General features: G+C 40.4%; 1 pseudogene; it reads right to left on the reverse strand.

Annotated features, from left to right (window-relative positions):
• Positions 1-41,438: 41,438 nt before the first annotated feature.
• Positions 41,439-46,820, reverse strand: LOC143690725 (polyhomeotic-like protein 1; annotated as a pseudogene).
• Between the last annotated feature and the right edge of the window lie 14,128 nt (positions 46,821-60,948).

A 60,948-nucleotide genomic window follows, 5' to 3' on the forward strand; every position in this document is an offset into this window, starting at 1 on the left:
TTATCCCAACACCACACACATGTACACACACACACACACACACACACATACACACACATCTTTTCCTACCTGTGACATAGGACATACCCTATGACATGTTTCCCAAAATGATAAGCATCAACTGTTTTATTTCTTTTTACTGCCTGTTTTATTAAATTCATTTTTATTATTATACTGTACTCACCTAACAAGCAGCACTTTATAAGTATTTGCTTTACTGGCCACATCAGCATTGAACTCTTCTGTTCTCTTGATCACCTTAAAAAGAAAACAAGTTGCTAGCTATGTGCAATGCAGAGGGCTCAGTTCTTTAATGATAATGTGAGTCCTGGCCAAATGATTTGCCCTCACTGAGTCTCAGTTTCCTCATCTATAAATGGGGGCAATAGTGCATGGCACAGGGACTCCTGGAGAATTAAATGAGATAATGTATATAAATAAATCAGGTGAGTGCATGGAAAACAGAAGGGGCTCAATAAATGTCTGTCCCTTCCCCCCCTTCCCCTTGATTACTGAGGTCTCTAGAGGATATAGCAAACAGACAGGCTATGGATTAAAAATGTAATTTTCAAAGGCATAGGGCATTTTGGTCTCTAAATCAAACACTGTAAACCTAAGAATAGCTCTGTTTATGACTGGGTTTTTATCCATCTGACCTCACTCAGTCTTTTATATTAGGATTTCATTTCCCCGAAGGAAGTTTTCCCCAAGGACTTCAGCTAACAATGATTTCACATTTCCAAAATCCCTCTTCTCTGACTGCATTAAACAACACCTACCTTTTCTGTGTCTGCGCATTTTTCTTGATAAAATTGTAGACCTCTAAAGCAGGGATAATAACCAATGCCTCTTTGTGTTCCCAGAGCCCAGGATAGCGCCTTGCATTTGAACAGGCATTCCAAATATGCTTGTTGAGTAGTGACTGATTGATTGATAGGTAGACAAGGTCTTAATTCCTTTGCTGTAAGTATATAACAGGCCCATACAGTCTAGCGTTCATACAGCACATTCCCAAGGAATCCAAGTACCAATTACCCAACAGGCCCCAAATGGCATTACTTGGAGTAGTTGAGAGGAGAAATCATTCAGGATCTGTGACTTGAACCAGCCTGAAATCTCCTATAAATCCAACAGTTTAATGTACTGCTCCTCTAGCTAAGCACTGCGCAGTGTTCCTTCTCCACCAAAAACAAAAACATTGGCCCAGCTTAGCAAATGTCAGCCCAGCAGCATGAAGTACAAAAAATCAAGTGCCATTTCCATGAAGCAAAGTTACTGGGCCAACAGCAGATGCATTCGTTGGCATCAGGCGAAGCCCATTATGTAAGCAGCAGTAGCACCAGAGATCAAGAGCACACAAAGCCCAAGCTTTCAGGCTTGGTAAAAAGGCCCATCTATTGTCTCTGGCAGACAGTGCCAGAGATAAAGTATCCTGGAGACACAATGTAAGGCAGGCTGGAAATGCATGTGCCAAGCCAAAATGAAAGCAAGTCTGCACAATGGTAACTACTGAAGGAGCAGCTGGTCCTGGTGGCACCAGACTGTGTCTTTCAGCCCGTGTCATCAACACTTGTCCATATAGTAAACATTTTCTGAACAAGCGCCTGTCAGTTTCCATTTACTTAGAAATAAGTGAATGAATAGCATCCAACTTCAACGTTTTTCATGGTCTTTTTTTTTCCTTTAAATTCCAAAAGCAGATGAGAAAGGACACCCAATAGCAGAGTGATAGCACAGGAGCACACAGCTCCGTCTTGGAAGGAGAGTTGACGACTGACAGATGATACATGTTGAGACAATGGAATGAGGCAGTAGTAAGCTATTGGTAGAATAAAAGGAGGTCAAGTTTTATTCTTTTCTCCTGCCAGGACACAAAGCATTGATCACAACTTTGCTTTAAAAGGAAGAAGAAGAAGAATGCATTCCTAAATCAAGGCTTCCCAGGGCAGCAGGGACAATCCCAGCATCCCTTGGCTACATTATCTCGGTTGGTAGACAAATATTTCTGACCTTTTATATTGAACTTGCCATCTCCTTGGGCTGAGCTGCCACTCTAAGAAAGCCCTTTTTAGATGCAAATTAGCTAGTCATCTCATTTCATCCATCTCTTGGAAATATCAAAATGACTGTGAAAAGATAAAACTACACATATCTAGTATAATCCTCTATGGTTTGTAGTATCCAATGGTCACTGGGAAAATTGTAAGTGTCCCTTCAGTAAAAATGGCCTTAAAGTCTTTCTTTCCTCATCAGTAGCCTCTTAAAAATAAATAAATACATACATTGAAACATATCCACCTTTAGCCAGAGGGTGAATTAGAGACCACGCAAAGATGTAGGTGGTTAAACACACCTCTTTGAAACCAACGATGACATTTTTTTCTAGGCCCAATTTAGATGGCATGGGATTCCTTTTACAAAGCAGCACGGTGCACAGCAAATGCCGTGGGTTTAAACCTCAGCTGACACTTACCAGCCGAATTTGGCAGAGTGACTGCATCACTGCCCCAATCCTTCATTCCTTCCTATGTCAAGGTTATGACTCTGATCCTGGCCACATGACCTTCTTTACCAGACATGTCACATACACAGGGTTAAAAAAGCACTCGCGTGTTTCTTCTTAGGCTCTTGCCCTCAGTCATTACTATGACAACACTCCACCCCAGGATGAAGAGGAGTGGAGCAGAGCTGAGGACCTCTCATCGCCTGGTTAAGGTCATCCTAGACAGCTGACATGCAGCTAACTCCCAGCCATGGACGTGAACTGAGCTCAGGCCACAGGAGCTGCCCAGCCTAAATTGTCAGCTTGCAGACTGTAAGCTAAATACATACTTGTTATTTTAAGACACTGGTTTTTTTGGTTGTTTGTTATGTAACATTTTTGTGGCAAAAGATTACTGATAAACTATATAATTCGGGGCAAATCACTTTACTCCAAAACCTTTAGTTTTCTCAGCTGTAAGAAGAGTGTGCAATTATTTCTTAACAAGGTGGCTGTTGGGATTAAATTAACGAATTAGACAAAGGATCCGAAACAGTTTAGCACTGTCCCTAGCACATAGCTGGTGTGCAGTCAGCAAAAGTTCCTTCTGGGTCTCAACTTCTGCCTTTAGCTCTCTCCCATCAGAAGAAATGCTTTCTTAATGTTCTCACTTTTGACTACAGAAGTAACATGAGCCAGCTAGATCCCTGTTTGAAGCACTACAGTGGAGTCCACAAGATAGACTGACAGACATTTAAACACAAAGTCTCCTGAGATACCTAGAAGAATCCTGCAATTTGCCTGGGATTTCTCAGGTCATTTCAGAGACTTCATGCACTCCTGACCACAACTTCAGATTGAAGCCCAGAGAAGCACCACTGACGCCTCACTGCCTGAAGGCCCTCCGAAAATAAGAGTTACCTCTATCCATGGGGCAGTGCAGAAGGTCCAGCCCTCAAGTAACAACAGAATTTTGGATAAACATGCAAACTCCCCCACCCTAAGATGTAATAATTCTGGATGCATGATCTATAGTGTCTCCCAGAGATCCCCAGAGGGATTGAGTCCCCTTTGGCTAGAGCAGTAACCTCACCAATAATTTTATTTATATTTTACTGGCTGGATTCCCTTCACTGTTTCACTTTTTTTTTGCTCTCCTACCAACATTCCCTGGGATCACTTCCCAGATAAACAGCTCATGTTCAAGTTCTTGTCTGAGATCTGCTTCGGAAGAATGCAAATTAACATACTCCTGGAAACTCATCAGATTCCAAGGGCCAGACCTAACAAGAGTATGAGACCAGAATCATTCCCTCATTTTAATAATATTTAATGAGGATAAGACATTGAGATCTCAGCACCCAAAGGTCCTAGTCAGGGTATCGCCATCTTCCTTCTGGGACTTTGCAGTAATCAACTAAGTGGTCTCCCTTTCTCCAGGCTTGTCCCACTTCTCACCATCTCTCCTCTATCCATTTTCTGCATAAATGCCTCATGGTTCTCCTGCTTAAAATTTCTCAATGGTTCCCCACTATCTGCAGAATGAGTCCAATCTTGAGAGGGGCAAAGTTTTATAATCTGGTCATCCTTAGCTGCCTACATCCCCTGCCTCAGTCCCTGTCACTTCCTGATACCTTTCCCTTTGGCTATAATAAATAACTTGCAATTGCTGATTCAGTGCGCTGTACTTCTGTGCACTCTCATAAACTATGTGCACAATCTGAGATCCTTCCTTCCACATATCTACTTGCTGAACCCCAATTTCTCCTTCAAAACCCTGAATAGAAGATAAAGGGTACTGGGCAGCCATATCTCTACTCTTTCTGACTATCCCTCTGTCGCGGTCAAGTTCATGTGTCAACCTGGCCAAGTGGTGGTGCCCGGTTGTCTGTGCACTGGCAAGTCTGTTGCTATAAGGACATTTCACGGACTTAAATCATGACCACAGTGCCTGCATCCATGCTGATTCCATTTGCAGTCAGCTAAGGGGAGTGTCTTCTGCAATGAGTGATGCTTAATCTAATCACCAGAAGGCTTTTAAGGAGGATTCAGAAGAGAGAATCACTCCTCCTGCTTCAGCCAGCCAGCCTCTCCTGAGAGTTCATTGAAGACCTTCATTGGAGCTGCCAGCCTGGCATTGGCCTGCCCTACAGATCCTGGACTCTTATATCCCCACAGTTGCGTGGGACACTTTTATAAATTTTATATTTACAGTTATCACCTGCTGATTCTGTCTCTCTAGAGAGCCCCAGCTAATACACCCTCCAAAGCTTAAGTGTGAAATCATCCATTTCTCTCCATCTATACCCCACCATCCTTGTCAGATCCACTCTATGATACTCTCTCACAGCACTGTGACCTCATTTCACTTGCCAGATTTTTAATTTTATATTATATGTGAGGTTAATTTGATTGTCTCTCTCTCTGTGTAGATGGTAAAGCCTTATGACAGCAGGGCCAAGTCTAATTTTGCTCACTATGGAATTTCTGGTATAGTGAAGGTACATGGTAAGCATTCAATGAATATTTGTCAAAGTAATTAGAGAACCACTCCCATTTACAAATTTTGTCTTGAAATTACTTCTATCACATCACACATAACACTCAATAGCAACTTTTTGCTCACAAATTAATTTCTCCTACATGACTATAATCTTTAGAGCCCCACGGCCTTCACAAAGTGCTCAAACATGGTAAGAATTCACTATTTGTTATTTGATTGGCTGAATTAGAGGTTTTGGAAAGTGTGAGATTATTATGTATAATGAAGGAAACTCTTTAGGCAGGTTTGGCAGTTGGACTGAATTTCAGTTGGCAGAGATAATGGCTTAGAAATGGCTCGAATAAAGTAGAAAATTCAGGTAATGGAATAATAATTTAGCTGGCATGTGTTGAGGGTTTATTATATGCCAGGCACTTCTATAAATATTTTATATGAATTAAGAGTTTTTAAAAATAAAGAAAGATAAAGCTTAGAATAATCAGTAAGTTTCAAAAGATAGAGTGCTTTGAATGTTATCTAGTGGGTGTCAGAGAGTCGTTAAAAGTTTCTGGGCAACGGTATGATGTATCTGAAGTTATTCTATGGTATGGAAGCAAGAGAGAGGAGCAAGGAATTAATCCACTGACTTGATCGTGAATGGTTAACCAAAGGAGTAGGAAATATTAAGAATGAAAATGGTTAAATGATTAAATCCAAGCTGAAGTTCTTATATGACTCACATCTATTCCATGCTTGAGCCAACTGAGAAATAAAGTAAAGCAGAGTAGAGACCAAAATATGACCTTTTTTCTTGATGAAACTGATATTGGAGAAAGTGGCTTATATTGAAGCAAATGGATTTTCTCATACACTAATGCTCAGAATTAGACAGATTGCCTATTCTGTAGTGCTGGCCTGAGAAGGAGTCTTATAAAACAGACGAAAATGTTTACTCCCTGCAAGGAGCTTTTCTCAAAAAGGAAGAGAACAGGAAGTGGATTCAACTCTAAATTCCTACTAATTCACTTCACCTTCCCCAGGACAGACTTGGTGAGGGGGTATAGAAGGCAGTGTGTTATGCTAATAGAGTTCTCTCCACATGGAATGGAACACCAGAGGTAGACAATTAAAATTCTTCCCTAGGCAGGCCATGATGGCTCAGCAAGTAGAGTTCTCACCTGCCATACCAGAGACCTGGGTTTGATTCCCAGGCCTGCCCATGCAAAGAAGAAAAAAAAATTCTTCCCTAACAATTTATAACAGGACTAGCAAATTTGTACAAATGTACAAATCCTTTCCATTGCCTATTTTTGTACAACCCCAAGCAAAGAAGAGCTTTACCTTTCTAAGCTGTTGAAAAAAATTAGAATAATAATATTTCATGATACATGAAAATTACGTAGTATCAAATTTCAGTGTCCATAAATAAAGTTTTATTGGAATACAGCCATATCCATTCATTTGGGCATTGTCTTTGGTTGCTTTCACACTACACAGCAGCATTCAGAAGTTGCAATAGAGACTATATGGTCTGAAAAACAAAAAATATTTACTATCTGACTGTGCTGGTTTGAAACTATTATGTACCCCCAAAAAACCATGTTTTAATCCTGATCCAATTTTGTGGGGCCAGACCTATTGTTTACGGTAGGAAACTTTGACTGAATTGTTTGGAGATGTGACAGTCCCACTTGTGTACATGACCTTTTGATTAGATTACTCCCACTGAGTTGTGGCACACACAGTTGTGGGTGTCACCTTTTGATTAGATGGAGATATGACTCTGCCCATCCAAGATGAACCTTGATTGGGGCTTATTGTAAAGGGTCCTAGATTGTATGCTCTTACAGCAGTCACATATGTTCATGATTGTAACTGTGATTTCTAAATTCTGAGATACTGAGCTGTTCATATATAACCTGGTCGTTCCCAGAAACTTCGAGTATTTATGAGACACCTGAGACTCAGAGTTAGAGCTCTGAAGCTATGAAAGTCAGCAGTTCTGCATACAGGAACTGTTCAAAAAGTTGAAAAAGGGATCAGACTTCAAGTAGAGATATGAAGGAAGGTGATCTGGATAGCACTAAGGTAGAGCAGAATACAGGGTAAAGGATGATATCATCCATATTTAAAACTTCAACTTCTGTGTGAAACCAAAGGGAGAGATGTTCATTTGGTGCAAAATGTATAGTTTGAGTAGCGCAGTACCTAATTTAACTTAAATGATCAGTTTAGTTGAACACCATAAGTACATGGAATCATGAATAGGGCATGAGATTTTGTTGGTTTGTTCAGGTTGGTGAGATGACCCAATATATCACAATTTGGGCAGCAAATGAAGGATTTTCAAAGTCTCCCTTGGAGGACTGGGGAGAAAGGAGGAAATATTCAACTTCCTATTTGGAGAATTTCTGATAGTCTCACAAACAGAGGGGACAACCAAATCAATAGGCTGTGCTCTAGATCTTGGGGTTCACCCCTGTGAAACTTATTCCTGCAAAGGATAGTCTAAGCCTACTTAAAATTAGGCCTAAGAGTCACCCCCAGAGAACCTCTTTTGTTGCTCAGATGTGGCCTCTCACTCTAAGCCAATTTTGCAGGTGAACTCACTGCCCTCCCACCTTACGTGGGACATGACTCCCAGGGATGTAAATCTCTGTGGCAACATGGGACAGAAATCCCGGGATGAGCAGGGACCTTACATCATGGGATTAAGAAACCCTTCTTGAGCAAAAGGGGGAAGAGACAAATGAGACAAAATTAAGTTTCAGTGGCTGAGAGATTTCAAAGACCCAAGAGATTTATCCCAGAGGTTATTCTTATGCATTATATAGATATCCATTTTTATTTTATGGTGTACTGGAGCGGCTGAAGGGAAGTACCTGAAACCATTGAACTGTGTCCCAGTAGCCTTGAATCTTGATGACTGTATAAAGATATAATGTTTACAATGTGACTGTGTGATTGTGAAAACCATGTGTTGGATGCTCCTTTTATCGAGGGTATGGATAGATGAGTAAAAAAAATATGGATAAAAAATAAACTAATAGGGGAGATAAAGGGTAAAATAAATTAAGTAATGGTTAATGAAAGGGAGGGGTAAGAGGTATGGGATGTATTAGTTTTTTCTTTTTTCTTTTTATTTCTTTTTCTAGAGTGATGCAAACATTCAGAAAAATGATCATGGTGATAAATACACAACTGTGTGATGATATCGTACACCATTATGGAATATATGTGTGTGAAGATTTGTCAATAAAAATATTTAAAAAAAAAAAGATGGGCCTTGATTCATTTACTGGAATCCTTTAAAAGGGGAAACATTTTGGGAAAAGCTCATAGCTAACATGAGACCCAGAAGTTTGGAGATGTATAAAGTAAATGCCCCTGAGGAAGTGGTATGAAATGAGAAGCCAAAGAATCAGCAGACGCCAATCAAGTGCCATCTTCACTGACAGAGGTGTTCTGGACCCATTGGCCTTTCTTGGGTCAAAGTATCTTTCCCTGGATGCCTTAGTTCAGGCATTTTTATGGCCATACAACTGTAAACTTGTACTTAATAAATTCCCTTTTTAAAAGCCATTCCATTGCTAGTATGTTGCATTCTGGCAGCATTAACAAACTAATACACTGACCCTTTACAGAAAAAGTTTGCCAACCCCTTTTTGCACTGTCAAATTCTATGCCACTATTTGCAGCAGAGAGATAGATCTGCAGACTGATCTGGAAGGCTGTCACGGGGAACAAAATGTAAGCCACAGAGCATCAGATAGAATGTTAGCCCATTTCACTGAAAATACATATGGAGCTAGGTAGAAAGATATTTACATATCTGCCTAAAAATCCTTACCACACTGCAGCAATGACTTGGCGGGTGGGGAAGGATGGAGAAGAGCCAGGAGAGTGTAGATATTTATACAGTTTGCGTTGCTCAAAAATTTTTATAATGATCATTATTATAAATGAAAACGGTGATGGCTCATGCAGCAAACAGGTCAAACTTGGGAATAACTTTGTTTTGGAAAACTCTCAGGACTCAAAAGCACCTGTTTGGTTAAAGAGCTTATCTGATGTTTGCATCTATTCTACAACAATCTAACCTAAGTGGATTACCTTCCTAGGGCTTCCAAAACCAAACTGCCACAAACAAATTGCCACAAATTACTTTCCTAGGGTTGCCAAAGAAATTGCCATTAATGGCTTAAACTGGACATTTATTCTTTCACAGTGTTGAAGGCCAGAAGCCCAAAAGCCCAAAATCAAGGCACTGACTGGGTCGGTTCCTTCTTGAAGCTATTAGGGAAAATCCCCCCATGCCTCTCTCCTGGCCTCTGATGCCTGGTGGCAATCCTTGGCAATCTTGACTTACAGACACATCATACCAATTTCAACTCCACCTTCACATGACCACCTTCTCTGTGTATTTCTGGGTTCTCTCCCCTCCTTAAAAGGACCATCTTATAAGATTGGATTTAGGGCCTCCTTATATCCAGAATTATCTTATGGTAAGGGTGGGATCCTTAATTTAATTGTATCTGCAAAGGTCACATTCAGAGGCGCCAGAGGTTAGAACTTGGAAATATCTTTGGGGGAAACACTATTTAACCCCCTGCACTAAATCTGAACACCTTCACTAATGGGACACTTGCTGTTACCCAGGGAAGCCCACTACATGGTTGAATAAATGTTAATAAAAATCCATCCTTACATTTTATTGAAATTTGTCTCACTGTAGCTTTTACTTTTTTATTCTAATTCTCCATCTTAGTGTTAAAAGACAAGCAATCCTTCCCCACCTGAGAACCTTTCATCTGTTTGAACACAAATTACATGGAAAACCTGGGCCTTCTCTTCTCCAAATTAAACATCTCTCTGTCCTTTAACCATTCCACATGTGGTACATTTTTTTGCATCTAAATGAATAGAGTTAAAATGAGTCAATGTATGATGACATCATTGATAAATACAAAATATACGCTTTTTAAAAATGCTAGCAGTAAATGTTAGTGATGAGATGAGATGGTATCTCAAGAAACAGAATCAAAATTTCAAGAGGAAATAGATATTTTTAGTAGAATGGGGAGAGCTGAGCATGTCTCCACTGATAAAATGATATTCATGGGAATTGACAGGGAAGGAGTGACGGCACAAAGCAGCAAGAGATATGACTGAATACCTAACAGAGGGCAAAGAAGTCAATCAGGAAGGGGGAGAAAACAGAAGAATTTGAGGTGGAAATTAATGAGGGAAATTGAAATAAATCTTGCCAGGAAAATAGGTGATCAGCTCATCTGCTGTGAGAGGAGGAGACCAGGAATGAGGGGAAGAGACGGAAGAAGGGACGGAAAGAAATGGGACAGAGTGTTTTGTTGATTCAAAACTCAAGGAGAAAGTATGACAGGTGCTGCTGGACAAATAGGAGAGTCAGCAGGAGTGAAACAGAAGGAACACTAAGCTCTTGAGGGTGGGTGTAGGAGAAAGCAGACAGGGCTCAGGGTTTAGTGAGTTTGTCCAAGTTTAACAACTCAGGGCGAGGGTTCTCCTGCCTTGGTCCCACCTACCACCACCCACAAATGCAATGGCCAGAGTAAATGCACTGTGCAGTGCAGGCAAGAGAGTCGAGTGTCCTGTTATAGAAAGAGAGTGGTGGTTTTCTGTTCCTAATTTTGCAAGAGTAGGCGCCTTTGTACGTGCAGACCCACAAATACAGGGTCTAACGGAAGCATTACATTCTATGGACTTGTTCAACAACCTTAACGCCTTCCAAAATTGTCCAAACTGTAATAAAAGCCAAGTGTTCGACAATGTGAACTGCTTGAACTATTCAGCCGGAATAACAGGAAATATATTAAAATTTGTACCTTTCACGCTCTTAACAAAATGCTTTCTATTTTCCCTGGTGTCCCAGCGGATATCTCTGATTTGCTTTGTGGGCACAAAATTATCTGTTTGCTTCCTCTCCCACCCTAGATTCTAATCTTTGAAAATGTCTTTATCGAGAGCTGAAGTGACTTATTTCCCTGTCAGTCTTCTCTGGAGGTGTACATATAACAGCCTGATGTCTAAAGAGGACACAGAACAGCTCTTTCCTTGAATAAGTGATTATTCTTACCCTCTCTGACTGACTGCTTGTCTGCTCCCTTTCCCCCATGCTTTTCTCTTCCAAAATTCATCCAAGTTCCCAGCTCCCCACCCCCCAACCCCTGCCCTCTAGGCTGTCTCCCTGAGCCAGAACCCACCCTGTCCCCATCTCCTCCATTTTCAGTAGTCAGGTCCCTTTGGGTGCTGGAATTCTGTAAAAAGACAAAGACTGGCCAGACTCAGAACTCTCAGGAGACTTGATGAATGTGATAGAGCCCACAGCTGGGTGGGAAACAGGACATTTAGTATCATCTCTGCCCAGCTAGCAAAGTGGACATGCTCATCTAGCCTTAAATATGAAAGAGAAAAAACACCTTTTTCCACTCTTGTCATTCTGATCCCCTCTCAGTGTTCTCTTGGTGGGTCTCCTGCCTTCTTCTCCTTAAGGACACCTAACATCATTTGACATTCACCCCAATGTCTTAAAACTTGAATCCAAGAACCATAGACCAAAAACAACAAGTAAAGGAAACATGCGCTCTTAAGTTTTCTCCCCATTCAAACCCTTGCTCACTTAGAGCATCAACTAGTTCCAAGCTGGGAAAGAAAGAACCACAGGGAAACCATGATGTATCCAGAGAGAATCTGCTGTAGGGAGGGAATGTAAGATCATTGCTTCAAATGTGGGAAAGAGCAAAAGAGAATAACTTCAAGGATATGCTCTCTTCAAGCTGGTTAGTCAGCACATTTCACCCAGATTTATTTCAACATAGCCTTTTGGTCCACTAATCCCTTTCTACTTTATTGGAAAAAAATTGAGGCCACCTGACAAAAGCATCCCAAATTTTCCTTTTTTGAAATCGGCATCATATGGTAGGATAGGGGCAAGTTCTTCGGATATAACAGACCTGAGCTTCAAATGAAGCACTCTGTATCACTTAGTAAGTGCTAACCAAGTTCCTTGATCTTTTTGAATGTTTCCTCATTGTAAAAAGGTAAAAATGCTAAATTTGCAGACTTGTTCTACTGTTTAACATAGATCATTCATCAAAAGCATCTGGTCTTCCTTTAGATACACTAAAAACAGGACATAAAACTTCTGGTTCTTGGTCTGTGTTTAATAATGTAGTCCAAATTATGTATTTAATAAGTAGTTACCATTATAATTTCTTTGCTAAAGTTTGGGGAAAATAGGCAAATTAGCATGGAATGAAGCCATGGAGATCACAAGGCTTTGGGTGGAATCTAATAGAAATCCCACAGCTAAAAGGACTCCTACTAATCTAATAAACATTGGAATCATCTCCTAACTGGTCTTCTATTTCTAGACTCTTTCTTTCTTATCTACAACCTATAGCAGTAGTTTCCAAAGTGGGGTACAGGTACCCAGGCAGGTAAACAAGACAATAGTTGGGGGCATGGGAGAAAACATTAGAACTTCTGCATAAATTTTTAAAAATATTTTTAATAATAAAACAATATACAGGTACACAACATTCATAAGATACAAACATTCCATATATAATACACAATCAATGGCTCACAACATCATCACATAGTTGAGTATTCATCACCATGATCATTTTTTTGAACACTTGCATCACTCCAAAAAAAGAAATAAAAAATGAAAAACACATGCATATCATACCCCTCACCTCTTCTTTTCATTGACCACTAGTATTTCCATCGACCCAGTTTACTTTAACCTTTGTTCCCCCTATTATTTGTTTAGTTTTTATCCATATTTTTTATTCATCTGTCCATACCCTAGTTAAAAGGAGCATCAGACACAAGGTTTTCACATTCACACAGTCTCTGCATCAATTTTTGTACGCATTATATAAGAAAATATGAGATTAAGTATTTCTAATATTTAATATGACACGGCATGCTCAGTCTCTATGTTAATAGCCCCTCACTTAGGTTATGTGAGGGGTCCTGAAGAAGAGTGAATGTCCCCTGTATCAGAGGAGTTGACAACATTCCCCTCACTATTTCATTTGTTTGATTTCATTTATTATGACATGCAATTAGTTCATTGAATGTGTGGGATTATTGTCAAATTTTAATTTATTGAGCAATCACGAAATGGATAAGAGGCTTAAAAAGACTCCTGAAAAGAAACCATGGATTGAAGGTAACACAACATAGTAAGCACATGTGGACACAACATGGTAAGCACATGTGGACACAACAATAGAAGTACATGTGAACAAGAAAATGCTGGAGCTACCCCTTCCAAACTTGGCAGAGGTGCTCTGTCACTATGTGACATGCCCCAAATAAATATGATCTAATTAATGCTGACAAGAGGTCAGCCCAGTCCTCCACAAATGAAGTTATCAAGAAGACTATGTAGAATATGGATTTATATGCTCCCTGCTTAACAATGAACACTACTCTATGTGCACACTGAAATATTAGCCATAATATTCAGCAAGACACTTAAACACTAAGCATTCAGAGCACTAACAGGGTGGTTTTTAGTGAAAACAAAATCAAAAATCAATTTGAAATGCTTTAAGTATATTTTATTTTGCCTTTACCTTGTTTTCACTAATACCTAATTTTGTGTATTTTAGACCATACGAAAGTAATTAGCACAAACATACATGAACATAATTTATAAATAAACAGATATACATATGCCTATACTAGGAGGGCATTCTAAAGCATTTTCACTGCTGGGGTACATGATCAAGGAAGCTTGGAGGACGCACTCAATACTGACAGCAGACATTCACCTTACTCATTGGTTTATGTCATACCCCTGCATAAAGATCTATCTTGAATAGTTCTCCACTGCAGGAGGAGTCCAGTCTGAGCTCCTCACATGGTGTGGAAGGCCATTCATAAACTGGTGCTAGGCCCCTTGTATCACTCTGGGTCCTGGCAGGGAACACATCAACGTAGGTGAGGTCAAGACAGATTATAACAGATAAGGATGTGGGGAAAGTGTAGGGAAATCACAAGGATTAGTGATGTGGAAAGATTGGAAGAGGTGTTAAATGCCCCTTCCCAGGCCTAAAGCAGTGAAAGGAGAGATCACACACCCTTTCCTAGAAGCAGGGAGGCTCTGTGGAGCAGACCCTTGCAGAGACCTTCAGGAGACAATGCAACCAGCTCAAGGCCATCCCAGTCAACTCTCCTCTCTCTGGTCACTGGTCCCTCTGGGAAGAGCCCAACCCAGAGGGGAGCTATTGTTGCAGCCCATACAGGTCAGCCTGCCAGGAACTGGAGGAAATGCAGAAGGGTGGAGATTGGACCTAGAGAAATAGAAAGTCTTCATTCCGGCCAATCTCTTTCCAATTTTTTCATTCATTCATTCATTGATATCTTCATTTCTTTATTCAACAAATATCTATTGAGTGCAATGTGCCAGGACTGACCTGGGCACAAGGGACACAGTAGAAACAAGGCAGTTGGTGTCCCTCTTCTCAAGGTGCATGCAACCCTCCAGAGCACCAGGCAGGCAATAAACACACATACAGGTAAAATAATCACAGGTCATGATGAGTTCCGAGGGATATGCACTGTGATAGCTAATAGCAGGAGACCCGCTTCAGGGAAAGTAGCCATGAATGGCCTCACTGAGATGAGACCTGAAGAGTGAGAGGGAGCCAGTCATACAAATAGATGGGTAAGAAAGTTCCAGAAAAAAGAAGCAGCTACGTGCAGCAGCTCTGAAGTTTGGACATGTTAATCATGACCCTGGAAGAAAAAGGAAGTCAATGTAGGTGAAGCAAGAGATGGGCTTTGGAAGGGGAAGCAGGGGCTGCCTCACTCAAGGCTGCTGACAGCAGGAGCTGGGCAATGACGTGTTATTGAGGCAGAATGGTGCCGTGTACTTTTTGAACAGCTCATGTTGCCCAAATATTGTCTGCTTTTGTGCATAATGCCTCTGTGCCTTTGTACATGCAACTGTCCCTGCCTAGAAACTCACCACCTCTCTTCTGACAAGCAGTTACTCATCCCTCACAACATGTCCATCATTTCCTGTGTGAAGCCTCACTTACACAGCCTGACGTCCCCTCAGGCTGCCTTAGTCACTTCCCTTTTGCTCCCTTAGCACTTTGCACATCTCCCATTGCTTTGTCACTGTTTGTTTACTGATTCTCTCTCTCTCTCAACACAAACTTTGAAGACAAGGAGCAGTTTAGGTTTCTTTGCATCCCACCCCACTCTCACGGCCAAGCCCTCTTGAGAGAGGAAACCATGTCTTCATCTTTGTGTCCTCACCTTACTTCTCCACTCACCCTTGGCTCACCTGGCACAGGTTGTGGCACATGAATGGCACTCAAGAACATGCACCAAATAAATGAAGTCATAGAAAATAGACCTTACACTAACTGGGGCCTTCAATAATCAAGAAACTCCCTCCCAGAGGAAGCTGTCAGTGATTGGGTGATATCTTAGAGCTTCCTGAACACAAACAGTAAGACAGCTGCCAGGATCCGCTTCAACTAGGAGTTTGATGTTTTACTGGAGTTTAGAAGGTGACTTTAGCCTGTATGAGGATAGTAATAGGTAACATTTATTGTGTGTGAAATATATGCTGGACTATTCTACAGGTGAGGAAACGGGCTCAGTGAGGTTGCCTCACTTACGAAAGGTCACACAGTCAACAAGAGCTGTAACAGAGACTCAAAGCCAGGAAGTCAAGCTTTGGAGTCCAACCTCTCAATCACAAAGAGACTACCTCCAAAGATAGGAGGAAAAGAAACAAGAATAATTTGCTTTTCATGGGTGAAGCTGACACAATGATAGCTCCAGTCTTCATTTGCCAGGGCTACTATGACAGTTATTACACAATGGTTGACTTAAACAACAGTAATTTATTGGCCCATAGTTTGGAGCCAATAGTTTGGAGGCTGTAAGTCCAAAACTGAGGTTCCAGTGGGCCACACCCTCCATGACCTGAGTAGCAAGCTGGTAGTGGCTCGTTGGCAATTGGTCTCTGCCTCCATCACATGGTGAACTGTCTTTTTCTGTCTCCCACTATGGCTTGCACTTCCATGTCCAAATTTCTTACCTTACAAAGACTCCAGTCTTTTGGAATTCAGGCCTACCCCACTACAGTCTGGCCTCATCTTAATAAGATCTTTGAAGATCCTTGATAGAAATGAGTTTATACTCACAGGACTGGGAATTAGTACTTAAACATATGTTGTGGGGGACACAACTCAATCCACCACAGCTCCTCTCTCCCAACACTGTTGTCATATATGTTATCCTTCCAAGAGACATGATGGATTTGTGCACATCCGCCATCACTCTCACATGTGCCTAACAGTTGTCTAGAGCTGGTGGTGAAATCAGTGGCCATGGATGGACCCAAACCAAGCGAATAAGCTCAAAGGAGATCAAAACCACAGCCTTGGCAATATTTGCACTATTGACTCAAACGGTTTCTTATTCCATACAAAGGTAAAGGATACAGCCATTAACCTAAAGATCACCACCCATGCCAGTGATTACATCCAAGCTCCCAGCATAAAATAGTTCATGTACTCTCAGATAAAAACAAAGGCTGAGGGGGCAGAGCAACAACGCGTCTAGGGGTGCAAATCTCCACGAATAAGATAAAGACCTAGGTCTTGGAGAGTCTATATTGTCTGCCCTTTACCATCAAGGAAATGGGAAATTCTCCCCCTCTCTCCTGGACATTCTGCACTAGAGGGCAGACAACACGTATTCCTCTAATCAAATCAAACCCACCCAAAATGAACAACGAGTGGAATGAATAATGGACCTCAAAGGAAAAGGACTGAGTTCACACTTAGAACTACCTGATTAATCACAGATACATCCTTTCATCACTCTGGGCATCAGCTTCCTTGCCTATAAGAGAAATGTTCAGGTATTTTCTAAGATCAATCTCTGAGAATTGGTGATCCTTAGAGATATAAGCCTATGTAGAATTAACAGTTCTATTCACGCAATGGATACCATCATGCTTTGTGACAGTCTGTCTATCTAGCATATGATTAAAAATCTCATAAAACAGGACTTGAGAATTTATCATGTAACAAAGGCCATATAATTTCTGAGAAGAGAAGCAGAATTCAAAACAACCTGCAGCCTACAGAGAATTTCTCATTACTTGCTCCTATAACCTGGCCAGGGAAGATGATAAAATACCAGACTTTTCCCTGCACTGGTTATGGACTAGAACTCTCAGTCACAGACACATTCAGGAGCAGCAAACACTGTGGGCCCTTGGCTCAGGAGGGCTTATCTAACGTTTTCTTTTTCACTCTCATGGATATGTGGGGTCAGGTATGTTTTTCTTTATACCATCATGAGACAGAATTGCAGCTATGGAGATGCAGACTTGTGAATAAGGTGGGAAGAAAGAGGTAATGAACAGAATCCCTGATGATTTGAGAAGCAGGAAGGGCTGTAGGGACTCAGCTGCACTCCAAATGTGGCTTAGTGGAAAGATCATTGTGCCCAGCCAGGTAATTGTGCGATTCTGGGAAAGTCACCTTATCCCCTTTTTATAAATTGAGGAGGTTGAATGAGATCAATAGCTCCTAAACTGTGTTCTTAGGAGAGAGGAGCCTCATGAAACCAGCAGGTGGGAAAAGAGAACCACAAGCCCTTGTTCATCACAGTCTCTCCTCTCCACTTCACCTCCTATGCACTCATCTCTGCTTTCACCTGGGTTATGCTGGAGTTCAGCCAAATGGTTTGTTTCAAAATCTTGTTCTTTTATAAAGTATAAGCAGTTTGAAATCACCTACACTGCATGACCTCAATCATCTCCTCCCAATTCTTTCAAAATCCATGAAAATATTAACAAACAGACATACACTTCCTTTCTTAATTCATCTTCACACCCACAGCAAACATCTCAGGGTAGGTTAAAAGTAATATTTTGAATTTGTCCCCGTTTTCCTTTTGTACAGCAATGCATTCTGCATCTCCTTGACAAAATTATCTAAAATTATAAAAAATCACCATCAGTCTTCTCTTCACTAGAAAATAAGGCTATTTATGGCTTATGGCCAGAAAACCAACATGACTTATTCTACTACCTTCCCCAAATCATCACTCCCCTTATGCTTCATCATGAGAATAATTGTCGTTGTTATACATGGAGTCTTGCCAAGTTCTTGGATAATCATCTCTAATATCACACATCAGCCTTTTTGTCTGCACCATCTGAGCAGAGTCTGGGAACACCCTTCCCAGTGTCCAATCAAAATGCTACCACTCTCCATGAAACCAGACTAGAATTCAGTCTCCTTGGCGACTAACAATGCTTTACATTGTCACCTGATTCTTCTTTGGCATAGAAAGCACAAGGCCTCCATTTGCTGGGAAAGACTCGGACAGAACGGGAGGATGATAGAGCTAAATTAAGTCAAAATGACTAAACAGAAAGCAGTCTTTGTGCACAGAATAAGAATGGGGGAAATTGAGAATGGTCTACCATATTCACTGAGCACGGACATGGAATCTGACCCCATGGCAAGTGGCCCAGCCAGACATGTGGAGTTTACCCAATCTTAATCAGGCTCTTTTCTATACCTAATGGATTCCAGAACAAAATTACATTGACATCCCAGAAGGCTTTTCAGTTGTTATCAGCCAGCTTTTGTTCAAACATCATGGTCAAGGGAAGGAACAGTGATGACATTGTATTTCAGCTCTTGGAGTCTGTTCCAAGTTTTAATCACATAGACAGTTTCCTTCCAAGTTGAGTGTTGCTCCAATTTTCAGTATTTGAAATGGCATGTCCAATGCCACACCTGTTGAGGTATTTATCCAATTTATTCTCTATATCTGAAAGATGCAGCAGGGTCAGCAAATACTCGGCATGCCTGCTGCCACAATTCCTCCTGCATCCAAGGTAGACAATGAAAACTGTTGACAGCTCTCTTTCCTAAATCCAGATGTAGCCTCAAAACAGTTGCCTAAGCATTCATTAAAAATTAATCAGAGTTGACAGTTAAGATGAATTGTATTCCCCAATTCTGGTATACCCTTGGGATTCATCATTTCCAACCATTCAGGAATACCCCTCAAGATCCATGATAGCTCTAGAACTTGGCTCAGGCACATAGCCACTCCTGATGAATCACTCCTGATGAAAAGATCTCTCCGCTGATGAGTGAGCCCAACCCCTCCCAATGTCCATTTCCCAACTTTTTAGTTCTTTTTGTTCTACCTTCAAGAAACCTTTTTATGAGAAAAAATATAGACTATGCTAGTATTTACAAATTTGGAAAAAAAATTTAAATTCACTTTGAGATTCTCTCATGAAAGTTCCTGTTACTAAAAAAAAAAAAAAAAAGACCACTATAATACTTGTGCACTGATATCCATGCACATTTCCTCCCTAATCCTAAACTCATTTATTCTCCACTGTTACTGTCCCAGTAAATGACATGAACCTTCATAAAGTCACTCAGAGCAGATACCTGAAGGCTAAGCTTCAATTGCCCTCTTAACTCCCATACCACAATTCATGAAAAAATCCTATAGATTTTTACCTCCAAAATATATCACTGTGTTAACGCATCTTCTACTTCTATTGCTGTCATCCTGGTTTAGGCTATCATCATCCTTTCCTTAGAACAGTGGCCCTGACTGATCTTGCTTCTCCTGCCCTCTTGTCATTCTGCTCTTTATTCTGCAGCCATATAAATCATTTGAAAAGTGCATTTGAGCCTGCCACAATCATCCTACCTGAACCCTGCCAAATACACATTTACATGCACAGAAAATCTTCCGTGGCCTGTCATCATCTTCTCAAAACATTGGTCTGCAACACGCTAAGGAGCTTCCAGCAGAATCCTAATGTAAATTGACACACTCCTTCTTTCCTTAGAACACCAAACAGTGTCCTGAGTGACACAGTTACATTCCATATGCCCAAACTCCTTTTTTCATCACAGACAGATATCCGTCTGCAGACCTGAAGCTTATGTGCAGACCACACGTTGAATAATTCAGACAACATGATCCCAGATAAGCAGATCCTTGCCTGCTCCTCCTTTGTCCCCTCTGGTCCAGCCACAATGAACTGCAGTGCAGTTTTAGAGACATGTCCTGGGAATTTGGCTCTTGCTCTTCTCTCAAGTGGGAGCATTCTGTTTTACTTAGGAGCATCTTGTTTACTTAGATGATACTCAGACTCTCCTACTTGGACCACTTATTCTCCATCACGGACCCCAGCTTGACTCCATTTTTCAATCTTCAAGTCCTTTATATGTATGTATTTACCTGTTTATTGTCTGTCTTCCTTGTGAGACTAGAGACTTCGTGTGGGCAGAGCCTTCACTGTCTCTACTGGCGAGAAAAGAGCTGGCCTTGTGTATGGGATAACCCTCAAGTCTGTTAAGGTGGATGGAAGACTAAAGAACCACAGCCTATCCTGTTAACATTCCAAGATATTAACTGATTTATCCCAGGAATACTAGCAAACTGTAAGAATTGGACTCTTGGACCCAGGTTACCTGATCTAACTCAGTCAGTTTTAGGTCATGCAACTTATAAAAGAGAAATAAAATTACTTCATGTGCGTAAACAATTTGTTATTCTTGCATAAGATTTTCTCATCCTGAGTTATTACGGTGTTTTCATGTGCACTTGCATCAAATTGCATGCTCCTTAGAGACCCCACATGTGATAGTGAGAATGAATAAATGGCTTACTGTGTGCCAAATACTAGGACCCAGCAGGGAATAAGGCCATCCGGACCTCAGGGCTTTTAATTCAGTGATAAAATCAAGGATAAAACACAAATAAAGGTAAAGAGTGGTGAGCGAGAAGAACACATTGCAGGGCAATCTAATATTTTTTAGGAGTCAGGGACTTGAGGAAGAATGAGAGATGAACAAATAAAGGAAGCAGAAGAGTGATAGGCAAAGGAGGGGTTATGAAAAGGTCAGGGAATAAGAGTGACTTAGAATACTCTAGGATCTAAAATATGCCCAGTGGAGCTAGAATACAAAATAAGGGAAGGAAAAGACAAAGAATGAGGCTGGCCAAGGACCAGATCCTGTACATCATAACAAGGAATTTGTACTTTACCTTCCAAACTTTTTAACTAGGAGCGACATGCCTCACCCTCTGTGCCCTATCCCTTACCTGTAAATTACTTCCATTGCCTGGCATATAGTTCATGTTAAATATATCTTAGGTATTATTAGATGTCCATTAAAAAATACTAAGTACTAAGAGAAAAAGCTGAGACAGTATTAACCCAGGAAAAGAAAAATTGTAGAAGAAAGAAAATGTAATCAGTATACTATGTGGTTCAGCCATGCCAAATTATTACATATATATATATATGTAAATACTAAAAATTATTTACCAGACTATGTGAAATAACTATATTTGAAATACTTGTAGGAGGTCAACTGGTAATATCTAAAATTGAAAAATTAAGAAATATCTGTGGAAACACATTATTTAGAAACAAGAAAGTTATTGGGATGAGGTACAGTGGGGTTGGGGGCCACTTTTATTTGTTATGATCCTCATATATGGGTCATCTTGTCATTTTTATTATTATAAGCCATGTATAGGCTTATACATAAGCCCAGCAGAGGTAGGCGATCATAACCCTCTTCACTGGCCTTCCACAGAAGGTTCTATTAGAGAGTCTTTTTCCCTCTCCAGACCTGCCTCAGTTCCTGAACCAGCCACGTGAGCAGCAGGAAAACAGCAGCATCTGCCCTTCTGTTTTGGAGGTGTCGTGAATTGGGCCACCAAGCAACAAGGATAACTCATGCTAGGGATAACTTGTAGTTCTCTACTTATCTGGAGTCGGCTCCATGCATCTGTTGGAGCAGGTATCAGGGCCGCAGAAGCAGATACACTGGGAGTTACAGAGCACTCAGGTTCTTCAGAGGAGGCCAGGCCAGGAGGGAAGGCTGAGCTCAGGCATTCGCTTTCTGATCTGGCCAAAACCTTTCAATGCAAAGTAGACTGAGTGACAAGATGCTGACGTGTTATAGCAAACGTCTTTGGATGTGCATCATTTCATTACTGCACATCCCACTGGTTGGAGGTGTGTGACACTTGGCGTGGACAAAATTTAAAGTTTACCTTTTGTCACCTTTGAAGGAAAAAAAAACATTGAGAGAATGATCATAACTGAAACAACCTACTAAGCATAGGAAGCTGTTTTCAGGTATTTTCAAGCAACCTTTAACCAACAATGTCTATTAAAAATCATTACTTATTAAACAATTCCCCTGATTTTTTCTACCAGACAGTTTTATTAGACTACTTTCAGTGACTAGCTATACTTGAAAGTTATAAAACAGTGCTACAATGTTTTATAAATGAGAATTTTCACTCCTTCTGAATAAGATTTATAGTAATGAATTTTTAAAGTAAGTTTTATACATTTTAACATAATTTTCCCCCACTGAAAAAGTCAATGAGGATATTTATTTCCTCGGACTGTAGGGTTTGGGGGTTTTGTTTTCTGCATGTTTTTAGCTAAAAACTAGACATTTTCCTAAAACAAAAATGCCAACTATTTATTATGCCTTAAAATAATAATTTCATTGTAAGTAAATGTTCATGTTAAATGTTTTTAAGTACAAACAGCATAATAACTAAAAATAGCTCAAGACTTCTAGCCACTGTCAACAATCTTGCTCTAGCCAAGTTCTCCATTAATTGCACAATCTATATTTTGGGAAAGAAGACTTAAATGTTTCCGAACAAAATTTCAAGCCTGCGTAAGCTTCCTTCCCCTGCAGGGTTTCAGTTAAACGAATTAATCTTTTAAACAGGCAAATGCAGAAAAGGGGATTTCCCAAAAAACAAACAAGCAAACAAAACCTAATTTGACATGTGTATTCCATCAAGGGCTTCACTTATAAAGTTATAATACTTAATTTTGGGTACAATCCTCACTGGAGCAACTTTAGTTTCCTCAGAGTACGTTACTTTCATCTTTTTCTTTAACAAACTTTGTACGGACAAATAGCAAACTGCAACTGCCAACTTGAGGAAAAGATACTTAATCCTAAAAGGACATAGAAACAAAGCCCCAACCCACAACTATTTCTAATACACTTCAAACAATGTTATGCAAAAAATTTTATCAGCTCATTCAATTGCCTCATCTAAAGTAAAAATATATGCAGCTCATTTAGGACACCAATTGGACTTTTTCTGAGGTAGTGAATTTTACTTTATGGACTATTCTGATACCCTTTCCAAAATCATCAAATTTTAATATTGAGAGCATATTATGTGGCTACTTTGGGAATATGAAGAAATAAAAGACATGGTTCATACTTCTATCCTGATTAAGTGCTACTGGGAAAAATAATCTTTCTGTGGGTACATCTGGCCTCAACCAAGCTATACTTCTCCATTAATATCTCTGTACAATTCAGAGAAATCTCAACATTTGTCATGTGAAGAATTAAAGGCAAACTGAGGCAATAGAGAGAGAAGTGCAATAATAAAAAGAGATCCAGGGTGGGCCACGGTGGCTCAGTGGCAGACTTCCCACCTGAGATGCCGGAGACCCAGGTTCTATTCCTGGTGCCTGCCTATGCAAAAAAAAAAAAAAAAAAAAGAGAGAAAAAAATATATCCATACTAGATTCTGGCAGTTTATCAGCAAAAAGCGCCTTAAACTAGAATCCTTAAAAGTCCTACACAATGATTTCTATAATAAAGTATGCTACACTTTACAAAATTTTTATTTCATCCTAAAACACTTTGGGGTAGATCCTCTAATTATTCCCTTTACTAGGCAAAGAAACTGAAACATAAAAGAGTTAATTAATTTGATCAAAGCCATGCAGCTTATTGAGTGGTAAAGCCAGTAATTAAATCAAAGCAGTCTGACTTCAGTGCATGTATTTTTAACAAACATGCACAATTTTTATCCCACTTTGGTTTAAATGTGATTATTTATGCATCATAGAGACACATACTTTCATGAAAAATGTTCCCTATGTGTGTGAATCACTATCACTATAGATATATAGATTAGATATAGTATAGATATGGATACAGAAAGAGATAGAGGTGTCTTCTCTAGATAGTAAGATTTTGCATGATCTTTTTCTTTTAACTTCTGTGTATTTATACTTTATGATTATAACAATGTATATTACTGAGGTAATAAAGAAATAAATGTTATAAGAATAAAATTAAATGGTAATGACTATTTCAAGTTGATTTGTTTAATGGCTAAAGAAAAGCATGGGGTTCTAGTCTCCTGCTATTAATAAAAATAGCTGACTGGGGACATTTATTTGGTGGAAAGCATTGTGCTAAATCCTATACTTGCATTTATTCATTTAATCTCCACAATTTTCTTACAATGTAGATACTGTTTTTTATTATCCTCCCTGCAAAAGGGAGGCACAGAAGATTGGCATTATTTGTCCAAGATCACAAAATTACTGCTGGCAAAACAATAATCTGAAGGCAGTCTACAGAGCTTAAACCCTAACCACCATATGGACTTAAACCCTAACCGCCACACATTTCCCACGAGAGGAGAGTTCTGGCTGGAAGAGAAGGGCAGGCGCATTTAAGGAGCTCCCTGGGTTTGGAAACTGCAAAACCCTTCCTTCTTAATTGGTGTTAGTTTCCATTCAAAGCTGCACAGCTGGAGTTCCTTTTTCCACTCATATCCTAAGTAGGAAAATGGAAAGCCATTTACATAGAAAGCTTTTGAGTTTCTCACTAACCTTTAGTATTTTGTATCCATAAAGAACTTTGATAGTTAAAATACTTCTCAGCAGGCTATGATAAGTGTTGCTTATCTTTCTTAAAATAAAATACAGAGCCCAAAGTTTTAAAAAAGATAGTTTCCTGATCTAATTTATTGTAAAACCCAAATTACTAATTTTTGCATTTCATGCTGAAACATAATGTCATGTATGTTTAGGCTAAATTCTTTTAGTTGAAGCAGTCATTTTAACTATCTAAGCATCCAATAAGAGGAGGAAAGATTCTAATCAACCAAAGGGAAGACTTCAGGTGAAGCAAATGCTTTTTTGTCATCCCAGAAGAGATAATTATGGCAATTTGGATGTGTGATTCCATATGGATTTCTAAATAAATTTTTATAAGACATTAATTAATGTTGAAGTCTAAGAATTTACTCATGAGACCTGTCCATCCCCTTTTGAGAATTATATGTAGAGAAGTTCTGATGTTTTTCAATTAACCTGATACTGACAATTTCTCAGATTCTGCAGATAACATTCCTCTAGGATGCTTGTTGGGAGGCTCTTCAAACTGTAAATGGCAGGCATGACTACGAAATGAGGATCAATATGTTTTGTTTGTTCGTTTTGCTTGCACTGATATTTAACTAAGCAAATATCTCCTGACGCTAACTGTTAGGAGATAATAACAATCTCTGCTGTGTGCACCATCAAGTTCTTAAAACAGGATGGAAACATGGCTTGTGACAATTCTTTCCAAGTGAGTGTTTTGTGAATAATCTAATACATCTCCGAAGTGCAATTTAAAATATTTCAGAGCTCGCTTATTAAGAGAGAATCCCACTTTCTCTTTCACAGCCTTAATTTCATTAAGCTCTTCTTTTGATGTTTTTATCCCCCAGTGGGTCACATAGGCTGGTTTCTTTGCCAGTACACAGGAAGAATTGGTAATTTCATCTATGCTTCTTTTGCATTGGACAGCACTATGATTCATTTCAAGCCCTAACCATACATACACATTAAAAATAATTATATACTGCCTATCAACCCCTGTAATAGTACTGTCTGGTGGTCCCATAAAACTGCGACCAGTTTTCCTGTGCCACTAAATCTATGGAGTGTTTTGCTTCCCGCTGGAAGGGTCTGAAAAGCCAGTGACATTTTCCTCTCTTTTACCTCTCTCCACCCGCAATCATCTTTCCTACATTTAGCTGAGTTTCTTATTCCTTACGTTTCTTAGGAGAAAAGGCAAAGCGGCTGTCGCAGGCAAAAGATTTTCTTTGTTGCCCTTTCATCTCCAGGCAGATGAATCAATAAAATGTGAAGACAAAAGGGCTCCATCTCCTGGCCAAGAATGCGTTAGCTAGCAGATATTCCCCTCTGCAAAAAGAAGCATTTCATCTCAGGCAAAACATCCTGATGACAACTATTGATGAGTTTTCCAATACCATCAAGAATAAAGCATCCTTCTCCAACTTTCCAAGGTTTACAAGCTTGAAATAATTTTCTTCCAATCTTCCTCTCATATCATTCATTCACACCTTCCAATTTCAAGTTTGATAATAACGCCGGCTTCGGCCAGGGATCCGGCAAAGCTGAGTCCCCTCCTTGCCCCTTCATGTCCTGGCAAAGCTTAACCTTTCGCATCCTCAGCTCTCTTGTATGTTAAATAAATATAGTAATGGTTCTACCTAATATGTTATTAGGATGAAATTAAACATAAAGTTCATACAATATTTAATGTAGGAAGCACCCAAAAAATGCTAACTGTTCTGATTATTATTCTTGCTATGATTTTTTTTTTAACATCTTCTATTCAATTCAATACAAAGTTTTAAAATCCTTACTATGGTCATAGTAGTAGGATTTCAAAATATGTAGTCTCCACCCTCAACAAATTAACCGAGTACTGGAAATGACAAAGTACTTAAATTATTTTTATACAAAGCAAGATTGGTATATGATAAAAGAGCTATAAAAATGTTCCAAGACAGTACTTCTCAGACTGCAATGTGCAAATGAGCTGTGGATCCTGTTAAAATGCAGATCTGGATTCAGCAGGCTTGGGATGGGGGGCCTGAGATGCTGCATTTCTAGCGAGTAGCCGGTGACACTGATGTTCCTGATCTGAGGTCCACCTCTGAGCAGCAGAGATTTGGGACATTAAATGTGTGACATTTAAGCTGGTGCTCGGCTAGTGTACATCAGCATAGCTGTACAGTTTTGTTGAGGCTCTATCTATTCTTATTGGCCGCAATCCATAACAAACCTATCTTAAACCTTGAGTATCATTCTGGATATAAATATTTGTTAAGGTCCTCTGTGAGCCTGTGGGGGACAGCAGAGCTGCTAGATTTGAATTTAAAGCGAATGTGTCATAGAGTAAATGACATTTGAGAAGGGCCTTGATCCTGGGCCTATACCCAAGAGAAATGAACATGTATGTTCACACAAAATTTGGACATGAATATTCATAGCAGTATTAATCACAATAGCCAAGATGTAGGAACAACCCAAATGTCCATCAATGGATGAATAGATATACAAAATGCAGTATATCCAAAGGATGGAATAGTATTCCTTCATAAAAAGGAATAAAGTATTGAGACCTGCTGCACTGTGGATGAACCTTGAAACAGTTGCTATATGAAAGAAGTCCACATATTATATGATTCCCTTCATACAAAAGCCCAGATAGGGAAAACTATAGAGATAGGAAGCAGGTAGTAGTTGCTTGGGGCGGGGGCTGAGGAATTTGGGAGTAAGGGGATATTATACGTCGCTAAAGCTGCTGGAATGCAATATACCAGATACGGATTGGCTTTTATAAAGGGGATTTACTAAGTTACAAGTTACAATTCTAAGGCCGTGAAAATGTCCAAACTAAGGTACCAACAAGAGCCCATCTTCTCAGAGGAAAGGAGACCTCTGTCAGCTGGGAAGGCAACTGGCTGGTGTCTGGGGTTCTTGCTCCCAGTTTCTGGTTTCAGAAGGCTCTCTCCATGTTCTGGCTATTTCTGGGAGTCCTTGCTTAACACACGGGATGTTTCTACCTGCATCTCCAAACATCTGTGTCTAGACATCTGCTTTCTGCACTGGCTCTGAGCGCTTTCTCTCTCCATGAGCTCTTTTAAGGACTCCAATAAGCTGCGTAAGACCCACCCTGAATGGGCAAGGTCACATCTCCATGGAATAGTCTAATCAAAGGGTCCCACCCATACCTGGGAGGGTCACATCTCCACAGAAACAACCTAATCACAAGATCCCACCCATAGTGAGCCTGTACCCAGAAGATTGGATTAAAAGAGCATGGCTTTTCTGGAGCACATAACAGTTTCAAACCAGCATGGGGGGTAAATGCTAAAGTATACTGAAGTGATGAAAATGTTCTTAAATTGACTGAAGCGATGGTTGCACAACTCTGTAAGTATACTGAAAAACACTGAATTGTATACTTTAGTGGGTGAGCTTGTATAATATGTGAATTATATCCCAATAAACTGTTTTTTAAGAAAAGAATAGCCTTAAAAGACTAGTGGGATTCTTCACTTCCACTTTTTTGCCTGGGATCTGCTCCCCTCTCTCCTTCTCAAAGCACCACTGCTCCTGTGCCTCGGAGCATGAATGCCTTCCTATGACTGTCCTCCAAGACAGCGTTCCTTTCAGCTTTGAGAACAGACAATTACTTTGGAAAAATTATGCTCAACAATTGCTCCCATGTTCTCAGGGCTTCAGTGCTGTTGTTTCTGCTTTTGAAATGAAAGTAAACAATCAAGAGCCCTGCAGCATCCTCTATCTTCAGGTACAACTTCAACTCCTCCCAAGCTGAGTGCAGACCATACCTATATTTTGGTGGCAGATACTGACTGTTGAATTAAATAACAACTTTTAAGTGAGGCGCTTTCACATAAAAAAATCTAGATGCCCAGCTTGAAAAATCAAGAAATCCAATGGCCCAGGGCCCACATGGAAGCAATCGGCTGGAGCCATATTGCAAATCCCTGTTATCTCTTCGATCTGGCCTACTTCACTCTCTTCTTTAATTCAGTCTGTACAGGCGTGTGAGTTTGTGATCCTATCTCAAGACCAGGAGTCATTTGATTTGGAAAAAAAAATGTATATGCAATTGTTTATTAATGTTATACAGCTATTATATATGGTGGTTTTCAGAATACAAGAAAACTAACTTTTTTTCTACAAAACTTAATCTTACCTATAGTAATGAAACCAGACTTAAAGCTAGTATTTATTAGCCTTCTTAGTTAGCACTGTTTGCTTTTATTCACCATTTCAGTATTCAGTTCTGGTGGTTCATTTTTCCCTTCCTTACTGGGGAAGTACAAGGAAATCTGAGTAAAGAGGAGAAAAAGTGTCAACCGAAAAATCAATACCCCATTTCCTGAGTAAGACATTTCTACACTAGTAACTTTATGAACCAGTACAGAATTCACATAAAGCAAAGACACAAGGGAAAATAGTGTGTGACTTTTTCCAGTCTAGGTTCTCTGTACCCATTTATTCCTCATTAGAATTCACACACAAAGAGAATGAGAAAGAGGGAAGAAGAGGGTTTTTGAGTCATTTTAAAAGAATCTTCAAATCTCTTATAATAGAGATAGATTGCAAAAATAAGTCTCCATTTACTCACTGAAAATATAATAGTTAATTTACATGATTTTCTTTGCATTCATATTTAAGGGCAGAGTCAAAACAAAACAAAAAAGAACTGCATTAATACCAGGAGAAAAAAGAGACACTAATTGCCTTTTTTAAGATACAATAATCGCCTAAATTTTTTAAATGCTTCATAAACAGATGACCGTTCTCCAGCATAACTGTCTGACAACTTGAAGAACCAAGAGGCTATTAGACAGACACAGAATCACTCCAGCTTTAAGAACATCTCTAAACACAGCTTCAAAATGAATAAACCATTAACCTCCACTCCCCACCCCCCAATTTGACTGAGCAGCTGGAGTGCTAGAAATATCTGGCTTGTCTGGAAGTCAGAAAGCAACAGAATACCTGGTCCAATTTCTAGCCTCCATTCCAAAACTACAGATTCATGTAGTTGTCCAACATAAAGTAGGAACACAAGAGTTTGGAGTCCACGGTCTTCTGAGTGCATCCTGCTCCACCCCCACTTGCTGGGAAGGACCACACTGGGTCTCTCTGGCCTCACCGGAAGCACTGGGGTAATGAAAACTATCTCTCTAGGGGGTCATAAAGACCAAGGCAAAGAGTTGCTGATGAAAGCATCCATACACTGAAAAACACAATACAAGGGTGAGACAGTCATTTTGGTGGTGGTTTGATACTGAGACACAGTTCTGAAAGAACAAGCACAAGCAAGGAATTGGAGTTATTGTCCCCTAAGGAGAGAGATCATTTGAGCACTTTTTTCATTATCACCATAATACTGCATCTGCATCCTGAGGTAGTTAAGAGTGTGAACTCTGGAGCCAGAAGGTTTAGATTTGAATCCTAGTACCTCCACTTGCTAGCTGAGACCTTAACCAAGCCCTAATCTCTCTGTTCCTTCATTTCCTTATGTGTAAAATGGGCACAAGGACAAAACCCACCTGGTGGGTTAACACAGGTAAACCACTTAGAGCAGGGCTGGTGTGTTGTAAGTTCTGTGCATGTCCTGTTGGCTAAAAAAAAGAAAATGTTTCTAAGATCAGTGTATGGTGGAATCGCACTCCACTATGAACTCTTTGGTAATTAGGCAGGATATTAGCATTGTTGGCCTATTTGCCACTCCTTACCCCCGACACTTCTGGAAAGAACTGAAATACAGAATAATTTTGGGCTTACTAGCACTGTCAGCCAAAGGTACCCAAAAAGATAATAGGAGATAGCATGTAATAGTAAATGCTACTATTTATTCATTCATGCTTAATGCCCCCAATTAAAGCGGGCCCATATAGAAACTGAAATCCTGTGTGCTGCTCAGGATCCCGTCTTTGAGAGTAGTCAGGCTTAATCACTGAGGCCAAGGAGCCAGGACCTTTACTGGTCTAGCATCAGCAGCGATTCCTATCGTGGTCCTTCCCTAATGTGGCTTCCTGGTTTTCTCCTTTCTCTACCTTTATTCGGCCCAGCATACCCTCAGCCAGCTGCCTGCTTCCCTGGATATCTCCACCCTCCTCCATGGGGACACTTGGAATCTTAAAAGACTGATTTCCCAACTCCATTATCATTTCTTGTCCCCAATCAACTGGCAGGCCGCCCCTCCTCCACATCTTGGCTTGGCTTAGAATATACGACACTTACATGCATGGCATAGTGTTATGGACAAACTATTTCTTGTGTGCTACTGATGTCATTTGCACTGCACATTGATTAGATGCCCACTGTGTACAAGGCACTGGTAAAGGCAAAGCTAAATAAGTTTCTGTCTAAATACAGTTTACACATACAAGGCATTTATGTCATTCTCCAATGCTCAATAAAGTCATATGTTTAAGTATAATTATATTCTATATGGAGCACCAAAAGGAGAGTAATGGTATTCTCCTTCACCTCTTCCCCAGCACTTTCTAATCCCTGACTCTCCACTATGTTTACCCTGCTTTACTTACAACTCCTAACATGTCACCTATCTACTTTTTTGGTTGTCAGTGGCTACTTTCCCCTACCAGAATATAAATTCCAGGTGAGCAGAGACTTTGTCTATCTTGCTCATCGCTGTACCCCTAGAGTACAAGCTGGTATGGAGAAAAGTCTTCAATATTTGTTGAATGAAGGGCTTCCAGAAGAAGTGGCATTTGAGTTGGCTTTTATGTTGGTGTGGGCTATGTAGCCTAGAAAAACATGTTGTTAAACTTAATCCATTCCTGTGGGTACAAACACTTGTAAATAGGACCTTTTGATAAAGTTATTTCAGTTAAGTTGTGGTCCAGCTGAATCAGGATGGATATTAATCCAATTACTGAAGGCCTATAGGGACTGTCACAAAGAGAGAAGAAGATGCAGGAGCAGCCAGAAGCCAGAAGTCAACAGAACCCAGGAGGGAAAACAGAAGCCAGGAGAGACCACCATGTGCATTACCATGTATCAGAAAAGCCTACCAAGGATCACCAGCAGCCAACCCCAGAATGCCACTCTTCTGGGAAAAGCATCATCTTGTTGACAACTTGATTGTCGACTTCTCCTAGCCTCAAAACCATAAGCCAAAACACTCCCATGTATAAGCCAACCCATTGCATGGCATTTGTTTGGGCAACCAGGAAACGAAAACAAGCTTTAACCAGTAAGAAGAGTTTCAAAGTGATGAATGGAGGAAAGAATATTCTAGGAGGAGGAATTTACTCCAGATAAGGAGGTTGCCAAGTATTTATAGCTGAGGTCAACTGTGGCTCTCAGATGGGAAAATGGAACTATATGGTGGAGTTTAACTATTATGTTAATTTTATGCAAGAAAATAATTTTTGCATCGACACTATTATGCTTTAAACATTTAAATGACATTTATGGGTCAATCTAAGTGCTTTTAATGCGATAGAGGTTCCAAATAAATAAACTGCAAACTGAAAGACATACCAATTAACATCATAGATTAAATCTAGAAAGAAGTGAAGCTGAGAAAGAAGGGGAGAAAGGGACATGCAGGCAGCATTAGCACACCAAAACAGGTGGATGGAAAGAAGAGAGCCAGGTTCTTGTGACAGTTGTGTTAAATGACCATTTATTATATTTTACGTACTTATTTCTAAGAAATTGATGTTTTACATTCTTGCCCATTCTACTTTAATGATCTCAACTGCGAATGACTCTCACCCTGGATTTTGATTCTTGGTGATGGTTCTACATTAGAGAAAGCAGGTATTTTAGTTTCTGCTCCTCTGACTTACAGAGAAGAGGCTTTGACATTTATAGCAAGTTTCTATCATTTTTTGAAATCAAGAAAAATCCAATATCATCTCCAAATATGAGTCATTAATGGGTCTGAATGAAGGCCAAAGATTTTGTCTTTCCATTTCCAGATGCCACCTCCAAACTGTGGCAAACAAATGGTGATTTTTTAAAAAATAATATGTATGTATTTTTAAATATTGTTTTTAAAATTGTTTATATCCAAACCACCCCCCTGGAAATTTACTGACTTGGGGGAATGCTCTTAACTGCCTGAATAGGCTGCAATTTCATGCCTCTATCTTGCTTCAAGTCATGGATAATTTTTTTTTTAACACTACGGTTGATAGAATCAGCTGGATCAAAACAATCCAGTCAGGAGTTGGAAATTCTGAAATGTTGGCTTTTTGTTTGCTTGCTTGTTTCCCTCATTTCCTCACCCTAGTGAAATGGGCGACCGAAATAGCTGTCTGAACTTCATGTTGCTCCACCTCTTTCAGCCGTATCCAAACAGCCCATCCTCTAAGATGAAATAAAAAAACCTTCCTATATCCCAAATGCCTTTAGGATCAGGCTTCCACCAGAGGAAGGAGGTTTCTGGTTGCAGGACAACGAGCTTGAGTAGGGAACTGTCATTGAGGAACAATTTACCCAACCTCACCAGGATGTAATCATGGATATTGTAGAGCAAAGAATTTGGAATCTACTGCCAACTAGAAAGGTCCACTTAGTCTCTAAAACTCTGAGACAATAAAAGACCTTGGGAAAGGACACGTTGTTCCTTGGTTGCCTTAGAAAACAGATTAATAGGACAGTTCCAGGAATTTTGAAATTGACCTTACCAACCAGCCAGTAGGATGCCAACCCACAATGCCACCTGCAACTGGGTGATGTGGGTTAGACCAGTTCTGGGAACATTTTCAGTGCTTAAAAAGAGCCTCTGGGGGCAACGGAGAGTGTAGTAAGAGGACCCAGTGGAATAGATCAGTTTTTTCTGTCCATTATCTCCTTGAAATAAAAATGGATTTTTATTTTTTAATGCAAGCTAGTGAATAACCACTTCCATTCTTGCCACCCAGCCAGGTCTGGGAAGAAAGCAACAGCTTCAGAAAGGATGAAACAGCAGCACACGACCATGTATAGGAGCAAGTGAAAACAAAAACTTGATCAAATCATACACCTTCCAGTCTTGGAATGTCACATAAAGTGTTTACTACTGAGAACAAAAGACTCTGGAAGGAAGAAGAAAAACAAAGGAATGGCCAAAAGAAAGAGGAGTGGGGGAGGGCAATGATGATCTTCTAAGAGGAGGAAAGAAATTCATCCTAGAAATAAAGGGCACAAGAAAAAGACAACTACAAACTAGAAACAGAAAATGACTATGATATGTTGGGCCAGGAAGCCAGTATGACAATATTTTCTCATAAAGTGATATTCTATTTCATCACCATATGCTTTAAGAAAATCCAATATGTTTCTGACAGACTTCTAACATTTTTCCCCAAGATGGTTAAAGCTTTAGGGAATGTGTCGCAGACACTTAGCATCCATTGCATTTTTGAATATTACACATTGGTAATCCTCAGGCTTGTGAATTTTAATGATATTTCTGCAGTTCAGTTTGCCAATCACTCTCCCAGCGCTAGCTGAGAAGCACATGCAGCAGCAGATACTGTTTTGATTTTGTTCCAGGGCACAGCTGAATCTGCAAACGGAAATACACACTACCCCCCCCCCCCCACACACACACACACCTTTTTTTTAAGGAAAAGGTATGCTAACACTTGGGATAAAAAAACATTATTTGAAGAATTACTTCAAAATTGGTTAATGGCAAAATTTCAAAATATGGCTCACTAGCTACCGAGGAAAAGAAATGAACATTAAAGATTTAATGTAAATAATAACCATAGATCATACTGCCTCAAACTAAGTAGCCCAAATACAAGTTAAACATAAATTACATATACAAGTGAAAATTAAACACAAATAAAAATTACACTTACCCTCAAAGACGGTAAAACCAGTCACTAAATACCCTTTGCTCTGCAACTGCATTTTTCTGTGGAAGACTTTCTAATCTATTTCTACAGCCATACCTTCTTGCTCTAACTGTATTTGCATATCACTACCCACCTGTGCATTTCTATCGGGTACCCAAACTTCATCACAAATAATATGATATAGCTTGAACCGTACCCCATAAACTTAAGGTATTATAAAAACTGAATCCAGTGTTGTGCTGTTTATAATCTCTTGCATTACTGTAAAATTGAAATAGATTTTTCCTTCTGATATGATTTCCCTTTCTTTATTTCTGCCAGACTTAACTTTAATCTCCTTCTCCACCTCACCTCTTCCAACTACCAAACCGTTTCTCTTCTCTGTTAGTTTTTCCAGTATGTATAACTGTTTGTCCTCTTTCCATTCCCGCTTCCCAAACCAGACCCTCATCACTCCATACCTAGAGTGTGCTAAAACTCTCGTATTAGCTTCCTGCTTCCAGTGAGTCCTGTGTCCTTGGCCAGAGCCAGGACAGTTTCCCAGCCTCCTCTGTAGACACACCTTCCACTGCTTCTCAACAGGAGCCTTTTGCTGCAGGTGGGTCCCTCCTCTCTCATAAACGGTGCCTGTGGCCAGGGAGTACTTGCCTCACCGGTAGCATCTTCCTCTTCCACCTGCTCAACTCCGAGTTCCCCGTAAGGCTCATAAAGCTTCCTGAGACCGCTTTTGCTCACTGGGCTCTCCCCGCCTGGATCACCGGCTTGGTGACGGCTCGTGTTCTTCTGAGCCTCGACAGGTTGCAGGGCCACCTGCCTCTGGAGACATATGAATATATCTTTTATGTTAAGGACCTTTAAGTAACACTTATTAAGCACCTGCTGTGTGCAGGGTCCTGTTCTGGGTATCATAACGATAAAGAGGACTATATTTGTACTTTCTTGGGAACCAACTGCAATAAATATGGTACTGTGCATTCATAGCTGTCAAGAGTATGTTTTCAATGAATTGATGTGCATATATTTTTATATTGTAAGATTATGATTTTATAATTATACCTTAAGAATTAAACTCCACAAACACCTTCTTCATTTTATAGTAGGGAAACTATGAGAAAGAAGGATGAAATATCTTATTAACTCAATATATTGGTAACGAAAGTAATATCATAATGTCCTTTTTTGTCTTCTATTCTGCTGCTGCACCTGCCAAGCTCTACATGTCTTAAAGAAAATCATTGCGCCCAGGATTCAACTTTTCTTTCCGCTGTTAATTAATGAATTGCTCTTCTGCCAGAGGCACTTTTCAGCTTCAGCCCTCTGTCCAACAAGGCTTTGAGTCCTGCACTCTGATCTTTCATCTTTTTCATGATTCTCCTTATTTAAACCCAATGATATGAAGCCCAAATCATAAGAAACTGGATTCAAAGTCAAACAAATTAAAATAGATGTTGCTAATACTCACATTCACATTATCCTAACTTAGAGCTGCATAACAATTCCCCGAGTTTTCCTGATAATTACAGAAATTATTTTTTAAATGTATTTTATCACATGCCTCAGCTAGTTTCCATTAGATAAAAATAAATATACATCCAGAATGCTCTTAATTTATCAGATAAAGAGAGTTGGGTGAGAGAAGGCTTGATAAAGTACACACTTGGTCTTTAAACTATTATTTGAGGATGAAAATGTCAGGTGACAAATCTTCACACTTGTTTAGTAGAAAAACATGACACAACATTTTGAAAGTCGAAGAGGCCAAACAATACATGATGAAAAACATGTATACTATTATCAAAATTATGTATTACAAAAATATATGCACAGAAAAAAATCCAGAAATAGCACACTAAGATATTTATAAACATTTTTCCTGGGAACATCCACTCACTCATTTATTCATTCATTCACTGAACATATATTTGGGGGCACTTCCTAAGTGCCAAGTATGCCTCGATGTGAAGTTCTGTGCTCTTTCTTTGCAGTTCTTCAAAAGACCATGTCGGTATAAGTTAACCTTATAATGTAAAATAAGCTTTTTTTTTTAATCAAAATATAGTAACAACTCTCTGCAACACTTGCACAAGATATTTAAATTACTAATACTAGAAGGTGTGTGGCTTCCATTGCGGGAAAAAGAAAACAAGTCTCTAACACGTCTCAAGAACAGAGGACACTTCCTAAAAGGCCAAAGAACATGGAGAAGCAAAGCTGCCAGAAGGACGGATGTTTGTCCTGCATGGCCAAAGAAATGCTAGCCACCCAAACATGTGGCATGGTTAGGAAGGGATCACAGGAAGCAGGAATACGATGTTCAGTTTCCTTCCAGTGAATACAAGAACAAGAGTCGCTGTCCAGTTGGAATGTCTCACCAGGCAGAAGTCTGTTCTGAAAACAAATTTAAAAGCAAATATTATCGACTCACTTTGGTTCTTAAACATAGTTCCTCAGAACAGGACCATCTTTCTCACATTCCTGTAGCCTTCAGCAGCTCAAGGACTTTGTCCTTAGGGACAATTAGCTGGGTCATGGGTTGGAGTGAAAAAGGACTTATGGGGTGAGCCACGGTGGCTCAGCAGACAGAGTTCTCGCCTCCAGAATTGAGCTGGAGACCCGGGCTCAATTCTGGTGCCTGCCCATGCAAAAAATCGAAGCGTGCTTATGGAAATCTTATAGAAGGATAAGTATCCTGAGGGAAAAGAAAGGGTGAGGCCTGATCTGGTCCATACCCATGAAAGCCAGTCAACACTGGTAACAGAATGATAGTGTCAGATTATCTGACCCTCCATGAGGCTCCATACAATAACACTGGACTTGCAAAAGTCAGCTCCATCTTTCTAGATTTCTTTCTGAACCTGCGGGTCTACACTAAGAGCAGCCCTCTAGAAAAATTGTTGGTTTAGTTGCTACCAAAACCCTCCTAAGAAGATGAGGGTGCCTCGTGTTCTCCCAGGGTAAGCCTTCCATGGAGATACACTTAACACAACTATTACCACCATCAAAACTAGTTGAATAACTAAATAATGAGTTACACCTTACTGAGTATCTCCTATGCACCAGCCACATTCTATCTCACTTAATTCTTACTTGAACCCTGTGAAGTAATTTTCTGATTTTCTAGAGAAAAATACTGGAGTTCAGAGAAGTGAGGTAAGTTACCCATGCTCATAAGTAATAATTGGTAGAACCAGGGTCCCAAGTCTGGTCTTTGTAATCCCAACACTCTTTTCAACCTCAACACTCATGCTCTATTCAGCACCACAGGCTACTTACGGATCAATGGCAAATGAATAAGAAAAGTGAGAAGACAAGGGGATTTTAAAAGGCCTTTCAGGCCTGTCCTCAACCTCAGACAGTCTGAAATCGGAACAAATATTCCTCTCTTTTCTTCCTTTTTTTAATCCTTCCTTCCTTTCTTTATACATTGAACAAATATTTATTGAATCCCTGCTATGTACCAAGCACCAAGCTTGAAACAATTTTAATTCTGGTTAGCTAGATATGACAATGAGGAGAGATGGAAATATAAACAGAGGAAATAACCATAGAGAAAGGGGGTTATAATTTCCAGAGGTATAGTCTTCCAAATGATACTCAATTAAAAAATTAGACCTTTGAGCTGTCAACAATGTGAGCATGATAAACAGCTTTCACAGAATGATGAGAAAGCAAATCCAGACTCCAAAGGGATTACTGGAAATCAGGTCACTTACAGCAATGGCTAAGGTTGGAGAAAGCCACAGCAGCGATATGGAATGCATGCCCAGTCCAGTTCTGTAGTTTAAATTTCAATCTGCCATCTCGTTCAGTGGCTACATCCAGTGTGCACCATCTCCCAGCACCTTTTTCACAGCCTTGTCCTTGGCCTTATACCTCATTCTTCCTTCCACTCTTTCCTGACTTGTTCCCTATCACCCCAGCTCTTGCCTCAGCTTTCATCTTTAGTGTCTGCTCCATCCCCTGGATCCCAACCCTGCCATTACATTTGTTCCCACTCATTCTGTTTCACAGAGCACAGTCTGACTCTAGAGTGGGACCTACCTCTAGCATTGGCTATCCTTCCTGGTGAAGGAAATCAGAACCAGAAGCGTAAAGGGGATATTGCATGGCCATTTTAACGAGGGTACTCTATGGGAGGAGGGAATGGCAAACGGCAAAGAGATGGGGCCAGTGGGACCGTTAATCCTACACAGTTTCTTTCAGAATCAGAAGTCTATGGCCTGTCTTAGAGATAAGATAGTCAAAGGAAAAGAGAAACTCAAGGAGGATGTATAGCAGAGAATGAAAAGTTTCATTCTCTCTGAGCTCCTCCACAAACTTATCCTATGAAAATGGATGTATGTAAAAGGGCCAGTGGAAAACCCCTAGGGTCTGTAGCATTACTTTAAAAAACTATGCTGACATCACCAGCAACAAGCATTTGCTTTCAGTTAAGAATATAAATCCTTGACCTACAATAATTTACAATCAGATTACACTCAGAAAATTCAGTTAAAAAATAAAAAGAAGATTGGAACCAGTATTTCAGTTAAGCCTCTTAATTACAAATGACAGGTAGTGGGAGAAGAAAAATTTAAAAACCTGGTTTAAGATGAAGGGAATTTATTGACTAGGTGTCTGAAAAGTCTATGCATGTGCTAGATTCAAGAACAAATGGATTCAGGGATTCAAATAATATCATCAGGAACTTGTCTTTTCTCCCCATTATTTAGGTCTGCCTTTCTCCAAGTTAGTTTCATTCATGGGGAAAAATGGTTTCCAAGAACTACAAAGTCAATAAGCAGAAGAAATAAGTACCTTCTTTCAATCCAGCGATTTCTGAAAAAAAAAGACCCATTATTTCTCATTGGCTCCCTGAATTTGTCAATGTTAACAGAAGGATATAGTTTTCCAACTATCAAGGCTTGCGTCACGTACTCCATCTCTGACACTGGCTACAGAGACCTACCTGAAGGACACTGAGTGAGTGAGGAGAAGGGAAATGTTCCCCCGAAAATTTCTAGGCACTCTTAGAGAGGTAAAGGGAAAGCACAGCATATTAGGCATCACAACTTACAGATGTCCACTTAACCAGGACTAAGGCTTATCTTAAAAGAATTTCATCAACCCCTTAGTGAGACAAGAAGAGGAAATGAAGGAAAGTGATTTGTGATAGTGTGAATTATTTTCAGCAAGTATCAGTCCTACTCTTCTTTCTGCTGCGAATAGCATACACTTCTCCACCATAATGGGGTTGAGTTTGGCCCTGAGGCATATAATTTGGGCATTAGGATGTAAGCAGTTGTGCTGAGAGCAGAGGTCTTGAATCTGCTTGTGAGTACTGGCTTTCATCCACACTCCAGTGACCCAGAAGAATGAAAGAACCTGTCTTTAGTACCTGCTATTTCTTTAGCTTGGGCCCAGGACAAACCCACAGGCAGCCTGGAGACAAACTCACCAACTACAGCCTAAATTACAGTCTACCATTTGAGGGCCATCTGAATCAGCCAAATCCTGTGAACATGAAGAGTTGTTGGTCTAAGTCCCTGAATTTGGGGGTGTTCTTACATGCAGCATCATTGCAGCAATAGCTGACTAATACAGTATGAAAATACTAAGTAAAAGAAAGTTCATACAGTTATGCTGATACAAGATATGTTAGGCATTAAGACAAAAAATTACTAAAAATAATGTTGAATATTTCATAATATTCAGTAATAATGAAATGATCTATATACTAGGAGGTAAAAGATCTATAATTTGTTTATGTTTGATAACATAGTCTCAAAATGTAAAGCAAAAATTAAAGAACGAAAAGGAGAAGAAAAATGAAAAATCATTGTTTGAGATTTTAAAATTCTCTTTCAGTAACATACAACAAGATGACAAATAAAATCAAGAGCGCTATAGAAGATTTCAGGAACCTAATTAACAACTTGACCTTTGGTATATACACAACACTGCAATCAGCAATTGCAGAAAAGATACTCTTTTCAAGTTTATACATAGAACATTTACTAAAATGGCCATATTCTGAGCCATAAAGCAAATCTCAGCACATTTCAAAGGATTGAAATGAAAAAGAATATGTTTAACCACAGTGGAATTAAGCTAGAAACCAGTAACAAAAACTACCTAGAAAAATCCCCAAATATTTGGAAACAAAGTGACGTAATTTTTTATCCATTAACTGAGGAAAAAAATATGTAATAGTTTTGTTGTACAATGAACAGTGCCTAAGGCAAGAACTTATTATACTTCTGACCTCAATCCCAGCTATGTACTTCTGTTTTATAAAGTGATGGGAAAGCAGAGTTGGAACTGAAAAGAATGGTAGAGGAGAAGACGACACATGCATTGGACAGGAGTGGGAGATGCAGGAAGAGTAACAGCCACACATGTGCCAGTCAAACACTCTTAGTCTCCGTGGCAAACCCAAAAGATGCCAACCAAGTCTGCACTGGCCGGTAACTCCCACAGATGCAGGTAAAAATGTTCAATACTAAGGGAGTCGGGGGAAGAGAAAACTCTGGGCCACAACTACAGGAGGAAATCCAGGGGGAGGAGGGTGGACACCAGATTTTGCTACTTGTGTCACACAAACTAGAATGCCTCTCCCTTTGTGGATTGGGAGCAACCTCCAGGCCACCCATCTCCTGGCCTTACCATACTGTAATTCCACTCAAATGAGGGTAGGTGGGATGATGAGAATTGTAAAGATCTTCAAAAATAAAATAGAACCCAGAGAAAATTTCAGAGCTGCTGCCATGTAGCACCAGCAACCAATCCTTGGACTTCTCTTCCCTGTCTCAGTAATCCCCTCTACAGAAGATCTACATAATTGGGACATCTCTTTCTTCCCCGCGAAGTCTCTGCTTGACCAGGTTATAACCAGGACTGGGGAGCGTCTGCCATAGGTTGGTGTGTACACGAGACCACACTGAGGACATTTACCTTGACACAGATTTTGAGAGCAGGGCCCAGCTTGAAGTTCAAGACACTCACAAGATGTTCTTCTTGAAGTAATAAGAGGGCCTGTCCCTCAACCTCCTGGGAATGAAACTGCTCTATGGTCTCTTGGCAGCCTTGCAGAAAAAGTTATGAACTCACATCAACCCTATCTTCCAATGGTGAGGGCAACCAGACAGGATCACAGGGCTGATTCCATGTAACTCTGGAGTAAGTGGAGCTGTATTGGGGATGCCCAGGTCATGTTCTCCAAGCCCAGCTCTCACTGATGAAGGCCGGGAGAAGCTGGGGAGAGAGCTTTGTCATAACTGGAATCATCTGAACCCGGGTTAGGGTTCTCTTGTCCACGGTGGCACCGCCCTGGATTTTGCCACAGGCAATGTCAGAGGAACTGCAGTAGCCACACCAGCTCTTGAAATACTTCCATTTTCTTCCTCTTCAGCCAGAATTGGTGGCTGCAGTTCATGTTGTACCTTTTAGCACAGTGCTCCCACAGCAGGAGATTTGCCTTCTTATTTAGCTTAGTAGATGGGCTGTCCCCTCCCAAGGGGCCACCAACTGATTCTCATTCAGCCCTGTTGGAAGGTCAATTTGAAGGCCAAAACCCACTGGGAAAGGTTCTGCTCCTTCCTGGATAACAAAGCCTTCAATGATGCAGGTGAGAATCTGGGGCTTCACTACTGCCTGTGAGGGTTTTGAGTCACCTTCTGTCTGGACATGATGGCGAGCAAAGGAGGCAGTGCTGTGGAAGCAGGGGTCAAGGCTGCTGGCTCACTGTTTGCTTGGAGTATCAGCCTTCCCACTGGCCACTGGTTCAGCTTTCTACAAGACCAATCTTCTCCATGGCCTTTGGGCTCTATGCTACTGGAGATGTCTTGGCAGGAAGCACTGAACCACCAATGTGGAGACATCTTCTCTCTCCTCCTCAGACTTAGCTCTGCATTTGACAGCTGAGGTCTGGGGCTTACCCAGCAGATATGCAGACTGCATGCAGAGGGCAGCAGGGACCTGGGCTACAACAAGTGAGGAGGGAGTGGCCCCACCTTTTTCTACTTGTGCTGTTCCCTGCACAGGGGCAAGGATCATCCCAAGGGCCAATGTGGAAGGGCACTCATGCAATGCACATGTGTCTGGGATGAAGGTGCTAAGGAGGCCAAATGGGCCAGACCAGCTGGTTGCACTGTACTTGGCATCACCTGTGAAGTAGGTATAACGGCTGCCAGCTGTGCTAAGTCCAAAGCCTGCACCTGGGCTGTAACTGGCTGTCAGGTGCCCACAAGTTGCACAGGGATATGGGGTGGTGGTTGCTGGTTAGCCCACATCTTAGCAGCCCCTAACTGTGGAGACTTGATAGGTGCTACAGATGGGTGGTTTGGGGGATGGGTCACGTGGGACAGAGAAGGGTAAAGACCAGGGTTTGGGCTTTTGCTGCTTGGACTGGGGAAGGGGGACCTGCTGAGCAGATGGGACCTACTGAGTAGACGTGGTGGCTGAGGGGTAGTGATGAAACTGCTGCTGCGTCAACTGGAGGTGGGGAACTGTGTGAAGTAGCTGGGATTGGCAGTGATGAAACTACTGCTACGTCAACTGGAGGGGGGAACTGTGTGAAGTAGCTGGGACTGGCAGTGATGAAACTGCTGCTGCATCAACTGGAGGTGGGGAACTGTGTGAAGTAGCTGGGATTGGCAGTGATGAAACTGCTGCTGGTCGTGGATGGCAACCTGCTGCTGAATCAGCACCTGCTTCTGCTGAAGGTGGATCTGTGGCTGTTGCTGAATCAGTGAATGGAGCTGAATCTGTTTATAAATGGCTGAGCTAATAAGGGTCCGGTTAGGAGCAGGTGTATCTGCCTGTGTCAGGTTCCTGTCCACATTCTGACCACTCCCCTTTGCTTTGGCCTTTTGGCCACTGCACTTTCTGTCACTGGCTGCCTACCTTGGCCTAATGGGGCAGTGGCTGCAGGCAAGGGCTGTACCATTCCCATGCCCTTTTTGGGACAACTCCCATCACCACTATTCCTAGGAAGGCAACTGACTCAAACCCCTAGGTGCCTGGCCACCTCTTCCTGAATCCATGGATCCTAGGATGCTATTCCCACTGCCTCCACCAGCTTGACAAAGGTTGAGAGCTGGCCCGTGGCTCCTGAGGAAGCCTCAGTCATAGCGAGAGCTTGGCTAGAGGCCCTGGAAAGGCTAGAGGCAAGGGGGCTCCAGGAGGAATGGCTTTCTGAGTTGAGCCTTGCATTTGGGGTCCTGGGGCTGAGACCTGTTGGTTCCTCACTGCCAAGTTCTATACCTGACCTGCATCTGCATGAGTTCCAGGAGACTGGGCAGATGGTGCCTCCTCCTGGACTGCAGCCATTGCCTCATCAGGCATCAAGATGAGTAGGGAGGCTAGAGGCACATTGCAGCCCAGGGTCTGGGTCACCTGCAATAGTTTTCCCAGCTGTGGCTGTTGATACATCTGGGCCTGGGACCAGCCGAGGGGTGGGGAAGTGGTGTTCCCCAGTATCACAGAGTGGATCAAGTGGTGGCACTGAGAGTGTCCCTTCTAAGATTGGCTGATGAGTGGGGTGGCCAACACAGTGTCCATATCTGGACACCAGGCCTGGGGTGTGGTCACCTGCTATAGTGTGGTGCTGGGGTTTGCAGAGTTGGCCTGCTGGTTGGCAGCTATTGTGACCTGCTAGACAGCAGCCAGACTATGCAGCTCCGCCTTGCTAAACTGTTGGTGGGGCAGGAACTGGCAAAAATACTGACCCACACCAGGTTGCCTCTGCAGTGTTTGCAGAGCCTGTACTGCTTGTCGTTCATACAGTGACTTTCAAACTACCTGGGGCTGACAGGTGCCCCCTGCCCTCCCCAACCCCTGCCAGCAGGAACTCCCATTTTGGAAGTGGAGCTCTGCAACTCTCAGTCTCTATGATCATGCTCCAGGACCCCGAGGCTGGTGCTCTGACTTAAGACCTCTTCTGCCTCCGCACCCAAGTCCTGCCCAGGAATGACCTCCTCATGTATCGGGGGTCCCCAGTCACCTGGGTGGCTTAGGAAAAAAGCTTTCATGAGACAAATGGAACAAAAAAGGAATCTAGAAATAGACCCTACCTCGCACCATTCACAAAAGTCAATTGACCTAATCTGAAAGGTAAAACAATAAAACCTTCAGAAGGTAGCACAGGAGAATCTCTTCACTGAGTATAGGCAAATATTTAGTAACAGAACCCAAAAATCACTAAGCATATATTTTTAAAAAATGATAAGTAAAACTTCATTAAACTTAAGAAAGTATGTCTATCAAAAGATACCACTGAGAGAGTGAAAATTCAGAGTGGAAGATGTATACATTTGCAATGTATGTATGCGACAAAGTAGTTATATCCAGATTATATAGAATACTTCTATAAATTTGGATGACAATCCATTTAAAAAATGGTCAAAAGAATTGACCAAGCAGTGCCCACATGAAGATATTCAAATGTTATTATACATATGAAAAGGTGCTAGACATCATGAGAAAAATCCAAATGAAAATCATAACTTACCACTAATACATCAGAACAGTTTAAAATTTATAAAACGTGACAATTCCAAGTGTGAGCAAGAAGCTGAAGAGATTGGAATTCTCATACACTCTAGTGGGAGTTTTAATTGGTACAACCACTTTGGAAAGCTATTTAGCAGTATCTACAAAAGCTGAACATTTCTAGCCTCTGTGAACCAATAATCCCACTCCCAAGCAAATGCCCAAAGAGATGTACGCTGCTGAATGAATGTTTAGCAGGATAATTTAAAACAGCCCCAAGTTGAAAACAACTCAAATGTTCATCAATAGTACACTTGACAAATAAATTGCAGTATTTACAGAAATCAAAAGGAACAAACTGCTATGAAAAAACTAGACACAAAAGAGAATATGCTGTATGACTCCATCAATATAAAGTTCAAAATCTTTTTTGAAAAGACTTGGGGTGGCACATGGGAGGCTTCTGGGGTGCTGGCAATATTCCATTTCTTGATCCAAGTGGTTGGTTTACACAGGTGTTTTCACGTGGCAAACATTCATTGAGCCGTACACTTCGATGATTTAAGCATTTTTCAGTATGTACATTATACACATCAGTTTCATTTAGTAAATGGTACCACATGGTCTGCTATATAATTCTCCTCCTCATGTGGCATTTATGGTCCTTTAGAGACAAGGATCTAGCAAAAACATTCTTATTTCTCAGTATTCTCTAGCCATAGTCACTAATTTCTTTCCTTACTGCTTTCACTACTGATGGTCTTTTGTCCTGGAATATATTTCTCCATCCGTTTCTTCCTGTAAAAAAATCTTATCTTCTAAGACTGACCAAACAACTCCATCTTCTTTCTGAAGCATTTCTTCATCATGCTCCATAAAGCTCTCAATGTACCTCCAAATTTCCAATATACTGGTTTATAGCACTTTATTTTACTTTTTTTTACTGTTTATAACATTCTTTCCTCTTATTTTCATTGTATTTATGTATTTTCACAGCTTAAAGGGAAAGATTTTATCTTAATTTTTTGACTACTGTGCTAATCCACATGTAATCTTTGGATTTAGCACATACCATTAAAATGTTTATAATTTCCAAATTTACATCTGTAGCCTAGCCCTCTATCCCAACCACCAGCCCAGTGTACCCATCTGCCAGCTCTGGGTCGCTACTAGGAATTTTAACAGGCATCTTAATGTCTCATGGCCAACACCTAGCTCTTGACCACTGCCCCCTTCCCCACCCCAAACCTGGGTCTTCTATGCTCTTGGTAAATGACACCATATTAGTTGCTCAGGCCAAAATCCAGGGAATCATCCAGAACTCATCTCTTTCTCCAAATAGCCCACATCTGCTCCATCAGGAAATCCTGTCAATGGTACCCTGGAAATATAACCCTAGGTTGATCTCATCGGGGCCCCTTTCCCTCCAACACCCTACTTCAAGTTGCCATCGCTCCTAGCCTGGAATACAGCAGTTAGCCTCCTGCCTTCAACCCTTGCTCTGAAGTCTGTTCACACACTGGCCAACACAATTCTTTTAAATATCAGGATCAGATCATGTCACTCCTCCAATTTTCACAATCTTGAATTGGTTTCTTATCTCTCACAAGGCAAAAGTCCAACATTATGTCCCCTCTCTACCAAACTCTTCCCCTAACTCTTTTTCTACCGACAATGCTACAGTCCTCCTGGCCTCCTTGCTACTGCTCCATTCTCTGTACTGGGACTTGCCAGCTCTTCTGCCTGGACCACACTTCCTCCAGAGAACCAGTCCATGCTCACTCACCTCCTTCAACTCTGCTTGGATATTACCTTCCCAGAGAGATCTTCCTTGACTATTCTTACTTAACGCTGTGATCTCGTTCTATCCCCCATGTCCCTTTTACCCTTTTCTTGCCTTATGTTTCTCCCCAGTATTTATCACTTCTTATATTCTGTATACTTTCCATAGGTTACTTATTTACTTTTTTATTGTCTGTCCACTCAACTAAAACGTAGGTACCACAAAGGCAGATATTTCTATCTCTTGTGTTCATCAGTGTATCCTAGAGTCTAGAGCAGTGCCTGGTACAGAGTAGGACTCAATAAATCCTTGTTGGATCAATGAATAAACAAGAGGTACTTGATCTGTCATTCATGAATTAATGAATAAATGAATAAAATAGTTTACAGAATTTGGCTTTTCAGAGACATTATATGCACCTCCATCCCACCCCCCTTATTTTACCATACTGGATAGAAATCTTTCTACAATACGTTCCATGCTAATCTGCTGTCTTAAATAGAAGCTACTAGATGCTACTTAGTGCTCTCTTTATGACTCTGGATCCTTGATATAAACTTATTATATAGTGCTGCCTATAGGGCCTATTGGAGCTTGTGACGCTGCTTATTTCCACTGGAGTCACTGACACACTCAGTGGCCATCTCCCAGCCCTCACCTACCCCCAAACTTTCCCCTCTTGCTTGTCTGCATGCAGGTGTTTGTTATGTTTCTAGTCTTGTTTGTTTGTGTGCAAGTGTTTGGTGTGATTCAATTTTGTAAGAGACCACAGCCAGCCAGGGAAGACTAAATCTTAACCAGCTCCAGCTGCTTGCCAGGACACAAAGATTGTTCATTGGCAGAGGCTCCTCCTCCCTAGAATACATAAAAGCCCATCACTCAGGTGTCCCTCATCTCCGGCATGAAGCTAGGTAGGTGAAGCTGCTAAGCAGTTGGCCTCCCCAGGGGACCAGTCACAATTGGTCCCTCATCTCCGGCATGAACTGAGGCATGCAGAGTGGCCATCCATCGACCCTGACCTGAGAAGCTGGCCTCCCCAAGGGACTGGCCAGAGTGAACTCTTTTTTGGGTCTGCTGTGTAAGTAATAAAGTGATTATTTACTAAGTCTCTCTTGTGCCTGAGCCTATGTTTCTACAATGCACTGTATAGCAACTAGCTCTGTAGTTTTGCCAGTAAATTTTGTGTCTGCTGTTATCATTTCTCTCTACCCTCCCTCACCACCTTCTGTGCACCTGTTTTGGTTAAGCCCTTTTCTAATTTGCATGTTCAAAGTCAGAACTGGGTTCTGACATATTTTTAGCATGTCAGAAAATGAGTCTGTTGGTTCTGAGTGGCAACTAAGGGATTCCTTTATGAATTAAATTCTAATTGTTCATTACTCAACCACTATATCAACCTTTTTAGCTTCTTGAAGGTTAGTCTGCTTGCTGCCAATTTTTACTATCCAGGCAGTTGAAGTGACCAACAAATGGCTTTTAGAAATTTGGAAAAAATAGCTATTACTGAAATGTTCGGTGATATATATGAATATATATATATGAAAATATTTATTGATATGTATATGTTAAAAATGTGCATTGTAACATATTTCACACATAGGAAGCACCAGTCTTCTACAGCATAAAAGGAAAGGTAAAAATTGGATTTTGTTATTGCTAAATTTCTTAAATAAAATTATGTACTAAAACCCTCAAATTCTTCAGCTACAACTCATTCGCTATTTACCATGTTCTCAGACTCAAATTTAACAGAAAAATTTAGTAATTTATTTTTCAAAGGTCAAAGCTATTTCAATTGCTTTGTAAAATACAATGATATTAGGTTAATCAAGTAGTATTCTTAATTCTATCACTTTATGCCACTAATTTAATAACCCTTTTAGCCTGTGGTTTTAAGAAAGCAGTTTAGAGTCTTTCGAAGATTTGTTACTAGAACCCCTTTAAGCTGGAGGTCTGACCTGATTAAGTTGATTAAAGAACTCCAAAAACCTTAGCTATTTTCCAGTGAAACAACCAATGTATGATAACTCAGAGCAATAATATGTACCTGACCTACTTCTATAAAATTTATACTTTGGTCAAATTGCTTAAAGCCACGTCATTTTTTGTTTTATTCTATTAACAATGAACAAGTAAAACGTTACTTCAGAGAAAGGAAACTTAACACCTAGGGGTTAGTGGTAATTTCTGTTCTGAGCCACCCTTTTTTCCCACGTTGATCTTACAAGTATTAATTTCTTTTCTCTGTCCTATTTCCTCAAGTATAATGAGTCCTTCCCTCTTAAAAAAAAAAAGCACTAGAGTCACTGACTTCAGATCATGTTGTATGTATGCATTATAGCTTTGCCACTTACTAAGTATGTGGCTTTAGGAAGGTTAGTTTACATCCAAGAGCCTCAATTTCTCTATAATGGTGAGGAATATGCTGACAGTTGTTTGAAGAATAAAACAAGACCTAAGAAATTGGCAATTTTCTTGTATACATTGCTGAGAAGAAATTTCAAGTATGAAAAAAGAACATTATTACATATTATATAAGTGGAATCCCATGTTCAGTGTGCTATAAAAATACAAAATTTTTAATTACATTCCATTTTCAGCATAACTTGACCATGGGGTTCTAGAATTTTGCAAATGCTCTATAACTTCATTCTTTCCTTTGATAACTGAACCACGCAGTTGATGGCTTAAGTTCAATAAATGTCCAATTCAGAATAAATTGTCCCAGGTTTTGGCATCCTGATGATTTCCATCTTTTTCTAAATTGAATTAAGTTTATAAGACTGTCATGGTCAGGTTCATGTGTTAACTTGACGAAGTGGTGGTACCTGTTTGTCTGGTTGGGAAAGTGCTGGCCTGTCTGTTGCAATGAGGACATTTCATAGAATTAGATCATGATCACGTCAGCTGCATCCACAGCTGATTCCATTTGTAATCAGCCAAGGGGAGTGTCTTCTGCAATGAGTGATGCTCAGTCTAATCACTGGAAGCCTTTTAAGGAGGATTCAGAAGAGACAGGCTCTCTTCCTGCTTCAGCTGGCGAGCCTCTCCTGTGAAGTTCGTCCAGACCCTCCATCCGAATCGTCAGCTTCACAGACTGCCCTGCGGATTTTGGACTCTGCATTCTCGCAGTCACGTGAGACACTTTTATAAATTTTTATATTTGTGAGTGTTCCCTGTTGATTCTGTTTCTCTAGAGAACCCTAACTAATACAGAGATCAAATTACTTATTAAAATCAGCACTCATGCTTTCATTTTTCCATTCCATGTATTTTTATAAAGTAAATGAAAAAGCACAATAAAATTCACAAATCATTGCGTAATCTGCTGCTGTAAATATTAAAATGGAAGATGCTGCCGGAACTAAACTCTCAGCTGAGAGGCGGCTCTACCAAGTTGGAGACAGACATTTGTTATTCCAGATACACAGGTCGAAATTCAGCCTGCAAAAAGACAATTACTGGAATGGAATGTTCAAGTGTGGTTGTATGCTAGTGATCATTCTCCATTACCTTTGTCCTCAATAAGCAGCAGCTATTGAAATTGTAGCTATTATTATTATTAGCCAATCTTATTATAATTATTGGTGTTATTGCTTAGTTGTACCCTATTTGTACCATATGCCTAAAAATATTGAAAGGAAGTGCAGTCCTCCAACCAACATGCATTGAGCACTGACATTATGGTAGGCAGAGAAAGACATGATGGTGACCTGAAGATAAACAAGATAGAGCCTCTTGAGAAGCTCAGACTATAACAGACAAGGCAAGCAAATAAAAACCAGGTCAACCCCAGGGCAGCATGGCCAATGAGACAACTAAGAAGTATCTAGTATGCCTAATGATCACCCAGTTAGCCTCTCCTAATGGGGAGGGGTCCCGGGGTAGAATTAGAGGAGGCATAAAAAGAATCTTAAAACACGGTCAGAACAGCAGACGCTATTTCATGCTCTTCTTCCAAAACACTGCTAGACCAATAAAAGGTGATTCATTGATGACTTGTTCTGTGATTAATGTTGCCCATTATCCATTCTTCTCCTGGCCACTGCTTATCTAGAACCTTACCATATTTCTACTATGCATGCCCTTACACATACAAAGGCTTTCACATACATTGTTTAATCTCAAGTCATTAGGTATGAGAGACACTGTTACATCTTGGGTGAGAAAACTGAAACTCAAAAACTACATAGCCTGCTGGAGCATGCATAGCTAGTAAGTGGGAAAACAAGTTACTACCTAGTTTTTCTGATCTTAGTTACTACCTAGTTTTTCTGATCTTCTCTCAGATGGTCCCTCAATTTATTTGCTCCAAATACTTCTACGACAAAACCACAGGCTGTGGTCTACTACAGAACATAGTGCTATGATGTGGGTCACAACAACCACTGCTCTGCTCAAATTATCAAGAACACCCAAACAATCCAGCTTAGTTCACAGAATCAGACGAAATGATGGTGTGAGAAAAGGAATCTCAAAGACCGTCTAGGTCAACTCTCCATATTTTACTGGTATGAAAATCAAGGCCTGTGGACAAAGAAGTAACATTCCCAAGGTCACATTGGAAATTATTTGGAGAGCTTGGACTATAACCCAGTCTTCATCCTCTGCACGGCGGATAATTAGGTAACTATCAACTAGATGTTTAAGGGGCAAGATGTGTGGCGTTTAGAGGAAAGAATCCACAGTCAAACATACCTAAATCAGAATGTGTGCTCCCTGATACACATAGGCTGTGACTCATACTTTCTGAACCTCAGTTTCTTTTCTTTAAAATAGGAATAATGATATCACCAACGAATGGGTCCTCATGGGAGTTAAGTGAGATAAATTAGGTGATGTAGCAGCATCTAATATACTAAGTACTCAATGAGGAGCAAATGACATGTTCCTCTTCACTTTATTACATGCTCTGTAGACAGCTCAATATCACAGAGCTGGAAGTATTGGTTTGCTAGCCCGCAATACAAAACTGAGTGATACAGTTTCACAGGCCACAAAGGACTGCCTTCCATGGCTGCCTCTGGGGTTACTGTTCCAAGTCCCAAAATTGTAAAGATAGAAAATTGATGAACAAAGAGAAATGCCAGATGTTCAAAATAGAGTGGCCCATGGCCTAGCAAACATAACTTCTCAGTGGATATTGGTCATTAAAACCTTACTATTTTAATAGCCATGGTCCACTAAATCTAAATATTCTTAATAGATAAGTACTTTATATTTCCCTGTATAATTCCATTCTGCCTTTCCATTTACAACACTTGGTGCTAGATTTTTACCAGTATGTTACAACCACACAATTAGTATGCTTTTTTTTTTCTGGTGAAAGGGTATAGATTTCTGACACTGCCAGAGGAAATAAAGCAATTTTATTTTTAAACTACCATTGTTTTTAGTTCCTTTGTCCACAAAACCATAATGAGACACAGACAGAGTATCCAATTTTAGATATGGTGTGTGACCAGGATATTTTCTTTCAGGAGAAAAAAAAAAATAGGGGAAATTACGATACAGATAGTCATGTCCTTCTGTGGACTCTGCTGGTAACCACTGGGCAGTATGCTTTGTTACACCCGAGACTTTGTTCTAGAAACAGTCATTTCTGAGGTGGCTTTAAAGAGACTGCACATTCCTCGTGACCTTCCCAAATGGAAAACTCTGGTTTGAATGAGCTGGAAAGACAAGAAGAACTTGGTCAGGTTTCCCAGACTTGATGGTCTAGGTGGAGCTTTGACTTTTTGTCAATGCAAACATTTTCCACAAGAGATCAAAAAAGCATTCTGAGAATTTTACAGAAAGAAAACATCTCTTGCAGTGATTAAGTTCAGCTAAGGAGAAGTCTAGTCTTGGTATATAAAGGCGGTAAATTTGGCCAAGGCCAACAAAAGCTCAATCGTGAAGTCATTCTTCACTCATGGCCTTAAGTCTAGGGGGTTCCATAACTTCCTGCTCTCTTTCCGCTTGCATGAGTCACTGATGAACTGTCTTTTAATTTGCTGAAAGAAGGATTTTTTTTAAGTTGCATATACTTATACATTTTAATTGTATACAGGTAACAAGAGAATAGATTAGAGATCATATTTTCTTGCTTCAGGTAAAAAAATAAAAATATGTATAAAATAAAGTTTCTGGGAAGGAAATCATTAGTAAACAGAAAGATATTCAATTCTTCCTGTTTTGTTTGTTGAGCTAGTGCAGTGGGCCTCTTCTAGCTCAGCCTCTAGAACACGCATATACAAGAGTTTTTTGAGTATACAGAATATCTCCATCAATCCTTATACCAATTTAGAGAGGGAAGAAGAAATGTATGAGAAACATTTATGCAACATGGGCTCTGCCAGGTACCAGCACAGGCGATATTCACCTTCTCAGCTACCCTTTGAGGGAGATAAGGGCCACGCCCCAAGGGCAGGAAGACAGAGCCTCAGGGGACAAAAGGACTCACCCTAGGTCACCTAGCTGGTGGGTGGGGAGCTTTCTGAAGCCAGGGCTGACTTTCACTGGGTCACTGGGTTAGGACTCACCAGGCTCAGACATGCCCCCACCACCACCCCAGCTTCGGGAAAGACCAGGCATAAAGTTTATTTTCTGTTTGCAATGAGACAGAAATTTAAGAAGAGAAAGAGAGCAGTGTGGAGAGGATGGCAGAGGTTGGGAAGGGAGGGCAGGAGAGAACAATCTGGAAGCTGAATCTCTGACCTTCTAATGCCACAGGTTTTGGAAGGCTACCAACCTGTTCAAGGATCCATGGAAAAAATAAGTGCTATCCCTTTAAAAAAGAAATTTATTTCAGGAAAAAAATTATTTTCCCAAGGATTGGGGTGCTTTCATCCCGAGGTCAATGACCATCATATAACTTATCATATTTTCATTTTTGTTTTGGCCCCCAGGAAGCTTAGAGTCACATTTAGAGCACAATTTTATTAACTTCATAGGCTCCTCTAGTTTAAATATTTATTCAACCTTTGTAACTGTCTTTCCTTTCATATTTATATATTCTCTGGTTCCAATGTTCAACTTTTATATTATCTTTTTAATTATATATACTTGTAGACAAAGCTAATTCCCATGTAACAAATAACCGAGTTCTCATGTGATGAATAGAAAGTAAATTATTATTTCATGTACTTTATCACTCTCTTTAGTACCTGGCACAGTTGTTAGTATAAATTATTTTTATTAACTATTCAATATGCATGCTTTGCATTATAGGCTTTATTGATTGTTTGAAATTATTTTTCTCTTCATTCAGCCAAAAATATTTATCAAGCATCTGCTATATGCCGGTCACTAAGCTGTGTGTTGGGCTCCCAGCAGAAGTAGCATATACAGCCTCTGCCTTCAGGAAGACAGTCCAGCTGGTGCACAGAAAATTAGGCAGTCAGCACCTGAGAAAAGTCCAAGGAGAAGGACAGGATGGTAGAAGAGCCCGTAACAGGTGAACTTGAGCTAATGCTGACGTTGGGCAAGACTTCCCCAGCATGTGACATCGGAACTGAGATCTAAATATAGGCATGAGCTGGGAGAAGGGGGGAGTGGAGCAGGATTGGAGTGAGGGGAGCATTTTAGCAGAGAAAACAACATATGCAAGGCTCTAGAACATGGCTTCCCGAAAACCTGAGAAAAGGCCAGTGCACCTGGAGCTTTAAGAGCAAGGGAAGGAATTGACCTGGGGGTAAAGAGACAAACTAAGTTACAGATTTTTATATTTATCTTAAGAACAAATTATAAGGATAGTAAATAATCTGCACTCGGTCATCCACCCAATTAATAAAGTTATGCATAACAAATACGAATAAGGCTAAACTGAAACTATTTATGGCCAATAATCAATGCAAGAGGAAAATCTAAAATAATCATTGCATTAGTGCTTTCACATATTGTGAGATTTTCCATCAACTGTATTGTGAGATTTCCCATATCTATGATTGTGAGATTTATATATTGTGAGATTTCCCACCAAAATCTCACAACAGTCCTGTTTAATAGTTATTACTGAATTTACTCTCCTAACCCTCAGTTACAGACAAGAAAATAAACCCAGGAGTTAAGTAACTCACTTACGATTACTGTCAGAAAAGTGGAAAAAGGGAGCTAGAATTCAGGACTATTGAATCCAAATCTTGTGTTCTCTCCATGAAACATTCCACATCTGCTGCTTACCAAATTCTTTAAATTCACTTTCGAGCCTGGCTTCCAGTGAAAAAATCAGCAGATGTAAACATTTCTTGTAAAACTGGCCCTGAGCTCCATTCTTGAGACACATAATTGGCAGTGGAGGAGAACATGTGAGACAGATTTTTTTTAATTATTCTAATAAATAGAAAGTCATTATTCAGATTATTCATGTAAATGCATGACCCACCTTGAATTTTTAAAACAGAAAGAAGACAAATCACCATTCACCACTGGAAGGTAATTTTAAATTCATAAGGCTTAACATTTTTAAAAATCTATGCACCTTAGCCTTACGTGCTTTGATTTTAAAATATCATTCTTGGGTGGAAATAAATTGTTTTTATTTCTATCCCTAATGAGAGGGAAAGGAAAATTTGAAGGGGATTTAGAGACTTTGTTTCCTCTTTCCACATAAATAAATGTCATTCTTAGTTTCTGAGTTGTCCTTGCCACACACACAAGAAAAAGTAACTTTAAGCAACCTCAGGAAATGAAAATGGGTTTTGTTGAAATGAGATTCTGGGCATTAAAGGAGAAGGAAATCTTGAGAGGAAAAAAGGAGCTGTAGAATGGAGGAAAATGGAGGTAAAGCACTCTTGTTGGCTCCCTGCAGTAAGAATTCTTGAAGATCCCCCCTACATGGGACATGACCCCCAGGGGTAAAAATCTCCCTGGCAACGTGGGACAGAACTCCCAGGATGAGCTGGGACCAGGTATCAAGGGGTTGAGAAAGTCTTCTTGACCAAGAGGGAGCAGAGAGAAATGAGACAAAATAAAGTTTCATTGGTTGAGAGATTTCAGAGTCAAGCAATAATCCTGGAGGTTATTCTTATGCATTATATAGATAATCCTTTTTAGTTTATGGAGTATTGGGGTGGCTGGAGGGAAGTACCTTGGAAACTGTTGAGCTGTGTTCCAGTAGCCTTGATTCTTGGAGACAACTGTATAATGATACAGCTTTTACAATGTGACTGTGTGATTGTGAAAACCTTGTGTCTGATGCTTTTATCCAGGGTATGGACAGATGAGTAAAAAATAAGGATAAAAAATAAATAAATAATAGGGGAGATAAAGAGCAAAAAAATGGGTAGATGGAAATATGAGAGGTCAGTGAGAGGGAGGGATAAGGGATATGGAATGTATGAGTTTTTCCTTTTTATTTCTTTTTCTGGAGTGATGCACATGTTCTATAAATGATCATGGTGAAGAATACACAACTATGTGATGATATTGTGAGCCACTGATTGTATACTATGGATAGACTTTATGTGTGTAAAGATTTCTCAATAAAAATAAAAAATAAAAAAAAATTCTTGAAGTGCCCTCAAGTGTGCTGCCATCAGCAGGACCTAGCTACCCTCAGGGAATCTTCTTCACTCTGTTTGCATGGGACCAGCATTTGTTGAGCATCTCCTGAGTGTCAGGGAGTGTGGGGATGGACACAACAGACATGGGCTCAGTCTTCTCGGCTGCTACAGTTCACTGAAGCCATCACCTTAAGTTCTCTATCACCTTAAGCTCTCTCCCCACATGATTCTGTCCTCTGCTCCACCCTCTTCCCGACCTCTGCTTGCTATTCCTTGTGACTGAGCACTGCTTCGGTTCCTATACAACCCTTCTAGTCCTCTACGCATGTGCACCCTCAGTTTACCTGAGCTCTCATCAATTGACTTTTTGCTTTCTGGCCTCCCTCTCCTATTTCTCTGCATGTATTCCTCAGCTCGAATTCAGGGGAGAAACCCTGTTCGACTCAGTTAATAACTCCTGTCCCAGTTTTGGCCCAGCTGTTTTTACCAAGCCACTTTATTGACTGCTGGCCAGACTGTGGGCTCGCCTTCCTCGGTCAAGGTGCTAACCTCGCAGCTGAGGGAAGCAGCACGAATTGTCACATGGCAGAAAATGGGAGCGCAAGCTCCCTGATCTGCCTGCCTGCATGGTTCAAGCCCCAACTCTGCCATTTGCCAGCTGTGGGACTTTGGGCCAATTATTTCTCCTTTATTAAAGGGGGTTCATTGTAACATCTACCTCATAGGGTGTTGAGGGTTAAGTGAAATAATACATAAAAAGAATTTAGAAAGGTATTTTGCACATGTGTAGTAAGTGTTAGCCTTTATGATGATGCCTGCCTGTGGCTAATCACCACCAGGTAGGTAGCTTGGAGCAGGACAACTGCCCTTCACCGGGCACTGTGGGCCCACAGGACCCATAAAAATAAATGACCCGTCAGTCACAGGTATGCAAATTCTTCAACATCGGCTCTGCTCATCTAAACTCTGATGAAGTCTGTTTAATGGGAAGGATGCTGAGAACTCTTTGAGTTTTCTCCTCTCTCTGAATTATTTTCATCTGACAAGTTTTTAAGTCTGCAAAATTAATATACACAAACATGGGTAACTTTTGGAATAAGTTGTCACATCTTCATTTGAACAATATGTAGTGTTAATGGTACAGTTTGAGACAGGTTTTTACAATTGTTTAGGACATTTGGGCTTAGCTTTGTTTTTTGTTTTTTCTTTAAATAGGAACTCTGATCATTGAGAACTGGTCAGATAGAGAGGAATTAGCTGGTAGCTAGCAAAATTAACTTATTTAAACCTGGTTCAGTTAGAGCAAGCGAGTCATGTATGCCCTAACGAAATATTTTCGTTGGAATTCACAGTTGTAACTATTATATAACACTATAAAAACAAATTTAGCCTGAGGCAGGTAATCTTAGGCCCCATCTGAACTGAGTTAGATACAAAATGGCTTCTTTGTAGGCTGGCCTAATTTTGAGATGACCTGAAGTCACTTCATCTCCATTGTCCAACACCAGGAACACTGTTCATATTATGTTCCAGAAGACTTGTCCAAAGTCCAGTCCTTCCAAAAAATCTCACCATGGAAGGGAGAGAATGGGGCTACAGGGACTGAGGGTTTTTCCAAATTCACAGGGTGATGTTTATATAGTCACAGCATAGCTATGAGACATGAACACATACTTATGACACTTCCCATTTTCAATCTCTCCGATTCTACAGAACATGAGCTGTTAACCATGTGCAGTTGCTCCTGTTTCCACCTCCAGCTTCATCTCATGCCAACACCCGCAGGCCCTGTCTTAGTACAATACACTTCAGCCCCTCTGCTGCTTTCTGTTCCCCGCACACACCAAGGTCTCTCCCAGCTCAGTGTACCTTTCTCTCTGTCCTTGCATAGCTGGTTCCTTCTCAGACTTTATATCACAACTTAGTTGACCTCTTCAGGGAGACTCTCCCTCATCACCCATGAATGCTCCTGTACCCCCAAACTATACTTATTATTTTGTTGATTTTTTAGCTCACTTGATTTCTGAGATCATATGAAAACCCACCTGACAGCAGGATCCATCTTTGTTACTATTATGGCTCCAACATTTAGCACAATGCTTGGCACACAGGAGATATTAAACATCTGTTGAATGGATTAGTGACAGGAGGAAAATCGACAAGCAATTTGCACATTTAAGGGGAATAATCAGATGTCTTGCTTCTTAAGCATAGGTGGATGGCTGAAAGCTGAGAGAAATACAACTAAGACTTAAGTTCACAAAAACCTGTACACAAATACCTAGAGTGGCTTTATTCTTAATTGCTAAAAACTGGAAGTGACCAAGATGGCATTCAATAGGTGAATGGATGAAGAAACTGTAGCACACTGAAACCATAGAGTAATAAAAGAGATGAGCCCTTAAGAAAATAAAAGACATGGAAGTGCCTCAAATGCATGTGGCTAAGTGAGAGAAGCTCATCTAAATCATACATGGTATGATTCCAACTATTTTGTGTTCTGGAAAAAGGAAATTTATAGGAATTAAAAAGATCAGAAGTTGCCAGGAGTTCAGGGAGCAGGGGGGAGGGATGAACGTGGGGAGCACAGAGAAATTTTAGGGTGAACCTTACTGTGAACTATGGACTTTAGTTAATAAGAATGTATCAATATTGGTTCATCAATTGCAGCAAAGACACCACACTAATGGAAGATGCTAATAATAGGAGAATCTGGGTGTGTGTGGTGAGGGGTATGCACTCCATATGTGAGAACTTTCTGTTCAACTTTTCTCCAAACCTAAAACCACTCTTAAAAACATCAAGAACATTAAATTTAAGAAAAATACAACAGGCTACAGTTCAAATCCAGTTTCTTCAAAGACTGTATGGTATATGCTTCTTGTCTTTCTGCATTTAGTGGGAAATTTCCAGAAGTGATCAGTCCAAAACCAACTGGCTACAGACCTCTGTAGTTTTAAAGAAGTAATTTATGCATCAAGTGTTCTTTCCTACTTTGATGCAGGTTTCGTCTTTTCACTTGCCAATTATCATGACTACAAATCTCAGTACTCCAAAACCTTTGTGAAAAAGTGGTAGAGATCAGACAAACTCTGTTCCAGAGACCAACATTTTATTTTAGTGCTCTCCAACCAAAGATCAGCATTCAAAGATGCTGGTTTTCTTTGGTCTTGGCAAATTGGATGTCATGGTAAAAAGAGTACAGGACAAACAATCCGAGGTCATATAAATATATAATCTGTGTGCAACCCAAACAATTTTTATTTGCTTTCATTTTTTGGTTTTTGGTGTTTATTTTTTTTCCTTAGAGCAGTTATAAGTTTACAGAAAAATCATGCAGACAGTAGAAAGTTCCCATAGGCCTCCATCTCACACACACAGCTTTCTCTGTTAACACTTTGCATTCGTGTGGTGGCTTTAGCAGTATCATAATAATTTTATTAACTATAATCTACAGTTAATATTGGGTTCACTCTTTGTATTGTACAATCCTACATATTTTTTTCTTATTACTGTAACATATATACAAGCTGAAATTTCCCCTTTTAACCACTTTGAAGTATACAATTTAGGGATAGCAATTACATTCATAATGTTGTGCTGCCATCCCCATCACCCATCACCAAAAGCTCCCCATCGCCCTAAACAGAAACTCTGTACCAACCAAGCATTAACTTCCTGTTCTAGTTTGCTAGCTGCCAGAATGCAGTATACCAAAAGTAGAACGGCTTTTAAAATGGGGAACTTAATAAGTTGCAAGCTTGCAGTTTTTAGGCCATGGAAATGTACCAATTACAGCAAGTCTTTAGAAATGTCCAACCTAAGGTATCCAGGGAAGGTACCTTGATTCAAGAAGACTGATGAAGTTCAGAGTTTCTTTCTCAAGTGGAAAGGAACATGGTGAACATGGTCAGAGTTTCTCTGTCATCTGGAGAGGCACATGGCAAACACATCACCTGCTAGCTTCCTCTCTAGCACCCTGGGGACATTTTCCTTCTTTATATCCAAAAGTTGCTGGCGGTGGACTCTCGGGTTCTCTCAGCTTCGTGGCTCTGTGTAGCTCTGCTATGGCTTTCTCCTCATTCTCCCATCGTTCTCTCATTGTTCTCCTCATTCTCCTGTCATTCTCTGACAGGATCCTCTTTTCCAGGATCCCAGGAAACTAATCAAGACCCGCATGGAATGGGTGGAGACACATCTCCATCTAATCAAGTTTAATACCCTCAGCTGATTGAGTCACATCTCCATGGTGATAACCTAATCAAGTTTCCAGCCTATAGTACTGAATAGGGATTAGAAGAAACCATTGTTCCCACAAAACTGATTAGAATTAGAATATGGCTTTTCCAGGGTACATAAATCCTTTCAAACCAGCACACTTCCCATTTCCCAATCCCTCCCTGGGTTATCTGTATTCTAATTTCTGACTCCATGAATTTGCATTTACCAATGAGTTCATATGCAGGAGATCACACAATATTTGTGCTAGACCTAAACATTTTGAGAGTGAAGCAGGGAGCTGTTCATATGATAGCACAACTGGTGTAAACTGGGATGGCCCCAGGGTAGACTGGAGCATATGATGTCCCTAATCAAAGGGCCTGTATGGCAGACCCAGCCCTACTTATTTGCCTTG

Source organism: Tamandua tetradactyla, chromosome 7, assembly GCF_023851605.1.
Source record: "Tamandua tetradactyla isolate mTamTet1 chromosome 7, mTamTet1.pri, whole genome shotgun sequence".
NCBI classification, from domain to species: Eukaryota; Metazoa; Chordata; class Mammalia; order Pilosa; family Myrmecophagidae; genus Tamandua; species Tamandua tetradactyla.